General features: G+C 39.4%; 5 protein-coding genes and 3 long non-coding RNA genes across 16 annotated transcripts; 5 read left to right on the forward strand and 3 right to left on the reverse strand.

Moving 5' to 3' along the window:
* Positions 1-11,591: 11,591 nt before the first annotated feature.
* On the reverse strand, positions 11,592-15,085 carry LOC110892139. Of its 5 annotated transcripts, none has more exons than XR_002565860.2 (9): positions 14,706-15,081; positions 14,532-14,611; positions 14,152-14,325; positions 13,573-13,642; positions 13,429-13,507; positions 12,752-12,876; positions 12,210-12,489; positions 12,058-12,104; positions 11,592-11,815 (listed from the first exon to the last, which is right to left on the reverse strand). It is a non-coding gene; the product is annotated as an uncharacterized LOC110892139 (long non-coding RNA). The 5 variants fall into 5 exon arrangements; XR_002565862.2 differs by lacking the exon at positions 13,429-13,507 and having other exon boundaries at positions 12,210-12,265; positions 12,348-12,489; positions 14,706-15,074; XR_002565861.2 differs by lacking the exon at positions 13,429-13,507 and having other exon boundaries at positions 12,595-12,876; positions 14,706-15,085.
* A 2,795-nt stretch (positions 15,086-17,880) lies between these two features.
* Positions 17,881-18,616, forward strand: LOC110892138 (basic blue protein). Its single transcript, XM_022139448.2, has 2 exons — positions 17,881-18,126; positions 18,286-18,616. The coding sequence occupies exons 1-2, from the start codon at positions 17,949-17,951 to the stop codon at positions 18,483-18,485; spliced, it is 378 nt and encodes a 125-aa protein (XP_021995140.2). The 5' UTR covers positions 17,881-17,948; the 3' UTR covers positions 18,486-18,616.
* Positions 18,617-19,349: 733 nt separating this feature from the next.
* Positions 19,350-20,186, forward strand: LOC110888446 (basic blue protein). Its single transcript, XM_022135972.2, has 2 exons — positions 19,350-19,527; positions 19,984-20,186. The coding sequence occupies exons 1-2, from the start codon at positions 19,350-19,352 to the stop codon at positions 20,184-20,186; spliced, it is 381 nt and encodes a 126-aa protein (XP_021991664.1).
* Positions 20,187-25,065: 4,879 nt separating this feature from the next.
* Positions 25,066-28,569, reverse strand: LOC110892141. Of its 5 annotated transcripts, none has more exons than XR_004871318.1 (8): positions 28,181-28,568; positions 28,007-28,086; positions 27,048-27,800; positions 26,904-26,982; positions 26,227-26,351; positions 25,685-25,964; positions 25,533-25,579; positions 25,066-25,289 (listed from the first exon to the last, which is right to left on the reverse strand). It is a non-coding gene; the product is annotated as an uncharacterized LOC110892141 (long non-coding RNA). The 5 variants fall into 5 exon arrangements; XR_004871321.1 differs by lacking the exon at positions 26,904-26,982 and having other exon boundaries at positions 25,685-25,740; positions 25,823-25,964; positions 28,181-28,565; XR_004871320.1 differs by lacking the exon at positions 26,904-26,982 and having other exon boundaries at positions 26,070-26,351; positions 28,181-28,569.
* Positions 28,570-31,363: 2,794 nt separating this feature from the next.
* Positions 31,364-32,099, forward strand: LOC110892140 (basic blue protein). The gene is made up of 2 exons (XM_022139449.2): positions 31,364-31,609; positions 31,769-32,099. Exons 1-2 carry the CDS (start codon positions 31,432-31,434, stop codon positions 31,966-31,968), a joined length of 378 nt encoding a protein of 125 aa, XP_021995141.1. The 5' UTR covers positions 31,364-31,431; the 3' UTR covers positions 31,969-32,099.
* A 733-nt stretch (positions 32,100-32,832) lies between these two features.
* LOC110888448 (basic blue protein) lies at positions 32,833-33,669 on the forward strand. Its single transcript, XM_022135974.1, has 2 exons — positions 32,833-33,010; positions 33,467-33,669. Exons 1-2 carry the CDS (start codon positions 32,833-32,835, stop codon positions 33,667-33,669), a joined length of 381 nt encoding a protein of 126 aa, XP_021991666.1.
* Positions 33,670-54,124: 20,455 nt separating this feature from the next.
* Positions 54,125-58,328, forward strand: LOC110890539. Its single transcript, XR_002564544.1, has 2 exons — positions 54,125-55,251; positions 56,258-58,328. It is a non-coding gene; the product is annotated as an uncharacterized LOC110890539 (long non-coding RNA).
* A 2,437-nt stretch (positions 58,329-60,765) lies between these two features.
* On the reverse strand, positions 60,766-61,374 carry LOC110926710. The gene has a single exon (XM_022170419.1). The coding sequence runs from the start codon at positions 61,372-61,374 to the stop codon at positions 60,766-60,768; it is 609 nt and encodes a 202-aa protein (XP_022026111.1).
* Between the last annotated feature and the right edge of the window lie 10,715 nt (positions 61,375-72,089).

Raw genomic sequence — 72,089 nt, forward strand, 5'->3', positions numbered from 1 at the left:
ATCTCTAAATACTTAATTAGCTTAACTCAGTGGCTCTGATACCACCTCATTTCTGTCACGGCCCCCGACCCGGTTTGACCCGTTTCAGGAGCCGCGGGACAGAAATCCCGTGATATTTATTTATGTGATTTTAGCAGCAGAAGTTTATCATCAGGATCGTTGTAAAACTAAATTTTCCCGATTATTTTATTTCACAACTCGGGATAAAATCCCGGTAATTTACAATAACATGATTTTACTGATAAATCTTTATTTTTACAAAACATATTATTTTATAATGAGCCACTATTTTAAGCTTGAAATGCTCCCCAGCACTTTTCCTGAATTACAATAGATCACCTGAAACATTTTTGAAAAAGGTTTTGTCAGCGGGAAATACTGAGTGAATCATTCAGTTTACTAAAATGACTCGTTTATTATAATTTACAGTATTAAGAGTTTTTACATATGTTTCTGATATCTACCAACTACCCACAGTATTTGTCACTCGACCGGATCTGACACTGTGGTCATATCACCAATGGCTGCCCCAATGAATGACGTATATCACTTAATTTTAGGTTCGCCCACCTAATGTGATTAAAACAGTAGTAATGTGCACAATACCCCACATACCGGCTGTAATTTGCTGATTACATAAACTTAATCACTGTAATTTATAATTCTGAAAATAATTTGGAGTATTGTAAAACAGTTGAAAAAAAAGAGAATGACTCACATTGCAGATTTAACACAGACAGAATATGGTTTAGCCTTGTTAACTTAATTTAAATAATAATGCACACAAAACTGGGTTAGTGATCAATACAGCAGTTACGATAACTCACGAGATCAAATTCTCACAACGAACGACAAAGTGCGATACATAAACATCCATCGATTTAACGACGAACGACAAAGTATAACCCTATGTGGGCGGCACTTAAACATTCATTGGATATATTGATCGGTCGGAAAATGAATCGTAATAGCGATCGAGTTATTACCCTGAATTGTGGTAGCACTTCGTGATAAGTGTGTGTGTTTATAGTATTTCGACTATATCTCAGCGAACATTTAGAATTTTAACGTCGTTTCAGTGTCAGAATTCAAGTCCCAAGGCCCTCTATTTATACCCAAAATTTGCATCTCCCGCGTGTCGCGGAAGAATTCGTGGCACCTCCCGCGTATCGCCTGGGGTGTCAAAGTAGACTAGGCATGCTTCGTTACCTATCTAGCCCTGATGAGTTGACGTTGCATGCAATTTCATTTGTGACAACGAATAATAAGGATAATCGTCCATTAGGGTTTAACCCCCCTCGGGTTTTAGGGGCCCTGATCCTGATTCTGGTTGTTATGAAAATTTTAGGGTTAGTGTAGAATTACTTGGGTGTCTCAATTAGGGTTTCCTTATTGAGTAATTATCATTCTAATTACGGATTTTAATGAGAGTTGTTACATAAAGCTCATGACACATGTTGATATTATATTGGACATGAATTTATGAGGTGTTACAAGCATTTAGTAACTCTGTGACTTGTTCTTGCATAGCATCATGCTTTATGTCTCCCAAATGGCGCTTTATATGTACCACAGGTTTGGCATTCTCTAAGACATTTAGTTTGCGCTCTTCTATGTGCCGTGGAACACCAACCATGCCGGCCGGTGTCCAAGCGAACACATCCATGTTTTCAAATAACAACTTCTTTAGCGCCGCGTGCATGAGGTCAGACATCGCAGGGCCCAAAGTGACCGTTTGCTCTGGGTATTTGCTGTTCAATACCCATTTTTCAGCTTCTATGCGTGGTGCGGATTTGCTTGCTTTTGCTGGCCTGATTTCGTTAGTTGCCAGGATTTCTTTGCTTGCGTAAATTATTGTTATCCCTGTCTCTGTTGGGAACCCCACAGCTGAATGTGGCCCTGAGCATATCATACTAAAATCTCCTTGGGATTCTCTTCCCAGGAGGATATCATGTCTTGAGCTTGCTGGAAGCACCATGAATGTACCTTCTTCTATTCTTGAGTTCCTTCCATCCGAGAGCAGCACCGGGAATGATATCTGGCCAAGAGGAAAATCGATTTCGTTATAGAAACCGGTCAGTGGATAATCTACTGGTTCTAAGCGCGCTTTGTCCTTCTGGTCAAATTGATTAAAGCATTGTTCGTAGATGATATCTACGATGCTCCCTGGATCAATAAAATTATGGATTTCGTTCTGCAGTTTTCTTCACGATGTCCTATCGTTTTGCAAAAATTGCAAAGTTTGTTACATTTTCCAAAATGTTTCTTTTTGCAAATTTTGCAGAATGGCAAAGTTGAAGATTTCCCTGCTCCTCTTTTCTTGAAATTACTACTATTACCCACCCTAAATCCTTGGGTAATTTTCTGAGCTAGTTCCTTCTTCCTGTCTTCATCCCTTATGCGTATCAATTCATCAGTTAGGGTGTTAGCTAATTCTACGGCATCGTCAATAGTGCGAGGTCTCGCAGCCTTAACGATATTGCGAATTTCGCTAATTAATCCCCAAATATAGCGAGAAATGAGTACCGGTTCTGGCGAAGCCAGTGTTGGTACCACTCTAGCATATTCAAAGAATGTCGAAGTATAACCACGACAATCCACACCTAACATCCGATGATTTAGGAACTTATTTGCCATTTGTTCCTTTTCATACTCAGGACAGAATTTTCTTTCTACAAGATTCTTAAATTCTTCCCAAGTCATAGCATAAGCCCTATTTCTTCCTTTAGCTTGTAACACAGTGTTCCACCATTCGAGTGTTCCTTCTTTAAACAGATTTGATGCGTACATGACCTGATCATCTTTGGCACACTTACTTATTGCAATTACTGCTTCAGTTTTCTCTAACCAACGCAGTGATGCAGTTGCCCCTTCATTGCCTGCAAATTCAGTGGGTTTACAAGCAAGGAATTCTTTGAAAGTGCAACCAGGTGTTGCAGCTTTCAGTTTCTTAGGGAGCGACGTGTGCTGGGATTCGTTATCATGATTAACATGATTATTGCCCCCGTTTATACTATTACTGAAGTTATCTTTAGAAGTACGTTTACTAGGATTGATATGTTGCGGTTCGATTGGACTTTTTACAGCAGCAACAAATGCTGGAATAGCATTGGCTATCCCTTGAGCAACAATATTTTCAATATCTTGTCTAGTCATATATTGATCCCTTGGATGTTGCTCCAATTGATTAACCTCATTTACCGGTTCATTACCAATATTTGCCATCTGATAATATATATATATATATATATATAATTTTTATTAGTATCTGATAAATAGCAATTATACACAAACAATCAGACAATTTACAATACACGTATAGTCAAAACTATCGATTTCTCGATTCCATTTTATATCTGTTATAGTATGCATCACTACACACAAATATTTTACAAAGTTTTATTCGTAGTTATGTTACAGACTGATTTCACTATTACTTTTACTATTACACAACTATAGTTTTACCATCCTCCTATCTCTCGTCATTTGTCGTCCTAAAAACGAAGTTCCCTTTCATCATACTTCCAGGCAATTTGTCCCCCTATCTCCCTGATTCTATTTCCTGCATCCATCAATTCTTCACCATAATGACGAAGTTCAGCCATATTTTCGTTACTCATTGGTGGATTAGGTAGGGGTTCTGCATCGAATTGTGGAAAAAAGGAATAAGGGTTGTTGACAATATTTTGAAATTGACAATCATTCGTCCACCATTCGTCCATTTCTACAGGTTGAGAGTGGACTATTGGTTCCGAGATTGCTGGTTCAAAATTCATAGGGAGTGGATTTTCACTAGGATAGGTAAAAACATTCGTATTGACAGGTTGAATAGTCTCACAGTTTGCCAATAGAAAATTTATTTCCTCCTGAAAAGTTATTCCCTGATTTTGGTTTGAACTCTCTCCAATTTCTATCTGAGTTGGTCTAGAACCTTGTCCTACTTCCATTTCTATATCTTTAGAATATTCCTCAAACTGTTTTTCCATTTGCCTAGAGTCTTTCTTGACTTCAGTTTCCATCTCTTGTTGTTTAGTACTTTCTTTGATTACAATTTCTTTTCCTTTTTCTAAAGGGTTGTTTATTTTAGGAAGTTTTGTGGCTGGCTTTTTCCTACGGATACGACTAACCCATACATAATTCTTTCTTTTCTTTCATTTTGGCTTTGTCAAAGGTGCAGCATTGAATTCTACAGGTTGTTCCACATCAGCAAAGTATCCAGTGAAATCTTTGGAAATTTCTACATTCACCGGGTAAAGATCGAGGTTCTGAAAGGCTTCAGATATCTCATTCATGCTGTGTAGCATATATGCAAAATGCACAAAATACTAAGTTAAAACTTTGGAACAAAGTTTAACAAATAAACATTGAAGTTTTATTGCACACTATTTGTACAAAATAACAGGAAAGAACACACTCGGATTTATTTATTTATTTACTGGGAAGTGCTATTACTAGACTTAGGGTTTTTAAAGATCTGCATGTTCTGCTACTGTGGCTAACATATACAAATTTGTCCATTTCTCATCTAGCTTGTCTTCCCAAGGTGATTTATTGATTAATTCCTGGGTTTCCTTTTTAATCCTTCTTTCTCGGATTTGCTCTTTACTTTTCTTAATAATCATACTCCTTTTTCTAGGAGAAAGCGGTTTCTTATATTGTGCTTTTCGCACAAATATTCCTTCTTCAGGAATTGTAGGGAGTTTTGAAGATTTGTTCTGGGATGAACTTCCCTCTTCATAGACTGACCTATCTAATTTAAGATAGATATCTTGCAGCTTTTGCTTACCCATACTGTAACTAACACATAATCAGTTTATAACACATAATCATATAATAGTAATCAGGAAAAATTAAGTATCTCTAAATACTTAATTAGCTTAACTCAGTGGCTCTGATACCACCTCATTTCTGTCACGGCCCCCGACCCGGTTTGACCCGTTTCAGGAGCCGCGGGACAGAAATCCCGTGATATTTATTTATGTGATTTTAGCAGCGGAAGTTTATCAACAGGATCGTTGTAAAGCTAAATTTTCCCGATTATTTTATTTCACAACTCGGGATAAAATCCCGGTAATTTACAGTAACATGATTTTACTGATAAATCTTTATTTTTACAAAACATATTATTTTATAATGAGCCACTATTTTAAGCTTGAAATGCTCCCCAGCACTTTTCCTGAATTACAATAGATCACCTGAAACATGTTTGAAAAAGGTTTTGTCAGCGGGAAATACTGAGTGAATCATTCAGTTTACTAAAATGACTCGTTTATTATAATTTACAGTATTAAGAGTTTTACATATGTTTCTGATATCTACCAACTACCCACAGTATTTGTCACTCGACCGGATCTGACATTGTGGTCATATCACCAATGGCTGCCCCAATGAATGACGTATATCACTTAATTTTAGGTTCGCCCACCTAATGTGATTAAAACAGTAGTAATGTGCACAATACCCCACATACCGGCTGTAATTTGCTGATTACATAAACTTAATCACTGTAATTTATAATTCTGAAAATAATTTGGAGTATTGTAAAACAGTTGAAAAAAAAGAGAATGACTCACATTGCAGATTTAACACAGACAGAATATGGTTTAGCCTTGTTAACTTAATTTAAATAATAATGCACACAAAACTGGGTTAGTGATCAATACAGCAGTTACGATAACTCACGAGATCAAATTCTCACAACGAACGACAAAGTGCGATACTTAAACATCCATCGATTTAACGACGAACGACAAAGTATAACCCTATGTGGGCGGCACTTAAACATTCATTGGATATATTGATCGGTCGGAAAATGAATCGTAATAGCGATCGAGTTATTACCCTGAATTGTGGTAGCACTTCGTGATAAGTGTGTGTGTTTATAGTATTTCGACTATATCTCAGCGAACATTTAGAATTTTAACGTCGTTTCAGTGTCAGAATTCAAGTCCCAAGGCCCTCTATTTATACCCAAAATTTGCATCTCCCGCGTGTCGCGGAAGAATTCGTGGCACCTCCCGCGTATCGCCTGGGGTGTCAAAGTAGACTAGGCATGCTTCGTTACCTATCTAGCCCTGATGAGTTGACGTTGCATGCAATTTCATTTGTGACAACGAATAATAAGGATAATCGTCCATTAGGGTTTAACCCCCCTCGGGTTTTAGGGGCCCTGATCCTGATTCTGGTTGTTATGAAAATTTTAGGGTTAGTGTAGAATTACTTGGGTGTCTCAATTAGGGTTTCCTTATTGAGTAATTATCATTCTAATTACGGATTTTAATGAGAGTTGTTACATAAAGCTCATGACACATGTTGATATTATATTGGACATGAATTTATGAGGTGTTACAAGCATTTAGTAACTCTGTGACTTGTTCTTGCATAGCATCATGCTTTATGTCTCCCAAATGGCGCTTTATATGTACCACAGGTTTGGCATTCTCTAAGACATTTAGTTTGTGCTCTGCTATGTGCCGTGGAACACCAACCATGCCGGCCGGTGTCCAGGCGAACACATCCATGTTTTCAAATAACAACTTCTTTAGCGCCGCGTGCGTGAGGTCAGACATCGCAGGGCCCAAAGTGACCGTTTGCTCTGGGTATTTGCTGTTCAATACCCATTTTTCAGCTTCTATGCGTGGTGCGGATTTGCTTGCTTTTGCTGGCCTGATTTCGTTAGTTGCCAGGACTTCTTTGCTTGCGTAAATTATTGTTATCCCTGTCTCTGTTGGGAACCCCACAGCTGAATGTGGCCCTGAGCATATCATACTAAAATCTCCTTGGGATTCTCTTCCCAGGAGGATATCATGTCTTGAGCTTGCTGGAAACACCATGAATGTACCTTCTTCTATTCTTGAGTTCCTTCCATCCGAGAGCAGCACCGGGAATGATATCTGGCCAAGAGGAAAATCGGTTTCGTTATAGAAACCGGTCAGTGGATAATCTACTGGTTCTAAGCGCGCTTTGTCCTCCTGGTCAGATTGATTAAAGCATTGTTCGTAGATGATATCTATGATGCTCCCTGGATCAATAAAAATGTAATCAGTCTGGTAATGACCTATCTTGCTAGAAATGACTATAGGTCTTCTCTCTCTTGGGCCCCCTCGCACCATGGGAAAAACAACTTGCTTTTCGCGCCAAGAGTCGTCTTGTGTGCGCTTGTTATAATTCTTTCGCGGTCTCCGTGGACCCCCTTGAATCATGTGAGTTTCCAATTTCCGAAGCTTTTTGTTGTCTGGCCCTCTTCCCTTCTTTGAATTTGGCGATTATCGCGCTTTCCGCCTTTTACCAGATGGGTGAGCCTTCTATCTCTCAGGGCTCTTTCTATCTCTTGTTTTAGGCTAAAGCAGTCGTCGGTCAGGTGACCTGTGTCTTTGTGAAATTCACAAAAAAGATTTGGGTCTTGACCCCTTTTGTTTCGCATCTGTAGAGGGGGTTTGAACTGGTGGTTCTCGGTTGACAAGACCTCGGAAGGGGTCTTTGTCAGGGGTGTCCACTCCTTTTCCCTGTTCTCTCTTTTAACCTCTTTGCGATGGCTGATCTGGTTGATTGTATTGCGCTTATCTTCTCTTATCGGGCTTCTTTCTTTGTAACTAGATGTTCTCCATGATTGGCCCTTGCCTTTCTTGTTGCGCCGATCATTATGACTGTAGTTGTATTGACGGTTGTCATCACCGGTCAATTGTTTATCAGTGCGCGCAATCGTCTTTGCTGCTTCGATGAAGGTATCCCAATCTTTGGGGCCCCCATCTCTTCCCTTTAATCGTTTGATCAGGTCATCACACTTTACTGCCCTCATGAAGTGTGCGCGCATCATCTTTTCGCCGACATCTCCGATTTCCAGACATTCCTTGTTATATCTGGTGATGAAATCTTCTATGCTTTCATGATCCTTCCTACATATATTTAAGCAATCAGCTGGATCTCTAGTATGCCTGCGTTGTTGGGAGAAATGCGCGAGGAACTTGTCTCGAAAATCGATCCATGATTTAATTCTTCCAGCAGGTAAGCTGTCAAACCAGACGCGCGCCGCGCCGACAAAGGTTTGTGCAAAAAGATGACGCCAAGTTGGTAATGTCCAACCACATGTGGTCCTTGAGCCGTTAAAAACTTGGAGGTGGTCGTCAGGGTCTGTTAAGCCATTATACTTGCCCACATTATGTGGCAGTTTTGTCTTGTCGATATCAGCTGTTGCGATCTCTTTGATGAACTTGGAGTTTTTTCAGCTATGCCGTCTGGGCGATAGCCCAACGAGTAATCATGTTCTGCATTTGGGTTGTACCCCGCGCGCTTGTGGGGTTTGTACGCTTCGTGTTCTGGTGGTAACCTGCTGAATACCGTGTTTTCTTTCTTGTATGTTGGGTCATCTTCTTCATTATAGCTATCCCATTCGTCGTTTATGTTGCGTAGGCCTAAACGACTGTGTACTGGCTTTCTCTGTTGATGGGAGTATTGCACATAGTTGCTTTCAGTTTCACCATAGGTGTCGCGCATGTCATGCGCACTTTGCCTTCTGACGTTGGGTGCTTTCTCAGAATTTAAGTTCCATGCATTGGTCTGCTGAGGCATGTGGGTGCTCGGAGGCCTTTGCGGTGGAGTAACAAAAGCGGATTGGTTAGCTTGTGCTTGGAGCAAGGCTTGTTGTGCGCTGAGTTGCACATAGACAAGGTTTAAAGAAGCTGTTTGTTCGGCATACCAGGAAGCCAGAGTTTTTCCTTCGGGTAGCCCTAAAAGTGCCTAAAAGTTCAACTGTGTTTGGACCGATGGGGCTGAGGGGCCAGCCCCATGGTTTGGTGTTGGGACTTCCGGAGGTGTTTAGTTAACTACCCTGGGTGGAGGTTGGAAAGTGGCTCCATTTGTGGTTTGGTTAATAACTCTGGATGGAGGTTGGGACGTGGCTCCATTTGTGGTTTGGCTGATAACTCTGGATGTGCTTCCAAAGATATCAGGGAAATCATTGTTTATTCGCCCTTCTTGGATGGTCTCGTTCCCTTGGACCCTTTGGACGTGTGTGGTGTCCAAAATGAGTTCGAAGGAAGAGACTTCTCCGTCCACTTGAGGGGAAGGGTTTGGTTCAGTCATTTTTAGAGAGTTTTTTAAGGAAACAGGAGATAAAAGTGGTTTACAAAAGTTGCGGTGGGCGCCAATGATGAAACGCTGGTTAACACTGATGGTTAACTAGTTGGATTGTCTCTTCTGTGGGTTCAATCTCCTTCTCTACTTGCCAAATGACTAAGGTCCTGCAAAACAGCAACACCGTTAGCTCGTTAAGAGGGGAATATGGGGGTTTCCCTCTTAACCGGGCTCCGGCGTGAGAATAAGTACTGCTCTGAGGAAGAAAACAGTGTGTGTTGTGAGTGAAAGTGTGGAGAAGAGAATAGAATAACCTGAATGATGAAGGGTCCTATTTATAGCCGGAGGGTGAAGGAGGGAGGAGCAACCTTGCCAGCTGTTATCGGGCGCCAGTTGTCCGACCAAGGGGAATATCCTCTTGGTCTCCTCTGGTGTGTTTAGGATAGTGGTCCACGTGGCGCGCCGATATTCGTCCATGCTGGAGAAATCGTACTACTATTGTCGGTCTGGTCCCAGATTTGTTGCAGGTCTACATGGTGCTCGCTAACTGGTGACACGTGTTGCTACTTTCTGTCGGAAAGAGCATCTTTGGTGCCACCTTGACGTCTTCCAGAAGCTTCTAGAAGCTTCCTTCTCGAAGCTTCTGGATTTACTTGCTGATGTAGGCGCCATGTTGGACTGAAAAAGTGGTGTGGTCCCTGCCATGTGGATGTGGAGTTGGGACCATACCTCTTCAGTCAACGTAGCTAAATTTTAGCTTTAATCCTTTTATTTAATATAATAAACATGATTACTATACTACCCTAAAAACTTAATTGACATATATAATTAGCACTAAAGACATATGAGTAATCTGTATCATCCACTCATTAATAATTTATATGACCCAGATCTGTTCTCACAGTTCTCGATTAACATGATCATAACTCTTGCAAGTTATATTGTTTATATACATACCAAATTTGATATTGATATCCTTGTCGGCCATGTACTTTATTCAATATACTAGTCTAAGAACCCGCGAGTTTCGCGGGTGGCTTAACATCAGCTAAACATATAAAACATTCTAAACGTAGCATAAAAACACATTAGATGTTTTATCTGTAGGTTTCCCGTCGTTGTCAAGTATTAGTAGTTTGACCTAATCTCTTGTTTTCACAATTGATAAAACAACATACAATTGACCATGAGAGAAGAGGTGTTGTTTCAACTACAAACCAACTCTAGAAAGTGATTGTCCTTGACTTTTGTTGATTGTCATTGCAAAGCATACGACCAGTGGAAATTGCCTAATTTGAAAAGCAAAAGGAATCTTTTTATCAGAAGGGATCAAATTAATTCTAGGTATATATGCGCGACTACCAATATTTGCACCAGATATTATCTCCGCTTCTATTACACGGTTATACAGCTTTCTTACTTGTAGCCTTGTACCGTTGCACAAACCATTCCGCTGGTCAATGTTTCGTAATAGCATTACTGGAACACCAACTTCAAGCGTTAACCTATGATTTGGTAAGCCTAATATTTTAAGACCGTTGAGCACATCCGGACAGTACATCTCGCTCATCTCTTTTACATATTAATTTTTGTCAACTAAACACTTCATGATCTTTTCATGCCTTTTGGTCATATATAACACGCTAATACTTTTTCAAATGAAAAGATAAAAATATTTGCAGACTAACTCGACCCAACTTGTTTTGACTCATGCTAATAGTTACATGTTTATGTTTTGACCTATTATCCGGCCTATTGATATTACCACTATATATAAGTTGTTCAGAACAACACATATTCAATAATTTGAATTTTTTGATTTGATGATACTGGTACAAAGGTTCTATATATAGAGAGTTTGATATTATAGTTAAGTACCATATATATATACTAAATTGTTGAAATCTATATGAAGTAGATTGTGTAAAACAAATGACAATTAGCAATAAAAATACCATAAAAACATGATACATAAACCCAATGGATCTTGAGAGACTATGGAACCGGAAACATTGGTTAACTCGGTTGAACCACTCGGTACAACCGGTTCAACTGATTGAACCATTTTTTAGCCCAATCCAGTATGCTTAAAAAACCGGCTTTTAAAACATTGGTTTCAAAAATCACTGTCATCAAATAGATAATTGGTTCACATAAAATTTTTGTAAGCGAAGAATCAAAATATTGAATTTATGGCAACCTTCCACAAATTTACTCATTAAAAACATTGCCTTGAAATAATTCAAGGTACTTTCAAGTTAGGATATTGCTTTTACTTGGCAAAAACGTAGCATGAAGTAATTTTTTGAAAACCTTTTTTTCATAATGAGAAATTAAGTGACAAAGATGAAACCAAAGCTCAAGAAATATTTAATTACCATAGAAACATGTAAATCAAAATATTCAAAAGGTTGAGTTAACCACACATGAATGGACCCTTCTAAATATGCATTGTTCATAGCTAATCTCACACCAAGGTATTCATGTAGCTTATTCAACTTAACTGAAGGTGAAAAATGTATTCTAAAAATATATTTGGACTAAACATATCTACTTCTGATTACAGTTTAAGAGTTAAGTAATCATTATTACAACTTCAAACAACAGAGGTACATCCATAAATTATCTCCTATAACTAATTTATTACACGTCATGCTTACCATCCCATTGATGGAGACAAATATGTGGAGAGAAATTCATCACAAATGCCACCTTGAACCAAAACATGGCCTTTTGGCACAACCTGAATGACAAATTAAAATGTTTCGACATTAAAGATTGAATCTTAAAAATGAGCCTTTATGTTCAAATCGAGCTATAATCTCTGAAATTTGGCAAAATTAGTTTTAGTTGATAAGATTTGTTTGAAATGTAGAAAAGACACAAAATTGAGCTTTATTCTTATTTGTTGTTATAATAAAGTGACCAGCTACGAAAAGAAAGAGTATCTAAGATGCATATAAATAATGGTTTCAAGCTATCCACCTCTTCACACACCATCTGGCTTGATATCCATGAAAATATGACTCCATCTGCACAAGAAATATAAGAGATCCATCATGCTTCAAAGATATATCAAAAGAAGACTGTCCTGCTTAGCGATTTTCAATCATAAAAACTATAAAAGAATGTGATACCTGTGTTGCATGTGCCTCTTGGTCTTGAAGCACGTATGCTTTTAAGAAATTAAGAGCTTTCAAAAATAGTTTCAGTAGTTAAATCCTGATGCACCGGTTAACTTGGTCAGATGATAAAAGATTTAAAAAGGTGAAAACCTGCAGCTTGGAGAGCAAATGCACCAGCAATCCATATGCTTGATGAGTTTCCAGAATGATCACACCCAAAATAAGATAGCTGGCAAGACTCCTTTGACCGAAACAGCTGTAGTAGCAGCAGCAACAAATCGTCCTATTACAACTGAAAGAACAACAATATGTAAATTATTCATGCTATCAAGATTTTGACAACTATTGGCATGGACTCAAGGGTTCAGATTATGGAATCGAGACCATCGAAACGCACCTTCCAACAAATGAAGTAAAAAATACAGATTTTCAAGAGTGTTTGGGTCCAAAAACAAAACTCAGAAAAACTGTTGTATGTATGAAGCTCAAATCATTGTTGGAAGGTTCCGTGAAAACCATTGGAACCGAAACTTGAAACCGTTTAAAAACCTGACCCGTGTATGTATTATAAGGTTCGGTTCAGGTTCTTGAAATACACCGCATTCGGTTCTCAGTTCCGGGTTAGTTTGATCCAGTTCTAGCGGATTCGCCCCGTTTGCTCACCCCTAAAAGCAGCCACCTACAATAAATTCACAAGCAAAGTGAAGATAACGAAGCATATATCACAAGTTGTAAAGCAAGACCAACAACAGTCAACATACTACCCAACCCACGTGGCCTATTTAGACATTTACTAAAAAACGATGTGTTTACATCAATACTAATAACTTACTCGTGTCAAGCCAAACCTATTTCACAAGTTAATTGTCGAAATGACCTTTATCTTTTGCAATATCTATCCCCAAGACACCAACAACCCTATGTAAATCGCATTATAGATTTTACCTACCCATTAACTGTAAGCAAATTATGAGACTTTTATCCCCATTTCACAAAAAATACAACTTTTTTTATTACAAAAACATCGTGTTTTCACTTTTCAGTTCATCTATCGATTCTTTAGATAACACACTCAAATTACGATAATAGAATTTTAAAGTTTTAAGAATTAGAGACCATCATAACCCGTATCTTACATGGTTATTTACAGTTTATTAAACAATTCTGATTATTTAGCAACACAGTCAGTTAGAGAACCATCAACAAAACACCACATTAAACATATGCATACTTTCACTCGCAAAATTTGCAATAACTTCCACAACATGAATTCGCACATCAGAGTAATGATAAAATCTTTTGCAGTCCAACTGTCACAGAACAAAACTATCACAAAATTAGTTTCAGTGTATCATTTTCCACACCAAACTCGTACCTTTGTATGCCGGATATGGTATCTTTGGTGGTTTCCATATTCCATCCTGATGTTCATCCCAGATATCAGGCTTCCCAAATCCATGTAAACGGGAGAATGTAGAAATCCGTTAGGAACTCCAGACAAATTTTTAGACGCATGGTAAGAATCGTGTGAATAATTAACGGCAAAGGATAACACGGATTAACAACAAAGTCAATCCACAGATACTACTATAAGATTCACAAAAGCCCCAAAAGTTATGAAATTCAGACACAAAGCATATATAAAACATTTACAAAAACTAACTTTGTTAGACCCGTTTGAAATAACATACAACATTTATCGATCTATTCATAAGTAAACATTTCAAATCGCCACTCGAGATTAACAAACAGTTTCAGGAGAATTGTCATTCCAAGGAAATCAGACTCGACATAATCCCTAAATTATAACATATATTTACTCACTAAAAAAGAAAAATAATGATTTCTTTTAGAAAGTGAGGTAGACCACATATAATGATAAAGAAATTTGATGGGTTTCAAAATCGCTATTGAAGGTTATTTCTTCTCACAATTCAGAAAATAATGATTATACCTGTTTCCCTCATTCATTGTATTTGATAGCAAACAGTTCTTTCATCTTCTTATCGATAACCAGGCTTGCTACTACAAAATCCCCGACACCAAATTCTTTCAATGGCTTGTATTGCTCTTCCATTGCATATAGAAAAGCTTGATCTCAACATCAATAGCCAAAAATAACATAAACCTAACCCAACAAAAACAATCAGTATAAACATTGATCAGGTTGATTTAATTTCAAAAAGAATAAAGAAAACCCCCATGAAATAACTACTCTGTTTTCATTTGAAATCTAAACAATCTATACATGAAATCCTGAAACCAAAAAATTAAAAGATCAGACCAAAACACTGCAGAAAATCGGGATGAAAGCACAACTTTGAAGAAGATTACCGGAGGTAGATATTGAAGGATCCTTTTTCAATCGTCAATTTCATAGCCGAAGAGAGTGGTATGCCGCCATCGTTCTTCTTCTAACAATCATCAAGACTTGTCGCCGATTAACAGATAAAATACACAAAGAACTCAAACTTAGGGTTTTCTAACAACAACAAAAAAATCACATACAGAGGTAGAATGAAACTTCGATGCTTGAATTTCAAAGTCTGATGATGAAGATAAAACAGAGCAGGCTTCTTCAGTCGTCGTTTCATCCGATTAAAAGCAAGAATTTGTATATAGGCCGTAGAATTGGAAACGGTTTCATAATTTCCTAAAAAAATTCCAATAATTGATTAAGTTTTCAACCTTCCATATATAATCTAAAGAGACATTGATGAAAGAAGAAGGAGAATGGCGCCTAAAAAAACAATTCTCTGGCAAAGAGCATTGCCACATCAAAGTCAAAAAGTCAAACATTATTTTGCTTTAGTATAAGAGATTGATGTTTATTCATGTCTTTTCAACATGATAGTGTCTTAATATTTGTCAGAATTTAGTTTGTTAAGTGTGGTCATTCCGACACAACTTTTCTTTATGAACAATGAACTTAAAAGGAAATGTCAATCGCGTATGATCTATATCAAGTAAAGACAAAAAGCTTTTGGTTGGGTGGAGGCCTACATATACATATGCATATAATGTTTTTTGTCATATACACAATCCCACTCCTTTTTATCTTTAGATATGTAAATAATCGAATGTTGGTTGGACACCTATGTAATCATTTTTGGTATATATTCACATGTAAATTTGAAACTAATCGAACATGTCACATATACTTCACTAATTAAGATATTACAAATGAGTGATTTCCTATGTTAAACATGACTCATAATGTTAAGAAAGCTATACAAAGATTATTTAATCAAAAGGTAAATTAATATAAAGCTATACCTTTTTCGGTCCCTTTAACCATGGTCATAAGAATTATGTTGGCAAAACCTAAATCATCATACATTCTGAATGCTTTATGCACGTGCTATGGTGCAACAGTGAAGAAAGGATTACGTTTGACTAGCATTAAACAATTATAAAGATGACTTTAAAACATATTGTGATTTCTGTTAAACATCTTGCACCAAAAAAAATAAAAAAAAAAACCGAACATTTTTTTTTCTATTTAAAAGCGGGCATGAAATTAATTACAACTTTTTATACGAGTTTGGATACTTGTAAGATATACGTTATACCACATAATTACATGAAGCCTATATCATGCTCGTTTACTCGTCTCTAAATTATTAAGGTCATTAGAAACTTGAAATTATTGGAAAAGGTTAAATTGTTAAAAGTATATAGAAGTATTTGATACTTGAATTTGATTTTTATTATTATGTGTTTAAATCGGGTGTTCAATGAAGGAAATCACAGTGGGATCATAAAAGGAAATCACAGTGGGAAATCACTTGATGTTAATCAAGTGGGAAATCACTTGATGTTAATCAAGTGGGATCATAAAAGGGATCATCAATACCCCGCAAACCTGACTTGTAATGAGCATGGCCGGCCTGTTAGGATTTCCACTTTAGGCACGGGCCTAGTGCCATCAAAAAATAAGGGTCTCCGTTTTTTAGTAAGGTATTATATATAGTATGTGTGTTAAGGTCTAAATTAACAAATTAATTCCAAAATAAAACCAGTTTTCTATTAGAAAAAAACGCTCAATTTCAAATACCCACTTTTTAATTAAAAACTTCAGTTGATATGCATAACTGCATACTTCGACGTATTGGTTATTCATTATAAAATCTCTCATATAGAGCTGCCATTATTGTTCTCAATTCTCATCTGTCTGCTGCTAGCAAATCGCTACACCGTTACGACTTACGATGATTTTAGTTTATATTCTTAAATGTATGTTCTTTCTTTTTGTGAAATTATATAAATTTAAAGGCCCCTACTTTGTATATCGTCTAGGGCCTTCATAAACATTGAAACGGACTTGGTAATAGATAATCAGGTATCCATTTATTTTTTTATATGAGGTGCATTTTCTAAATTGAGTATGGTTATATTATTCTATTACAAAATTATTCTTTTCGTATATTCTTGTAAACAATTTTAAAAGCAGTTTCTCAAATAAGAAACCTTGTACCTGCTTGAAATAATCTAAATAATATTTTCTCAAAACCAATAACAGCATGTGTAATGGGGCAGTAGATCACGTCAAAATGGGCTACGGCGCCCCATAGGGCCGCCCAACACCGATACAGGGGACGCTACGAGGGAGAAAGATGGAAGTCCCGTGATGAGCATCGCGGCGCTAGGAAGAAGGAATTTCAATTTTTTGACCGGATAATTACGTATGCAACAAATAACAGGATAGTTTCGATGGTATCAAGTATGCATTAGATGGAGATAAGCATGAACGCAGAGAAACGGATCAATAAGATCGAATTTTAAGGTGTTCGGTAATCGCCGGAAACCCGCCGAAAAAGATGGGAGGTATTGAAAGAGATAACCCAAAAGTGGGCACTGATTGTTTTATAAAGATTAAAAGTATGAATTTGCAATATTTGGTCCCAACATTTTTTTTAGTAGGCAAATTGGATTTAAATAATCGCAACTCACTGTTATTGGCCAATAATAATCTCAACTCATTTAATCACCAATAATAATCCGAACTATTCACTTTTGTTTGTAAAATAATTCCAGTTAAAAAAAACACTAACTAGGTTAAAAAATTGCTGACGCGGCAGGTGACGTGGCATGCCACATCAGCAAATTTGCTGACGTGGCAATTGATGTGGCATTTTTTGATGACGTGGCAGCTGATGTGGCTGTCTGCGTGGCATTTTTGATGACGTGGCATGCCACATCAGCAATTTTTTTTAACCTAGTTAGTGTTTTTTTAACTGGGAGTATTTTACAAACAAAAGTGAATAGTTCGGATTATTATTGGTGATTAAATGAGTTGGGATTATTATTGGCCAATAACAGTGAGTTGGGATTATTTAAATCCAATTTGCCTATTTAGTATTACAAAGCAGATTTTTGAATCTTCAAAATCCTTTTTATTTTCACATTTTTAATAAAAGTGTTTTTATATAATTTAGAGATTAAATGAAAAAAATAGAAAAGTGTTTTTTTTAAATAATTAATAAAAATGAAAATTAAGTATTAGGTAACGAGGGTATGGGCTTTATGACTACATGCTCTAGTAATATAACGCTATATAAAAACCCGTCTATAACGGGGCATGGCACTTGTCGCATAACGCCCTCAAAGGGGCTCTATGACTACACATTGCCTAAAAGGGTGATTTCATTTTGCTATAAATAGGTTCCATATATCCACCCAAACATCCCACAAACAAAAAGACAAAAGTCATCAAATCACCAAAGCCTCCATCTATTGTTTAAGTGAACCATGGCTAAGGGAAGAGGCAGTGAAATGGTGTCAATGGCTGTGCTATGTCTACACGTGGCGGCACTTCAATGCGAGATAGCTCAGGCAGCTACTTATGCCGCCGGCGGTAATGGTGGCTGGACGTTTAACGTCTCCGGCTGGGAAAATGGCAAGAAGTTTAAGGCCGGCGACATCCTTGGTATCATCTCAACATCCTATCACTAGTTTACGTGCTTAGTTCTTTTTATAGGTAGCAATTTCAACCGATTTAGTTAACTTATTCTAAGTTCATTTAAAGTTTTAACAATAACAATAACAATAATAAATGGTTACTTAAAATGATTTTTGATGGGGACAGTGTTCAACTACCAAAAAGGAGCACATAATGTGGTGGTTGTGAACAAGGCAGGGTATGTTGGGTGTAGCACTACCCCAAGAAATGCAAAGATTTACACAAGTGGTAAAGATAAAATAAGGCTTGTAAAAGGTCTTAACAGCTTCATTTGTAGTCTACCTGGTCACTGTGGTGCTGGCATGAAGATTCAAATCTCTGCTTGATAAGCAACAAAATAATGAGGAAAAGAATTTGAAATCTCTAAACTTATATGTATCAAGTGCTTCTTATGGTGGTTGTTATATGGTATAAATAAAAGAGTATTTGACTTAAATTTAAGGCAGTCTAATGTGTTTGTTTTTTGTTGTATGTTTGGTTATGTATGTATTATTAGTTTTTGGAAATGGTTTGAAAACCGAAACGGTTGTTAAATCGGCAGCTCGATTGTTTATTGGTTCTGAAGATGCAAAAATTCTCCGCCAGGGTAATTAGGTCGTTGCATCAGCTAGAGGAGATAGACGACGCACACTTCATCTTCTCCAATTTGCTCCAAGTGGGTGCTGCAGACAACATGAACTCGTTAACAGGGGTCAGGGACCGGGGTCTCTAAACCACCTTCCAACGCTCAAGTCAGTATCGTATTCCTCATAATCGGAGCACATATGTAAAATGAGTGTAAATTAGAGTGAGAGTAAATGAGCTAACACCAATTTATATATATTTCAAGTTTATGGTTGAAAAAAAACTTCCAATGCCAACACCAATTTACAGTGCTTAATTCCCAACATTAAAAGATGCAAATACATATATTCTACATTGAATACAACATTTATACTCGCTTTAAAAAAATTAGATCCATGAGTTTATGAGTTTAAAACTGATATGCAAGTTAAGTTTGTGTATCTCATTTCAATACAGACATAAATTATTATCTTATATATAGTATAAATTTTTCGAAACCGATATATGAGTTATTATTTTTTTTGCTATAAATTGGTTACACATCCACATAAACTTGCCACAAACGAAAAGACAAAAGTCATCATATTAGAAATCATCAACCCCCCCCCCTCTCGTGTGAGTGAACCATGGCTGAGGGAAGAGGCAGTGTAGTGGTGTCAATGGTGGTGCTTTGTCTACTAGTGGTGGCATTTCAATGCGAGGTAGCTCAAGCAGCTACTTATGTTGTCGGCGATGACAATGGCTGGACGTTTAGTGTTGCTGGCTGGGAAAACGGCAAGAATTTCAACGCAGGCGATGTCCTTGGTATCCTCTCAACATGAGGTCACCACTTTTGTCACTTCAGTCCAAGAATGAAACGTTTTGCATCTGGGTCCTGATGTTTCATTTTTGTTGTCATTTTCATCCAATTGGCAAAGTGGGTTAGAATTTTCCGTTAACTACTCCCCTTTTTTTGGTTTCCTCATTTAAATGAAGGGTATAATCGTCATTTTATGTCATAATATATTTAATTAAATGAGAAAAACGACAAAAAATGTTGAAGTTAACAGAAAATTCTAACTCAGATTGCCAATTGGATTAATATGGCAACAAAAATGAAACGTCAGGTGCCCAGATGCAAAACGTTTCATTTTTGAACTGAAGTGGTAAAAGTGGCCTAAACTAAAAGACCATTTTGGCATTTTACACTAAAATATAATAGTTAAGTAATTACAAAGAAATGCTTATTTTAGTTCAATTGTTATTATATGATTGGAACAGTGTTTAACTACCCACAAGGAGCACATAATGTGGTGGTCGTGAACAAGGAAAGCTATGATGGGTGCAACACAACCCCAAGCGAAGCAAAGGTGTACACAAGTGGAAATGACCAAATTACCCTTGTGAAGGGTTATAACAACTTCATTTGTAGTTACTTTGGTCACTGTGATAGTGGCATGAAGATTCAAATCTTTGTATCTTAAACAACAAAATGGCATTAAGAAGTAAAGAAGAAATTCTGATCTTTGCACTTATCATTGTATAAATTAAGATTCACTCATAATAGTATATGATATGGAATAATGTGTTTCTTTCCTGTTGTGTGTCTTGTTATAAACGTATTCTTAGTTTATGGTAATTTTTTGAAGATTGGGCTGGTTGTTCTGGTTTCGTTGTTTATGGGTTCAAAATTTCAATTCTCACTAGTTTTCAAATTCGCTCATCAATAGCACAAGTTGACCTAGTGGTTAGTCACTTGGTTTCTCTCGTTGAGGTCCCAAGTTCAACTTCCACTAGCATCATGATGCAGCGTGTGAAACGAAAAAAAATGAAGATTACACGTTGATTCTACGAATACCCGTGTAGCTCTTCCCCAACCCCCAAATTGTAACCCCAAAGGCCACGGAATTTGAAGTGAAAAAACAGTTTTCTCAAAATTCAATTCTGATCTTCTCATTAGCTTTAGCAACATATAAATAAAGACTGAAATTCGAAACGGGCCTAAAAAAGATAACGGGCCAAACACACGGCCTAAAACAAAAAGCCCAAAATAGTTCAAAAAACATAAAAATGCAAATAAGTAATAGAAATAAGCGTTTTTTTGGCCCGGACGATGACCCAAACCGCCGTAGGCCGTTTGCAGCAAGATGGAGCTCGTTCTCGCCTTCGAATCGCCTGGTCGCACGTCCCAAACGGACCCCCGTAGCCCAAGTTAGGGCCATTTTAGTGAAGGCCCTTTTCTTACGCGGTCTTGGGCCTCCAAGTACAAAATAGTCCGTTCCTCCACACTTGGGCCCACATCATTCCCCCCTAGATAGACAAAATTCGCCCTCGAATTACCAACAGTTTCATCATCAGAAGACTCTCCATAATAAGGCAACAGATGCTTCACGTTAAACACATCAGCACAACGAATGTGACTAGGCAGTTTTAGACGATATGCATTTGGATTGATCTTCTCCACGATTTCAACTGGGCCAATCTTCTTCGCTGATAACTTGTTGTATTCCCCAACTGTAAAACGATCTTTAGTCAAAACAGCCCAAACAAAGTCACCTTCCTCGAACTCAACATGCCTACGCTTCTGATCAGCAGCTTGCTTATACTTCAGATTAGCTCTGGTCAAATGATCATACACAGCATTATGAACTTCATGTAGACCCTCTACAAAATCCTGAACTTTCTTTGGAACAGATCCAGAAACAGGAAGGGACAACAAATCAAGTGGTCCCCGAGGCTGAGATGAATACACTATCTGAAATGGGCTATATCCAGTGCTACGATTGACAGCATGATTATGAGCAAACTCAGCTTGGCACAACTTTTGATCCCATGCCTTCACATGATCACCAACCAAACACCTCAACAAATTCCCAAGTGACCGATTAACAACTTCAGTTTGCCCATCAGTTTGAGGGTGATAAGCACTACTGAACTTAAGCTGAGTATTCACCATCTTCCACAAGCTACGCTAAAAATGACTCAGAAATCGGGTATCCCGATCAGGCACGATAGAAGAAGGTAGCCCATGCAAACGGTACACATCACGAAAGAATAGTTGGGCTACATTGACAACATCAGTCGTCTTCTTGCAGGGAATAAAATGTACCATCTTAGAAAACCGATCCACCACAACAAATATGGAATCATTACCTCTCTGAGTACGAGGTAACCCCAACACGAAATCCATACTAATATCAACCCATGGCTGTGAAGGAATTGGCAAAGGCATATAGAGACCCGCATTGGTAGCCGTGCCCTTGGAAACCTGACAAACACGGCACCTCTTCACATAACGATCCACCTCTTTTCTCATAGTTGGCCAATAATAAGAAGCTTGAACCAATTTTAAAGTACGATCACGACCAACATGCCCTTCACCATGTAACTCCTTAATAATCTTTAAGCGAAGACTAGAATCGGGAATACATAGCTGATTCCCCTTGAACAGAAAACCATCATGCAAAAGAAAGTCTGACTTTTGCCCAGTTTCCACATCCTGCAAAATAACTGAGAAATAAGGGTCAATGGCTAACTGCTCACGAATGACCTCCAAACCCGGCACATCAACCCTCATAGATACAAGCAGATTACTTCTCCTGCTTAAGGCATCAGCAACCCTATTTGAAACACCAGTCTTGTGTTTGACCACAAACGTAAACTTCTCAAGAAAGGCCAACCATCGCCCATGCTTGTGAGATACCTTATCTTGAGTACGAATATGCCTTAGGGAATCATGATCAGTGAATAAAACAAACTCCTTTTGAAATAAGTAATGACGCCAATGCTTTACAGCTTGGACCACTGCATAAAACTCTAGGTCATAAGTACTGTACCTCAACTTAGGCCCAGTTAACTTCTCACTAAAATAAGCAACAAGTCGACCACGCAGTTTGCAGCAAGATGGAGCTCGTTCTCGCCTTCGAATCGCCTGGTCGCACGTCCCAAACGGACCCCCGTAGCCCAAGTTAGGGCCATTTTAGTGAAGGCCCTTTTCTTACGCGGTCTTGGGCCTCCAAGTACAAAATAGTCCGTTCCTCCACACTTGGGCCCACATCATTCCCTCTTAACCGGGCTCCGGCGTGAGAATAAGTACTGCTCTGAGGAAGAAAACAGTGTGTGTTGTGAGTGAAAGTGTGGAGAAGAGAATAGAATAACCTGAATGATGAAGGGTCCTATTTATAGCCGGAGGGTGAAGGAGGGAGGAGCAACCTTGCCAGCTGTTATCGGGCGCCAGTTGTCCGACCAAGGGGAATATCCTCTTGGTCTCCTCTGGTGTGTTTAGGATAGTGGTCCACGTGGCGCGCCGATATTCGTCCATGCTGGAGAAATCGTACTACTATTGTCGGTCTGGTCCCAGATTTGTTGCAGGTCTACATGGTGCTCGCTAACTGGTGACACGTGTTGCTACTTTCTGTCGGAAAGAGCATCTTTGGTGCCACCTTGACGTCTTCCAGAAGCTTCTAGAAGCTTCCTTCTCGAAGCTTCTGGATTTACTTGCTGATGTAGGCGCCATGTTGGACTGAAAAAGTGGTGTGGTCCCTGCCATGTGGATGTGGAGTTGGGACCATACCTCTTCAGTCAACGTAGCTAAATTTTAGCTTTAATCCTTTTATTTAATATAATAAACATGATTACTATACTACCCTAAAAACTTAATTGACATATATAATTAGCACTAAAGACATATGAGTAATCTGTATCATCCACTCATTAATAATTTATATGACCCAGATCTGTTCTCACAGTTCTCGATTAACATGATCATAACTCTTGCAAGTTATATTGTTTATATACATACCAAATTTGATATTGATATCCTTGTCGGCCATGTACTTTATTCAATATACTAGTCTAAGAACCCGCGAGTTTCGCGGGTGGCTTAACATCAGCTAAACATATAAAACATTCTAAACGTAGCATAAAAACACATTAGATGTTTTATCTGTAGGTTTCCCGTCGTTGTCAAGTATTAGTAGTTTGACCTAATCTCTTGTTTTCACAATTGATAAAACAACATACAATTGACCATGAGAGAAGAGGTGTTGTTTCAACTACAAACCAACTCTAGAAAGTGATTGTCCTTGACTTTTGTTGATTGTCATTGCAAAGCATACGACCAGTGGAAATTGCCTAATTTGAAAAGCAAAAGGAATCTTTTTATCAGAAGGGATCAAATTAATTCTAGGTATATATGCGCGACTACCAATATTTGCACCAGATATTATCTCCGCTTCTATTACACGGTTATACAGCTTTCTTACTTGTAGCCTTGTACCGTTGCACAAACCATTCCGCTGGTCAATGTTTCGTAATAGCATTACTGGAACACCAACTTCAAGCGTTAACCTATGATTTGGTAAGCCTAATATTTTAAGACCGTTGAGCACATCCGGACAGTACATCTCGCTCATCTCTTTTACATATTAATTTTTGTCAACTAAACACTTCATGATCTTTTCATGCCTTTTGGTCATATATAACACGCTAATACTTTTTCAAATGAAAAGATAAAAATATTTGCAGACTAACTCGACCCAACTTGTTTTGACTCATGCTAATAGTTACATGTTTATGTTTTGACCTATTATCCGGCCTATTGATATTACCACTATATATAAGTTGTTCAGAACAACACATATTCAATAATTTGAATTTTTTGATTTGATGATACTGGTACAAAGGTTCTATATATAGAGAGTTTGATATTATAGTTAAGTACCATATATATATACTAAATTGTTGAAATCTATATGAAGTAGATTGTGTAAAACAAATGACAATTAGCAATAAAAATACCATAAAAACATGATACATAAACCCAATGGATCTTGAGAGACTATGGAACCGGAAACATTGGTTAACTCGGTTGAACCACTCGGTACAACCGGTTCAACTGATTGAACCATTTTTTAGCCCAATCCAGTATGCTTAAAAAACCGGCTTTTAAAACATTGGTTTCAAAAATCACTGTCATCAAATAGATAATTGGTTCACATAAAATTTTTGTAAGCGAAGAATCAAAATATTGAATTTATGGCAACCTTCCACAAATTTACTCATTAAAAACATTGCCTTGAAATAATTCAAGGTACTTTCAAGTTAGGATATTGCTTTTACTTGGCAAAAACGTAGCATGAAGTAATTTTTTGAAAACCTTTTTTTCATAATGAGAAATTAAGTGACAAAGATGAAACCAAAGCTCAAGAAATATTTAATTACCATAGAAACATGTAAATCAAAATATTCAAAAGGTTGAGTTAACCACACATGAATGGACCCTTCTAAATATGCATTGTTCATAGCTAATCTCACACCAAGGTATTCATGTAGCTTATTCAACTTAACTGAAGGTGAAAAATGTATTCTAAAAATATATTTGGACTAAACATATCTACTTCTGATTACAGTTTAAGAGTTAAGTAATCATTATTACAACTTCAAACAACAGAGGTACATCCATAAATTATCTCCTATAACTAATTTATTACACGTCATGCTTACCATCCCATTGATGGAGACAAATATGTGGAGAGAAATTCATCACAAATGCCACCTTGAACCAAAACATGGCCTTTTGGCACAACCTGAATGACAAATTAAAATGTTTCGACATTAAAGATTGAATCTTAAAAATGAGCCTTTATGTTCAAATCGAGCTATAATCTCTGAAATTTGGCAAAATTAGTTTTAGTTGATAAGAAACTGTTTGAAATGTAGAAAAGACACAAAATTGAGCTTTATTCTTATTTGTTGTTATAATAAAGTGACCAGCTACGAAAAGAAAGAGTATCTAAGATGCATATAAATAATGGTTTCAAGCTATCCACCTCTTCACACACCATCTGGCTTGATATCCATGAAAATATGACTCCATCTGCACAAGAAATATAAGAGATCCATCATGCTTCAAAGATATATCAAAAGAAGACTGTCCTGCTTAGCGATTTTCAATCATAAAAACTATAAAAGAATGTGATACCTGTGTTGCATGTGCCTCTTGGTCTTGAAGCACGTATGCTTTTAAGAAATTAAGAGCTTTCAAAAATAGTTTCAGTAGTTAAATCCTGATGCACCGGTTAACTTGGTCAGATGATAAAAGATTTAAAAAGGTGAAAACCTGCAGCTTGGAGAGCAAATGCACCAGCAATCCATATGCTTGATGAGTTTCCAGAATGATCACACCCAAAATAAGATAGCTGGCAAGACTCCTTTGACCGAAACAGCTGTAGTAGCAGCAGCAACAAATCGTCCTATTACAACTGAAAGAACAACAATATGTAAATTATTCATGCTATCAAGATTTTGACAACTATTGGCATGGACTCAAGGGTTCAGATTATGGAATCGAGACCATCGAAACGCACCTTCCAACAAATGAAGTAAAAAATACAGATTTTCAAGAGTGTTTGGGTCCAAAAACAAAACTCAGAAAAACTGTTGTATGTATGAAGCTCAAATCATTGTTGGAAGGTTCCGTGAAAACCATTGGAACCGAAACTTGAAACCGTTTAAAAACCTGACCCGTGTATGTATTATAAGGTTCGGTTCAGGTTCTTGAAATACACCGCATTCGGTTCTCAGTTCCGGGTTAGTTTGATCCAGTTCTAGCGGATTCGCCCCGTTTGCTCACCCCTAAAAGCAGCCACCTACAATAAATTCACAAGCAAAGTGAAGATAACGAAGCATATATCACAAGTTGTAAAGCAAGACCAACAACAGTCAACATACTACCCAACCCACGTGGCCTATTTAGACATTTACTAAAAAACGATGTGTTTACATCAATACTAATAACTTACTCGTGTCAAGCCAAACCTATTTCACAAGTTAATTGTCGAAATGACCTTTATCTTTTGCAATATCTATCCCCAAGACACCAACAACCCTATGTAAATCGCATTATAGATTTTACCTACCCATTAACTGTAAGCAAATTATGAGACTTTTATCCCCATTTCACAAAAAATACAACTTTTTTTATTACAAAAACATCGTGTTTTCACTTTTCAGTTCATCTATCGATTCTTTAGATAACACACTCAAATTACGATAATAGAATTTTAAAGTTTTAAGAATTAGAGACCATCATAACCCGTATCTTACATGGTTATTTACAGTTTATTAAACAATTCTGATTATTTAGCAACACAGTCAGTTAGAGAACCATCAACAAAACACCACATTAAACATATGCATACTTTCACTCGCAAAATTTGCAATAACTTCCACAACATGAATTCGCACATCAGAGTAATGATAAAATCTTTTGCAGTCCAACTGTCACAGAACAAAACTATCACAAAATTAGTTTCAGTGTATCATTTTCCACACCAAACTCGTACCTTTGTATGCCGGATATGGTATCTTTGGTGGTTTCCATATTCCATCCTGATGTTCATCCCAGATATCAGGCTTCCCAAATCCATGTAAACGGGAGAATGTAGAAATCCGTTAGGAACTCCAGACAAATTTTTAGACGCATGGTAAGAATCGTGTGAATAATTAACGGCAAAGGATAACACGGATTAACAACAAAGTCAATCCACAGATACTACTATAAGATTCACAAAAGCCCCAAAAGTTATGAAATTCAGACACAAAGCATATATAAAACATTTACAAAAACTAACTTTGTTAGACCCGTTTGAAATAACATACAACATTTATCGATCTATTCATAAGTAAACATTTCAAATCGCCACTCGAGATTAACAAACAGTTTCAGGAGAATTGTCATTCCAAGGAAATCAGACTCGACATAATCCCTAAATTATAACATATATTTACTCACTAAAAAAGAAAAATAATGATTTCTTTTAGAAAGTGAGGTAGACCACATATAATGATAAAGAAATTTGATGGGTTTCAAAATCGCTATTGAAGGTTATTTCTTCTCACAATTCAGAAAATAATGATTATACATGTTTCCCTCATTCATTGTATTTGATAGCAAACAGTTCTTTCATCTTCTTATCGATAACCAGGCTTGCTACTACAAAATCCCCGACACCAAATTCTTTCAATGGCTTGTATTGCTCTTCCATTGCATATAGAAAAGCTTGATCTCAACATCAATAGCCAAAAATAACATAAACCTAACCCAACAAAAACAATCAGTATAAACATTGATCAGGTTGATTTAATTTCAAAAAGAATAAAGAAAACCCCCATGAAATAACTACTCTGTTTTCATTTGAAATCTAAACAATCTATACATGAAATCCTGAAACCAAAAAATTAAAAGATCAGACCAAAACACTGCAGAAAATCGGGATGAAAGCACAACTTTGAAGAAGATTACCGGAGGTAGATATTGAAGGATCCTTTTTCAATCGTCAATTTCATAGCCGAAGAGAGTGGTATGCCGCCATCGTTCTTCTTCTAACAATCATCAAGACTTGTCGCCGATTAACAGATAAAATACACAAAGAACTCAAACTTAGGGTTTTCTAACAACAACAAAAAAATCACATACAGAGGTAGAATGAAACTTCGATGCTTGAATTTCAAAGTCTGATGATGAAGATAAAACAGAGCAGGCTTCTTCAGTCGTCGTTTCATCCGATTAAAAGCAAGAATTTGTATATAGGCCGTAGAATTGGAAACGGTTTCATAATTTCCTAAAAAAATTCCAATAATTGATTAAGTTTTCAACCTTCCATATATAATCTAAAGAGACATTGATGAAAGAAGAAGGAGAATGGCGCCTAAAAAAACAATTCTCTGGCAAAGAGCATTGCCACATCAAAGTCAAAAAGTCAAACATTATTTTGCTTTAGTATAAGAGATTGATGTTTATTCATGTCTTTTCAACATGATAGTGTCTTAATATTTGTCAGAATTTAGTTTGTTAAGTGTGGTCATTCCGACACAACTTTTCTTTATGAACAATGAACTTAAAAGGAAATGTCAATCGCGTATGATCTATATCAAGTAAAGACAAAAAGCTTTTGGTTGGGTGGAGGCCTACATATACATATGCATATAATGTTTTTTGTCATATACACAATCCCACTCCTTTTTATCTTTAGATATGTAAATAATCGAATGTTGGTTGGACACCTATGTAATCATTTTTGGTATATATTCACATGTAAATTTGAAACTAATCGAACATGTCACATATACTTCACTAATTAAGATATTACAAATGAGTGATTTCCTATGTTAAACATGACTCATAATGTTAAGAAAGCTATACAAAGATTATTTAATCAAAAGGTAAATTAATATAAAGCTATACCTTTTTCGGTCCCTTTAACCATGGTCATAAGAATTATGTTGGCAAAACCTAAATCATCATACATTCTGAATGCTTTATGCACGTGCTATGGTGCAACAGTGAAGAAAGGATTACGTTTGACTAGCATTAAACAATTATAAAGATGACTTTAAAACATATTGTGATTTCTGTTAAACATCTTGCACCAAAAAAAATAAAAAAAGAAAAAAAAAACCGAACATTTTTTTTTCTATTTAAAAGCGGGCATGAAATTAATTACAACTTTTTATACGAGTTTGGATACTTGTAAGATATACGTTATACCACATAATTACATGAAGCCTATATCATGCTCGTTTACTCGTCTCTAAATTATTAAGGTCATTAGAAACTTGAAATTATTGGAAAAGGTTAAATTGTTAAAAGTATATAGAAGTATTTGATACTTGAATTTGATTTTTATTATTATGTGTTTAAATCGGGTGTTCAATGAAGGAAATCACAGTGGGATCATAAAAGGAAATCACAGTGGGAAATCACTTGATGTTAATCAAGTGGGAAATCACTTGATGTTAATCAAGTGGGATCATAAAAGGGATCATCAATACCCCGCAAACCTGACTTGTAATGAGCATGGCCGGCCTGTTAGGATTTCCACTTTAGGCACGGGCCTAGTGCCATCAAAAAATAAGGGTCTCCGTTTTTTAGTAAGGTATTATATATAGTATGTGTGTTAAGGTCTAAATTAACAAATTAATTCCAAAATAAAACCAGTTTTCTATTAGAAAAAAACGCTCAATTTCAAATACCCACTTTTTAATTAAAAACTTCAGTTGATATGCATAACTGCATACTTCGACGTATTGGTTATTCATTATAAAATCTCTCATATAGAGCTGCCATTATTGTTCTCAATTCTCATCTGTCTGCTGCTAGCAAATCGCTACACCGTTACGACTTACGATGATTTTAGTTTATATTCTTAAATGTATGTTCTTTCTTTTTGTGAAATTATATAAATTTAAAGGCCCCTACTTTGTATATCGTCTAGGGCCTTCATAAACATTGAAACGGACTTGGTAATAGATAATCAGGTATCCATTTATTTTTTTATATGAGGTGCATTTTCTAAATTGAGTATGGTTATATTATTCTATTACAAAATTATTCTTTTCGTATATTCTTGTAAACAATTTTAAAAGCAGTTTCTCAAATAAGAAACCTTGTACCTGCTTGAAATAATCTAAATAATATTTTCTCAAAACCAATAACAGCATGTGTAATGGGGCAGTAGATCACGTCAAAATGGGCTACGGCGCCCCATAGGGCCGCCCAACACCGATACAGGGGACGCTACGAGGGAGAAAGATGGAAGTCCCGTGATGAGCATCGCGGCGCTAGGAAGAAGGAATTTCAATTTTTTGACCGGATAATTACGTATGCAACAAATAACAGGATAGTTTCGATGGTATCAAGTATGCATTAGATGGAGATAAGCATGAACGCAGAGAAACGGATCAATAAGATCGAATTTTAAGGTGTTCGGTAATCGCCGGAAACCCGCCGAAAAAGATGGGAGGTATTGAAAGAGATAACCCAAAAGTGGGCACTGATTGTTTTATAAAGATTAAAAGTATGAATTTGCAATATTTGGTCCCAACATTTTTTTTAGTAGGCAAATTGGATTTAAATAATCGCAACTCACTGTTATTGGCCAATAATAATCTCAACTCATTTAATCACCAATAATAATCCGAACTATTCACTTTTGTTTGTAAAATAATTCCAGTTAAAAAAAACACTAACTAGGTTAAAAAATTGCTGACGCGGCAGGTGACGTGGCATGCCACATCAGCAAATTTGCTGACGTGGCAATTGATGTGGCATTTTTTGATGACGTGGCAGCTGATGTGGCTGTCTGCGTGGCATTTTTGATGACGTGGCATGCCACATCAGCAATTTTTTTTAACCTAGTTAGTGTTTTTTTAACTGGGAGTATTTTACAAACAAAAGTGAATAGTTCGGATTATTATTGGTGATTAAATGAGTTGGGATTATTATTGGCCAATAACAGTGAGTTGGGATTATTTAAATCCAATTTGCCTATTTAGTATTACAAAGCAGATTTTTGAATCTTCAAAATCCTTTTTATTTTCACATTTTTAATAAAAGTGTTTTTATATAATTTAGAGATTAAATGAAAAAAATAGAAAAGTGTTTTTTTTTAAATAATTAATAAAAATGAAAATTAAGTATTAGGTAACGAGGGTATGGGCTTTATGACTACATGCTCTAGTAATATAACGCTATATAAAAACCCGTCTATAACGGGGCATGGCACTTGTCGCATAACGCCCTCAAAGGGGCTCTATGACTACACATTGCCTAAAAGGGTGATTTCATTTTGCTATAAATAGGTTCCATATATCCACCCAAACATCCCACAAACAAAAAGACAAAAGTCATCAAATCACCAAAGCCTCCATCTATTGTTTAAGTGAACCATGGCTAAGGGAAGAGGCAGTGAAATGGTGTCAATGGCTGTGCTATGTCTACACGTGGCGGCACTTCAATGCGAGATAGCTCAGGCAGCTACTTATGCCGCCGGCGGTAATGGTGGCTGGACGTTTAACGTCTCCGGCTGGGAAAATGGCAAGAAGTTTAAGGCCGGCGACATCCTTGGTATCATCTCAACATCCTATCACTAGTTTACGTGCTTAGTTCTTTTTATAGGTAGCAATTTCAACCGATTTAGTTAACTTATTCTAAGTTCATTTAAAGTTTTAACAATAACAATAACAATAATAAATGGTTACTTAAAATGATTTTTGATGGGGACAGTGTTCAACTACCAAAAAGGAGCACATAATGTGGTGGTTGTGAACAAGGCAGGGTATGTTGGGTGTAGCACTACCCCAAGAAATGCAAAGATTTACACAAGTGGTAAAGATAAAATAAGGCTTGTAAAAGGTCTTAACAGCTTCATTTGTAGTCTACCTGGTCACTGTGGTGCTGGCATGAAGATTCAAATCTCTGCTTGATAAGCAACAAAATAATGAGGAAAAGAATTTGAAATCTCTAAACTTATATGTATCAAGTGCTTCTTATGGTGGTTGTTATATGGTATAAATAAAAGAGTATTTGACTTAAATTTAAGGCAGTCTAATGTGTTTGTTTTTTGTTGTATGTTTGGTTATGTATGTATTATTAGTTTTTGGAAATGGTTTGAAAACCGAAACGGTTGTTAAATCGGCAGCTCGATTGTTTATTGGTTCTGAAGATGCAAAAATTCTCCGCCAGGGTAATTAGGTCGTTGCATCAGCTAGAGGAGATAGACGACGCACACTTCATCTTCTCCAATTTGCTCCAAGTGGGTGCTGCAGACAACATGAACTCGTTAACAGGGGTCAGGGACCGGGGTCTCTAAACCACCTTCCAACGCTCAAGTCAGTATCGTATTCCTCATAATCGGAGCACATATGTAAAATGAGTGTAAATTAGAGTGAGAGTAAATGAGCTAACACCAATTTATATATATTTCAAGTTTATGGTTGAAAAAAAACTTCCAATGCCAACACCAATTTACAGTGCTTAATTCCCAACATTAAAAGATGCAAATACATATATTCTACATTGAATACAACATTTATACTCGCTTTAAAAAAATTAGATCCATGAGTTTATGAGTTTAAAACTGATATGCAAGTTAAGTTTGTGTATCTCATTTCAATACAGACATAAATTATTATCTTATATATAGTATAAATTTTTCGAAACCGATATATGAGTTATTATTTTTTTTGCTATAAATTGGTTACACATCCACATAAACTTGCCACAAACGAAAAGACAAAAGTCATCATATTAGAAATCATCAACCCCCCCCCCTCTCGTGTGAGTGAACCATGGCTGAGGGAAGAGGCAGTGTAGTGGTGTCAATGGTGGTGCTTTGTCTACTAGTGGTGGCATTTCAATGCGAGGTAGCTCAAGCAGCTACTTATGTTGTCGGCGATGACAATGGCTGGACGTTTAGTGTTGCTGGCTGGGAAAACGGCAAGAATTTCAACGCAGGCGATGTCCTTGGTATCCTCTCAACATGAGGTCACCACTTTTGTCACTTCAGTCCAAGAATGAAACGTTTTGCATCTGGGTCCTGATGTTTCATTTTTGTTGTCATTTTCATCCAATTGGCAAAGTGGGTTAGAATTTTCCGTTAACTACTCCCCTTTTTTTGGTTTCCTCATTTAAATGAAGGGTATAATCGTCATTTTATGTCATAATATATTTAATTAAATGAGAAAAACGACAAAAAATGTTGAAGTTAACAGAAAATTCTAACTCAGATTGCCAATTGGATTAATATGGCAACAAAAATGAAACGTCAGGTGCCCAGATGCAAAACGTTTCATTTTTGAACTGAAGTGGTAAAAGTGGCCTAAACTAAAAGACCATTTTGGCATTTTACACTAAAATATAATAGTTAAGTAATTACAAAGAAATGCTTATTTTAGTTCAATTGTTATTATATGATTGGAACAGTGTTTAACTACCCACAAGGAGCACATAATGTGGTGGTCGTGAACAAGGAAAGCTATGATGGGTGCAACACAACCCCAAGCGAAGCAAAGGTGTACACAAGTGGAAATGACCAAATTACCCTTGTGAAGGGTTATAACAACTTCATTTGTAGTTACTTTGGTCACTGTGATAGTGGCATGAAGATTCAAATCTTTGTATCTTAAACAACAAAATGGCATTAAGAAGTAAAGAAGAAATTCTGATCTTTGCACTTATCATTGTATAAATTAAGATTCACTCATAATAGTATATGATATGGAATAATGTGTTTCTTTCCTGTTGTGTGTCTTGTTATAAACGTATTCTTAGTTTATGGTAATTTTTTGAAGATTGGGCTGGTTGTTCTGGTTTCGTTGTTTATGGGTTCAAAATTTCAATTCTCACTAGTTTTCAAATTCGCTCATCAATAGCACAAGTTGACCTAGTGGTTAGTCACTTGGTTTCTCTCGTTGAGGTCCCAAGTTCAACTTCCACTAGCATCATGATGCAGCGTGTGAAACGAAAAAAAATGAAGATTACACGTTGATTCTACGAATACCCGTGTAGCTCTTCCCCAACCCCCAAATTGTAACCCCAAAGGCCACGGAATTTGAAGTGAAAAAACAGTTTTCTCAAAATTCAATTCTGATCTTCTCATTAGCTTTAGCAACATATAAATAAAGACTGAAATTCGAAACGGGCCTAAAAAAGATAACGGGCCAAACACACGGCCTAAAACAAAAAGCCCAAAATAGTTCAAAAAACATAAAAATGCAAATAAGTAATAGAAATAAGCGTTTTTTTGGCCCGGACGATGACCCAAACCGCCGTAGGCCGTTTGCAGCAAGATGGAGCTCGTTCTCGCCTTCGAATCGCCTGGTCGCACGTCCCAAACGGACCCCCGTAGCCCAAGTTAGGGCCATTTTAGTGAAGGCCCTTTTCTTACGCGGTCTTGGGCCTCCAAGTACAAAATAGTCCGTTCCTCCACACTTGGGCCCACATCATTCCCCCCTAGATAGACAAAATTCGCCCTCGAATTACCAACAGTTTCATCATCAGAAGACTCTCCATAATAAGGCAACAGATGCTTCACGTTAAACACATCAGCACAACGAATGTGACTAGGCAGTTTTAGACGATATGCATTTGGATTGATCTTCTCCACGATTTCAACTGGGCCAATCTTCTTCGCTGATAACTTGTTGTATTCCCCAACTGTAAAACGATCTTTAGTCAAAACAGCCCAAACAAAGTCACCTTCCTCGAACTCAACATGCCTACGCTTCTGATCAGCAGCTTGCTTATACTTCAGATTAGCTCTGGTCAAATGATCATACACAGCATTATGAACTTCATGTAGACCCTCTACAAAATCCTGAACTTTCTTTGGAACAGATCCAGAAACAGGAAGGGACAACAAATCAAGTGGTCCCCGAGGCTGAGATGAATACACTATCTGAAATGGGCTATATCCAGTGCTACGATTGACAGCATGATTATGAGCAAACTCAGCTTGGCACAACTTTTGATCCCATGCCTTCACATGATCACCAACCAAACACCTCAACAAATTCCCAAGTGACCGATTAACAACTTCAGTTTGCCCATCAGTTTGAGGGTGATAAGCACTACTGAACTTAAGCTGAGTATTCACCATCTTCCACAAGCTACGCTAAAAATGACTCAGAAATCGGGTATCCCGATCAGGCACGATAGAAGAAGGTAGCCCATGCAAACGGTACACATCACGAAAGAATAGTTGGGCTACATTGACAACATCAGTCGTCTTCTTGCAGGGAATAAAATGTACCATCTTAGAAAACCGATCCACCACAACAAATATGGAATCATTACCTCTCTGAGTACGAGGTAACCCCAACACGAAATCCATACTAATATCAACCCATGGCTGTGAAGGAATTGGCAAAGGCATATAGAGACCCGCATTGGTAGCCGTGCCCTTGGAAACCTGACAAACACGGCACCTCTTCACATAACGATCCACCTCTTTTCTCATAGTTGGCCAATAATAAGAAGCTTGAACCAATTTTAAAGTACGATCACGACCAACATGCCCTTCACCATGTAACTCCTTAATAATCTTTAAGCGAAGACTAGAATCGGGAATACATAGCTGATTCCCCTTGAACAGAAAACCATCATGCAAAAGAAAGTCTGACTTTTGCCCAGTTTCCACATCCTGCAAAATAACTGAGAAATAAGGGTCAATGGCTAACTGCTCACGAATGACCTCCAAACCCGGCACATCAACCCTCATAGATACAAGCAGATTACTTCTCCTGCTTAAGGCATCAGCAACCCTATTTGAAACACCAGTCTTGTGTTTGAACACAAACGTAAACTTCTCAAGAAAGGCCAACCATCGCCCATGCTTGTGAGATACCTTATCTTGAGTACGAATATGCCTTAGGGAATCATGATCAGTGAATAAAACAAACTCCTTTTGAAATAAGTAATGACGCCAATGCTTTACAGCTTGGACCACTGCATAAAACTCTAGGTCATAAGTACTGTACCTCAACTTAGGCCCAGTTAACTTCTCACTAAAATAAGCAACAAGTCGACCACGCAGTTTGCAGCAAGATGGAGCTCGTTCTCGCCTTCGAATCGCCTGGTCGCACGTCCCAAACGGACCCCCGTAGCCCAAGTTAGGGCCATTTTAGTGAAGGCCCTTTTCTTACGCGGTCTTGGGCCTCCAAGTACAAAATAGTCCGTTCCTCCACACTTGGGCCCACATCATTCCCCCCTGGATAGACAAAATTCGCCCTCGAATTACCAACAGTTTCATCATCAGAAGACTCTCCATAATAAGGCAACAGATGCTTCACGTTAAACACATCAGCACAACGAATGTGACTAGGCAGTTTTAGACGATATGCATTTGGATTGATCTTCTCCACGATTTCAACTGGGCCAATCTTCTTCGCTGATAACTTGTTGTATTCCCCAACTGTAAAACGATCTTTAGTCAAAACAGCCCAAACAAAGTCACCTTCCTCGAACTCAACATGCCTACGCTTCTGATCAGCAGCTTGCTTATACTTCAGATTAGCTCGGGTCAAATGATCATACACAGCATTATGAACTTCATGTAGACCCTCTACAAAATCCTGAACTTTCTTTGGAACAGATCCAGAAACAGGAAGGGACAACAAATCAAGTGGTCCCCGAGGCTGAGATGAATACACTATCTGAAATGGGCTATATCCAGTGCTACGATTGACAGCATGATTATGAGCAAACTCAGCTTGGCACAACTTTTGATCCCATGCCTTCACATGATCACCAACCAAACACCTCAACAAATTCCCAAGTGACCGATTAACAACTTCAGTTTGCCCATCAGTTTGAGGGTGATAAGCACTACTGAACTTAAGCTGAGTATTCACCATCTTCCACAAGCTACGCCAAAAATGACTCAGAAATCGGGTATCCCGATCAGACACGATAGAAGAAGGTAGCCCATGCAAACGGTACACATCACGAAAGAATAGTTGGGCTACATTGACAGCATCAGTCGTCTTCTTGCAGGGAATAAAATGTACCATCTTAGAAAACCGATCCACCACAACAAATATGGAATCATTACCTCTCTGAGTACGAGGTAACCCCAACACGAAATCCATACTAATATCAACCCATGGCTGTGAAGGAATTGGCAAAGGCATATAGAGACCCGCATTGGTAGCCGTGCCCTTGGAAACCTGACAAACACGGCACCTCTTCACATAACGATCCACCTCTTTTCTCATAGTTGGCCAATAATAAGAAGCTTGAACCAATTGTAAAGTACGATCACGACCAACATGCCCTTCACCATGTAACTCCTTAATAATCTTTAAGCGAAGACTAGAATCGGGAATACATAGCTGATTCCCCTTGAACAGAAAACCATCATGCAAAAGAAAGTCTGACTTTTGCCCAGTTTCCACATCCTGCAAAATAACTGAGAAATAAGGGTCAATGGCTAACTGCTCACGAATGACCTCCAAACCCGGCACATCAACCCTCATAGATACAAGCAGATTACTTCTCCTGCTTAAGGCATCAGCAACCCTATTTGAAACACCAGTCTTGTGTTTGACCACAAACGTAAACTTCTCAAGAAAGGCCAACCATCGCCCATGCTTGTGAGATACCTTATCTTAAGTACGAATATGCCTTAGGGAATCATGATCAGTGAATAAAACAAACTCCTTTTGAAATAAGTAATGACGCCAATGCTTTACAGCTTGGACCACTGCATAAAACTCTAGGTCATAAGTACTGTACCTCAACTTAGGCCCAGTTAACTTCTCACTAAAATAAGCAACAGGTCGACCACGCAGTTTGCAGCAAGATGGAGCTCGTTCTCGCCTTCGAATCGCCTGGTCGCACGTCCCAAACGGACCCCCGTAGCCCAAGTTAGGGCCATTTTAGTGAAGGCCCTTTTCTTACGCGGTCTTGGGCCTCCAAGTACAAAATAGTCCGTTCCTCCACACTTGGGCCCACATCATTCCCCCCTGGATAGACAAAATTCGCCCTCGAATTACCAACAGTTTCATCATCAGAAGACTCTCCATAATAAGGCAACAGATGCTTCACGTTAAACACATCAGCACAACGAATGTGACTAGGCAGTTTTAGACGATATGCATTTGGATTGATCTTCTCCACGATTTCAACTGGGCCAATCTTCTTCGCTGATAACTTGTTGTATTCCCCAACTGTAAAACGATCTTTAGTCAAAACAGCCCAAACAAAGTCACCTTCCTCGAACTCAACATGCCTACGCTTCTGATCAGCAGCTTGCTTATACTTCAGATTAGCTCGGGTCAAATGATCATACACAGCATTATGAACTTCATGTAGACCCTCTACAAAATCCTGAACTTTCTTTGGAACAGATCCAGAAACAGGAAGGGACAACAAATCAAGTGGTCCCCGAGGCTGAGATGAATACACTATCTGAAATGGGCTATATCCAGTGCTACGATTGACAGCATGATTATGAGCAAACTCAGCTTGGCACAACTTTTGATCCCATGCCTTCACATGATCACCAACCAAACACCTCAACAAATTCCCAAGTGACCGATTAACAACTTCAGTTTGCCCATCAGTTTGAGGGTGATAAGCACTACTGAACTTAAGCTGAGTATTCACCATCTTCCACAAGCTACGCCAAAAATGACTCAGAAATCGGGTATCCCGATCAGACACGATAGAAGAAGGTAGCCCATGCAAACGGTACACATCACGAAAGAATAGTTGGGCTACATTGACAGCATCAGTCGTCTTCTTGCAGGGAATAAAATGTACCATCTTAGAAAACCGATCCACCACAACAAATATGGAATCATTACCTCTCTGAGTACGAGGTAACCCCAACACGAAATCCATACTAATATCAACCCATGGCTGTGAAGGAATTGGCAAAGGCATATAGAGACCCGCATTGGTAGCCGTGCCCTTGGAAACCTGACAAACACGGCACCTCTTCACATAACGATCCACCTCTTTTCTCATAGTTGGCCAATAATAAGAAGCTTGAACCAATTGTAAAGTACGATCACGACCAACATGCCCTTCACCATGTAACTCCTTAATAATCTTTAAGCGAAGACTAGAATCGGGAATACATAGCTGATTCCCCTTGAACAGAAAACCATCATGCAAAAGAAAGTCTGACTTTTGCCCAGTTTCCACATCCTGCAAAATAACTGAGAAATAAGGGTCAATGGCTAACTGCTCACGAATGACCTCCAAACCCGGCACATCAACCCTCATAGATACAAGCAGATTACTTCTCCTGCTTAAGGCATCAGCAACCCTATTTGAAACACCAGTCTTGTGTTTGACCACAAACGTAAACTTCTCAAGAAAGGCCAACCATCGCCCATGCTTGTGAGATACCTTATCTTGAGTACGAATATGCCTTAGGGAATCATGATCAGTGAATAAAACAAACTCCTTTTGAAATAAGTAATGACGCCAATGCTTTACAGCTTGGACCACTGCATAAAACTCTAGGTCATAAGTACTGTACCTCAACTTAGGCCCAGTTAACTTCTCACTAAAATAAGCAACAGGTCGACCACGCAGTTTGCAGCAAGATGGAGCTCGTTCTCGCCTTCGAATCGCCTGGTCGCACGTCCCAAACGGACCCCCGTAGCCCAAGTTAGGGCCATTTTAGTGAAGGCCCTTTTCTTACGCGGTCTTGGGCCTCCAAGTACAAAATAGTCCGTTCCTCCACACTTGGGCCCACATCATTCCCCCCTGGATAGACAAAATTCGCCCTCGAATTACCAACAGTTTCATCATCAGAAGACTCTCCATAATAAGGCAACAGATGCTTCACGTTAAACACATCAGCACAACGAATGTGACTAGGCAGTTTTAGACGATATGCATTTGGATTGATCTTCTCCACGATTTCAACTGGGCCAATCTTCTTCGCTGATAACTTGTTGTATTCCCCAACTGTAAAACGATCTTTAGTCAAAACAGCCCAAACAAAGTCACCTTCCTCGAACTCAACATGCCTACGCTTCTGATCAGCAGCTTGCTTATACTTCAGATTAGCTCGGGTCAAATGATCATACACAGCATTATGAACTTCATGTAGACCCTCTACAAAATCCTGAACTTTCTTTGGAACAGATCCAGAAACAGGAAGGGACAACAAATCAAGTGGTCCCCGAGGCTGAGATGAATACACTATCTGAAATGGGCTATATCCAGTGCTACGATTGACAGCATGATTATGAGCAAACTCAGCTTGGCACAACTTTTGATCCCATGCCTTCACATGATCACCAACCAAACACCTCAACAAATTCCCAAGTGACCGATTAACAACTTCAGTTTGCCCATCAGTTTGAGGGTGATAAGCACTACTGAACTTAAGCTGAGTATTCACCATCTTCCACAAGCTACGCCAAAAATGACTCAGAAATCGGGTATCCCGATCAGACACGATAGAAGAAGGTAGCCCATGCAAACGGTACACATCACGAAAGAATAGTTGGGCTACATTGACAGCATCAGTCGTCTTCTTGCAGGGAATAAAATGTACCATCTTAGAAAACCGATCCACCACAACAAATATGGAATCATTACCTCTCTGAGTACGAGGTAACCCCAACACGAAATCCATACTAATATCAACCCATGGCTGTGAAGGAATTGGCAAAGGCATATAGAGACCCGCATTGGTAGCCGTGCCCTTGGAAACCTGACAAACACGGCACCTCTTCACATAACGATCCACCTCTTTTCTCATAGTTGGCCAATAATAAGAAGCTTGAACCAATTGTAAAGTACGATCACGACCAACATGCCCTTCACCATGTAACTCCTTAATAATCTTTAAGCGAAGACTAGAATCGGGAATACATAGCTGATTCCCCTTGAACAGAAAACCATCATGCAAAAGAAAGTCTGACTTTTGCCCAGTTTCCACATCCTGCAAAATAACTGAGAAATAAGGGTCAATGGCTAACTGCTCACGAATGACCTCCAAACCCGGCACATCAACCCTCATAGATACAAGCAGATTACTTCTCCTGCTTAAGGCATCAGCAACCCTATTTGAAACACCAGTCTTGTGTTTGACCACAAACGTAAACTTCTCAAGAAAGGCCAACCATCGCCCATGCTTGTGAGATACCTTATCTTGAGTACGAATATGCCTTAGGGAATCATGATCAGTGAATAAAACAAACTCCTTTTGAAATAAGTAATGACGCCAATGCTTTACAGCTTGGACCACTGCATAAAACTCTAGGTCATAAGTACTGTACCTCAACTTAGGCCCAGTTAACTTCTCACTAAAATAAGCAACAGGTCGACCACGCAGTTTGCAGCAAGATGGAGCTCGTTCTCGCCTTCGAATCGCCTGGTCGCACGTCCCAAACGGACCCCCGTAGCCCAAGTTAGGGCCATTTTAGTGAAGGCCCTTTTCTTACGCGGTCTTGGGCCTCCAAGTACAAAATAGTCCGTTCCTCCACACTTGGGCCCACATCATTCCCCCCTGGATAGACAAAATTCGCCCTCGAATTACCAACAGTTTCATCATCAGAAGACTCTCCATAATAAGGCAACAGATGCTTCACGTTAAACACATCAGCACAACGAATGTGACTAGGCAGTTTTAGACGATATGCATTTGGATTGATCTTCTCCACGATTTCAACTGGGCCAATCTTCTTCGCTGATAACTTGTTGTATTCCCCAACTGTAAAACGATCTTTAGTCAAAACAGCCCAAACAAAGTCACCTTCCTCGAACTCAACATGCCTACGCTTCTGATCAGCAGCTTGCTTATACTTCAGATTAGCTCGGGTCAAATGATCATACACAGCATTATGAACTTCATGTAGACCCTCTACAAAATCCTGAACTTTCTTTGGAACAGATCCAGAAACAGGAAGGGACAACAAATCAAGTGGTCCCTGAGGCTGAGATGAATACACTATCTGAAATGGGCTATATCCAGTGCTACGATTGACAGCATGATTATGAGCAAACTCAGCTTGGCACAACTTTTGATCCCATGCCTTCACATGATCACCAACCAAACACCTCAACAAATTCCCAAGTGACCGATTAACAACTTCAGTTTGCCCATCAGTTTGAGGGTGATAAGCACTACTGAACTTAAGCTGAGTATTCACCATCTTCCACAAGCTACGCCAAAAATGACTCAGAAATCGGGTATCCCGATCAGACACGATAGAAGAAGGTAGGGCTACATTGACAGCATCAGTCGTCTTCTTGCAGGGAATAAAATGTACCATCTTAGAAAACCGATCCACCACAACAAATATGGAATCATTACCTCTCTGAGTACGAGGTAACCCCAACACGAAATCCATACTAATATCAACCCATGGCTGTGAAGGAATTGGCAAAGGCATATAGAGACCCGCATTGGTAGCCGTGCCCTTGGAAACCTGACAAACACGGCACCTCTTCACATAACGATCCACCTCTTTTCTCATAGTTGGCCAATAATAAGAAGCTTGAACCAATTGTAAAGTACGATCACGACCAACATGCCCTTCACCATGTAACTCCTTAATAATCTTTAAGCGAAGACTAGAATCGGGAATACATAGCTGATTCCCCTTGAACAGAAAACCATCATGCAAAAGAAAGTCTGACTTTTGCCCAGTTTCCACATCCTGCAAAATAACTGAGAAATAAGGGTCAATGGCTAACTGCTCACGAATGACCTCCAAACCCGGCACATCAACCCTCATAGATACAAGCAGATTACTTCTCCTGCTTAAGGCATCAGCAACCCTATTTGAAACACCAGTCTTGTGTTTGACCACAAACGTAAACTTCTCAAGAAAGGCCAACCATCGCCCATGCTTGTGAGATACCTTATCTTGAGTACGAATATGCCTTAGGGAATCATGATCAGTGAATAAAACAAACTCCTTTTGAAATAAGTAATGACGCCAATGCTTTACAGCTTGGACCACTGCATAAAACTCTAGGTCATAAGTACTGTACCTCAACTTAGGCCCAGTTAACTTCTCACTAAAATAAGCAAAAGGTCGACCACGCAGTTTGCAGCAAGATGGAGCTCGTTCTCGCCTTCGAATCGCCTGGTCGCACGTCCCAAACGGACCCCCGTAGCCCAAGTTAGGGCCATTTTAGTGAAGGCCCTTTTCTTACGCGGTCTTGGGCCTCCAAGTACAAAATAGTCCGTTCCTCCACACTTGGGCCCACATCATTCCCCCCTGGATAGACAAAATTCGCCCTCGAATTACCAACAGTTTCATCATCAGAAGACTCTCCATAATAAGGCAACAGATGCTTCACGTTAAACACATCAGCACAACGAATGTGACTAGGCAGTTTTAGACGATATGCATTTGGATTGATCTTCTCCACGATTTCAACTGGGCCAATCTTCTTCGCTGATAACTTGTTGTATTCCCCAACTGTAAAACGATCTTTAGTCAAAACAGCCCAAACAAAGTCACCTTCCTCGAACTCAACATGCCTACGCTTCTGATCAGCAGCTTGCTTATACTTCAGATTAGCTCGGGTCAAATGATCATACACAGCATTATGAACTTCATGTAGACCCTCTACAAAATCCTGAACTTTCTTTGGAACAGATCCAGAAACAGGAAGGGACAACAAATCAAGTGGTCCCCGAGGCTGAGATGAATACACTATCTGAAATGGGCTATATCCAGTGCTACGATTGACAGCATGATTATGAGCAAACTCAGCTTGGCACAACTTTTGATCCCATGCCTTCACATGATCACCAACCAAACACCTCAACAAATTCCCAAGTGACCGATTAACAACTTCAGTTTGCCCATCAGTTTGAGGGTGATAAGCACTACTGAACTTAAGCTGAGTATTCACCATCTTCCACAAGCTACGCCAAAAATGACTCAGAAATCGGGTATCCCGATCAGACACGATAGAAGAAGGTAGGGCTACATTGACAGCATCAGTCGTCTTCTTGCAGGGAATAAAATGTACCATCTTAGAAAACCGATCCACCACAACAAATATGGAATCATTACCTCTCTGAGTACGAGGTAACCCCAACACGAAATCCATACTAATATCAACCCATGGCTGTGAAGGAATTGGCAAAGGCATATAGAGACCCGCATTGGTAGCCGTGCCCTTGGAAACCTGACAAACACGGCACCTCTTCACATAACGATCCACCTCTTTTCTCATAGTTGGCCAATAATAAGAAGCTTGAACCAATTGTAAAGTACGATCACGACCAACATGCCCTTCACCATGTAACTCCTTAATAATCTTTAAGCGAAGACTAGAATCGGGAATACATAGCTGATTCCCCTTGAACAGAAAACCATCATGCAAAAGAAAGTCTGACTTTTGCCCAGTTTCCACATCCTGCAAAATAACTGAGAAATAAGGGTCAATGGCTAACTGCTCACGAATGACCTCCAAACCCGGCACATCAACCCTCATAGATACAAGCAGATTACTTCTCCTGCTTAAGGCATCAGCAACCCTATTTGAAACACCAGTCTTGTGTTTGACCACAAACGTAAACTTCTCAAGAAAGGCCAACCATCGCCCATGCTTGTGAGATACCTTATCTTAAGTACGAATATGCCTTAGGGAATCATGATCAGTGAATAAAACAAACTCCTTTTGAAATAAGTAATGACGCCAATGCTTTACAGCTTGGACCACTGCATAAAACTCTAGGTCATAAGTACTGTACCTCAACTTAGGCCCAGTTAACTTCTCACTAAAATAAGCAACAGGTCGACCACGCAGTTTGCAGCAAGATGGAGCTCGTTCTCGCCTTCGAATCGCCTGGTCGCACGTCCCAAACGGACCCCCGTAGCCCAAGTTAGGGCCATTTTAGTGAAGGCCCTTTTCTTACGCGGTCTTGGGCCTCCAAGTACAAAATAGTCCGTTCCTCCACACTTGGGCCCACATCATTCCCCCCTGGATAGACAAAATTCGCCCTCGAATTACCAACAGTTTCATCATCAGAAGACTCTCCATAATAAGGCAACAGATGCTTCACGTTAAACACATCAGCACAACGAATGTGACTAGGCAGTTTTAGACGATATGCATTTGGATTGATCTTCTCCACGATTTCAACTGGGCCAATCTTCTTCGCTGATAACTTGTTGTATTCCCCAACTGTAAAACGATCTTTAGTCAAAACAGCCCAAACAAAGTCACCTTCCTCGAACTCAACATGCCTACGCTTCTGATCAGCAGCTTGCTTATACTTCAGATTAGCTCGGGTCAAATGATCATACACAGCATTATGAACTTCATGTAGACCCTCTACAAAATCCTGAACTTTCTTTGGAACAGATCCAGAAACAGGAAGGGACAACAAATCAAGTGGTCCCCGAGGCTGAGATGAATACACTATCTGAAATGGGCTATATCCAGTGCTACGATTGACAGCATGATTATGAGCAAACTCAGCTTGGCACAACTTTTGATCCCATGCCTTCACATGATCACCAACCAAACACCTCAACAAATTCCCAAGTGACCGATTAACAACTTCAGTTTGCCCATCAGTTTGAGGGTGATAAGCACTACTGAACTTAAGCTGAGTATTCACCATCTTCCACAAGCTACGCCAAAAATGACTCAGAAATCGGGTATCCCGATCAGACACGATAGAAGAAGGTGGCCCATGCAAACGGTACACATCACGAAAGAATAGTTGGGCTACATTGACAGCATCAGTCGTCTTCTTGCAGGGAATAAAATGTACCATCTTAGAAAACCGATCCACCACAACAAATATGGAATCATTACCTCTCTGAGTACGAGGTAACCCCAACACGAAATCCATACTAATATCAACCCATGGCTGTGAAGGAATTGGCAAAGGCATATAGAGACCCGCATTGGTAGCCGTGCCCTTGGAAACCTGACAAACACGGCACCTCTTCACATAACGATCCACCTCTTTTCTCATAGTTGGCCAATAATAAGAAGCTTGAACCAATTGTAAAGTACGATCACGACCAACATGCCCTTCACCATGTAACTCCTTAATAATCTTTAAGCGAAGACTAGAATCGGGAATACATAGCTGATTCCCCTTGAACAGAAAACCATCATGCAAAAGAAAGTCTGACTTTTGCCCAGTTTCCACATCCTGCAAAATAACTGAGAAATAAGGGTCAATGGCTAACTGCTCACGAATGACCTCCAAACCCGGCACATCAACCCTCATAGATACAAGCAGATTACTTCTCCTGCTTAAGGCATCAGCAACCCTATTTGAAACACCAGTCTTGTGTTTGACCACAAACGTAAACTTCTCAAGAAAGGCCAACCATCGCCCATGCTTGTGAGATACCTTATCTTAAGTACGAATATGCCTTAGGGAATCATGATCAGTGAATAAAACAAACTCCTTTTGAAATAAGTAATGACGCCAATGCTTTACAGCTTGGACCACTGCATAAAACTCTAGGTCATAAGTACTGTACCTCAACTTAGGCCCAGTTAACTTCTCACTAAAATAAGCAACAAGTCGACCACGCAGTTTGCAGCAAGATGGAGCTCGTTCTCGCCTTCGAATCGCCTGGTCGCACGTCCCAAACGGACCCCCGTAGCCCAAGTTAGGGCCATTTTAGTGAAGGCCCTTTTCTTACGCGGTCTTGGGCCTCCAAGTACAAAATAGTCCGTTCCTCCACACTTGGGCCCACATCATTCCCCCCTGGATAGACAAAATTCGCCCTCGAATTACCAACAGTTTCATCATCAGAAGACTCTCCATAATAAGGCAACAGATGCTTCACGTTAAACACATCAGCACAACGAATGTGACTAGGCAGTTTTAGACGATATGCATTTGGATTGATCTTCTCCACGATTTCAACTGGGCCAATCTTCTTCGCTGATAACTTGTTGTATTCCCCAACTGTAAAACGATCTTTAGTCAAAACAGCCCAAACAAAGTCACCTTCCTCGAACTCAACATGCCTACGCTTCTGATCAGCAGCTTGCTTATACTTCAGATTAGCTCGGGTCAAATGATCATACACAGCATTATGAACTTCATGTAGACCCTCTACAAAATCCTGAACTTTCTTTGGAACAGATCCAGAAACAGGAAGGGACAACAAATCAAGTGGTCCCCGAGGCTGAGATGAATACACTATCTGAAATGGGCTATATCAAGTGCTACGATTGACAGCATGATTATGAGCAAACTCAGCTTGGCACAACTTTTGATCCCATGCCTTCACATGATCACCAACCAAACACCTCAACAAATTCCCAAGTGACCGATTAACAACTTCAGTTTGCCCATCAGTTTGAGGGTGATAAGCACTACTGAACTTAAGCTGAGTATTCACCATCTTCCACAAGCTACGCCAAAAATGACTCAGAAATCGGGTATCCCGATCAGACACGATAGAAGAAGGTAGCCCATGCAAACGGTACACATCACGAAAGAATAGTTGGGCTACATTGACAGCATCAGTCGTCTTCTTGCAGGGAATAAAATGTACCATCTTAGAAAACCGATCCACCACAACAAATATGGAATCATTACCTCTCTGAGTACGAGGTAACCCCAACACGAAATCCATACTAATATCAACCCATGGCTGTGAAGGAATTGGCAAAGGCATATAGAGACCCGCATTGGTAGCCGTGCCCTTGGAAACCTGACAAACACGGCACCTCTTCACATAACGATCCACCTCTTTTCTCATAGTTGGCCAATAATAAGAAGCTTGAACCAATTGTAAAGTACGATCACGACCAACATGCCCTTCACCATGTATCTCCTTAATAATCTTTAAGCGAAGACTAGAATCGGGAATACATAGCTGATTCCCCTTGAACAGAAAACCATCATGCAAAAGAAAGTCTGACTTTTGCCCAGTTTCCACATCCTGCAAAATAACTGAGAAATAAGGGTCAATGGCTAACTGCTCACGAATGACCTCCAAACCCGGCACATCAACCCTCATAGATACAAGCAGATTACTTCTCCTGCTTAAGGCATCAGCAACCCTATTTGAAACACCAGTCTTGTGTTTGACCACAAACGTAAACTTCTCAAGAAAGGCCAACCATCGCCCATGCTTGTGAGATACCTTATCTTGAGTACGAATATGCCTTAGGGAATCATGATCAGTGAATAAAACAAACTCCTTTTGAAATAAGTAATGACGCCAATGCTTTACAGCTTGGACCACTGCATAAAACTCTAGGTCATAAGTAATGTACCTCAACTTAGGCCCAGTTAACTTCTCACTAAAATAAGCAACAGGTCGACCACGCAGTTTGCAGCAAGATGGAGCTCATTCTCGCCTTCGAATCGCCTGGTCGCACGTCCCAAACGGACCCCCGTAGCCCAAGTTAGGGCCATTTTAGTGAAGGCCCTTTTCTTACGCGGTCTTGGGCCTCCAAGTACAAAATAGTCCGTTCCTCCACACTTGGGCCCACATCATTCCCCCCTGGATAGACAAAATTCGCCCTCGAATTACCAACAGTTTCATCATCAGAAGACTCTCCATAATAAGGCAACAGTGCTTCACGTTAAACACATCAGCACAACGAATGTGACTAGGCAGTTTTAGACGATATGCATTTGGATTGATCTTCTCCACGATTTCAACTGGGCCAATCTTCTTCGCTGATAACTTGTTGTATTCCCCAACTGTAAAACGATCTTTAGTCAAAACAGCCCAAACAAAGTCACCTTCCTCGAACTCAACATGCCTACGCTTCTGATCAGCAGCTTGCTTATACTTCAGATTAGCTCGGGTCAAATGATCATACACAGCATTATGAACTTCATGTAGACCCTCTAAAAAATCCTGAACTTTCTTTGGAACAGATCCAGAAACAGGAAGGGACAACAAATCAAGTGGTCCCCGAGGCTGAGATGAATACACTATCTGAAATGGGCTATATCCAGTGCTACGATTGACAGCATGATTATGAGCAAACTCAGCTTGGCACAACTTTTGATCCCATGCCTTCACATGATCACCAACCAAACACCTCAACAAATTCCCAAGTGACCGATTAACAACTTCAGTTTGCCCATCAGTTTGAGGGTGATAAGCACTACTGAACTTAAGCTGAGTATTCACCATCTTCCACAAGCTACGCCATAAATGACTCAGAAATCGGGTATCCCGATCAGACACGATAGAAGAAGGTAGCCCATGCAAACGGTACACATCACGAAAGAATAGTTGGGCTACATTGACAGCATCAGTCGTCTTCTTGCAGGGAATAAAATGTACCATCTTAGAAAACCGATCCACCACAACAAATATGGAATCATTACCTCTCTGAGTACGAGGTAACCCCAACACGAAATCCATACTAATATCAACCCATGGCTGTGAAGGAATTGGCAAAGGCATATAGAGACCCGCATTGGTAGCCGTGCCCTTGGAAACCTGACAAACACGGCACCTCTTCACATAACGATCCACCTCTTTTCTCATAGTTGGCCAATAATAAGAAGCTTGAACCAATTGTAAAGTACGATCACGACCAACATGCCCTTCACCATGTAACTCCTTAATAATCTTTAAGCGAAGACTAGAATCGGGAATACATAGCTGATTCCCCTTGAACAGAAAACCATCATGCAAAAGAAAGTCTGACTTTTGCCCAGTTTCCACATCCTGCAAAATAACTGAGAAATAAGGGTCAATGGCTAACTGCTCAAGAATGACCTCCAAACCCGGCACATCAACCCTCATAGATACAAGCAGATTACTTCTCCTGCTTAAGGCATCAGCAACCCTATTTGAAACACCAGTCTTGTGTTTGACCACAAACGTAAACTTCTCAAGAAAGGCCAACCATCGCCCATGCTTGTGAGATACCTTATCTTGAGTACGAATATGCCTTAGGGAATCATGATCAGTGAATAAAACAAACTCCTTTTGAAATAAGTAATGACGCCAATGCTTTACAGCTTGGACCATTGCATAAAACTCTAGGTCATAAGTACTGTACCTCAACTTAGGCCCAGTTAACTTCTCACTAAAATAAGCAACAGGTCGACCACGCAGTTTGCAGCAAGATGGAGCTCGTTCTCGCCTTCGAATCGCCTGGTCGCACGTCCCAAACGGACCCCCGTAGCCCAAGTTAGGGCCATTTTAGTGAAGGCCCTTTTCTTACGCGGTCTTGGGCCTCCAAGTACAAAATAGTCCGTTCCTCCACACTTGGGCCCATATCATTCCCCCCTGGATAGACAAAATTCGCCCTCGAATTACCAACAGTTTCATCATCAGAAGACTCTCCATAATAAGGCAACAGATGCTTCACGTTAAACACATCAGCACAACGAATGTGACTAGGCAGTTTTAGACGATATGCATTTGGATTGATCTTCTCCACGATTTCAACTGGGCCAATCTTCTTCGCTGATAACTTGTTGTATTCCCCAACTGTAAAACGATCTTTAGTCAAAACAGCCCAAACAAAGTCACCTTCCTCGAACTCAACATGCCTACGCTTCTGATCAGCAGCTTGCTTATACTTCAGATTAGCTCGGGTCAAATGATCATACACAGCATTATGAACTTCATGTAGACCCTCTACAAAATCCTGAACTTTCTTTGGAACAGATCCAGAAACAGGAAGGGACAACAAATCAAGTGGTCCCCGAGGCTGAGATGAATACACTATCTGAAATGGGCTATATCCAGTGCTACGATTGACAGCATGATTATGAGCAAACTCAGCTTGGCACAACTTTTGATCCCATGCCTTCACATGATCACCAACCAAAAACCTCAACAAATTCCCAAGTGACCGATTAACAACTTCAGTTTACCCATCAGTTTGAGGGTGATAAGCACTACTGAACTTAAGCTGAGTATTCACCATCTTCCACAAGCTACGCCAAAAATGACTCAGAAATCGGGTATCCCGATCAGACACGATAGAAGAAGGTAGCCCATGCAAACGGTACACATCACGAAAGAATAGTTGGGCTACATTGACAGCATCAGTCGTCTTCTTGCAGGGAATAAAATGTACCATCTTAGAAAACCGATCCACCACAACAAATATGGAATCATTACCTCTCTGAGTACGAGGTAACCCCAACACGAAATCCATACTAATATCAACCCATGGCTGTGAAGGAATTGGCAAAGGCATATAGAGACCCGCATTGGTAGCCGTGCCCTTGGAAACCTGACAAACACGGCACCTCTTCACATAACGATCCACCTCTTTTCTCATAGTTGGCCAATAATAAGAAGCTTGAACCAATTGTAAAGTACGATCACGACCAACATGCCCTTCACCATGTAACTCCTTAATAATCTTTAAGCGAAGACTAGAATCGGGAATACATAGCTGATTCCCCTTGAACAGAAAACCATCATGCAAAAGAAAGTCTGACTTTTGCCCAGTTTCCACATCCTGCAAAATAACTGAGAAATAAGGGTCAATGGCTAACTGCTCACGAATGACCTCCAAACCCGGCACATCAACCCTCATAGATACAAGCAGATTACTTCTCCTGCTTAAGGCATCAGCAACCCTATTTGAAACACCAGTCTTGTGTTTGACCACAAACGTAAACTTCTCAAGAAAGGCCAACCATCGCCCATGCTTGTGAGATACCTTATCTTGAGTACGAATATGCCTTAGGGAATCATGATCAGTGAATAAAACAAACTCCTTTTGAAATAAGTAATGACGCCAATGCTTTACAGCTTGGACCACTGCATAAAACTCTAGGTCATAAGTACTGTACCTCAACTTAGGCCCAGTTAACTTCTCACTAAAATAAGCAACAGGTCGACCACGCAGTTTGCAGCAAGATGGAGCTCGTTCTCGCCTTCGAATCGCCTGGTCGCACGTCCCAAACGGACCCCCGTAGCCCAAGTTAGGGCCATTTTAGTGAAGGCCCTTTTCTTACGCGGTCTTGGGCCTCCAAGTACAAAATAGTCCGTTCCTCCACACTTGGGCCCACATCACATCACTTTGAAGGCCAATGATGGTGGCAATGAAGTTTAGAACTAGGCCTCTCTGGAGGTCACCCGTTCGAAACCGAGACTCACCCTATTGTCCTAACCTTTGTCTGGATTTCAGGACTTCACTTCTAAACAACACCAACAAACTTGATGTGAAGGTCGTTTGTAGGTGCCATTTGGAAATGAAGTCTAGAAATAGGTTCTCATGGTTTTCACATCTTATCCCGGTTCTCAAGAGATCATGATCTGTTCCAAGTATCCCTTCACGATGTTGTTATTTTTATCTATGTTTCGATATAAACTAAAGTCAACACCGAGTTGTCATAACTTGCGTTCACTAACTTTCGGTTTAGGTATTATTTTAATTATTTTATTTTAATAGTTACTTTTGAGCGTATTTTGTCTTTCTCTTATAACTTTTAAAATATGATATGTTATAAAGTTGTCGTTGCAAGGTGCCTATATTTTTCTATGCCTCGATATAAATTTGACTCAAAACCGATTTAAGAATAGTAATGTATAAGTTGTCGAAACATAAAAGTACATATTATTAAAGCTACCACAAGACTTTGTTTTTTTATTGTTTCACTAACGTATCCTTTGTTATATCTTCAAATATACAATTGCAACGTGCTTAGTTTTATCTATGTTTCGATAAAGTTATTTTTTGTGTTGTAAGCTATAGCTAATACCGGTAACGCACATGTGGTGTGACAAATCAAACTGATACCGTCAAACAACATCAACACTGGTATTTGTGTTGTCAAAACCAGCAACGCTATTCGTTTTTTATAGTTTTCAAGAAAAAAATGCATTATATCCTCTTCGACATATCCAATTTGTACTTTCATTTCCACATTCGGTTGCCCTGTTCATTTCTACTTAATTATTTATTCACTACTAGAAAAAAAAACACCTTTCTTGACGCGCATTGTGTGTCATGAAAACGTAATTATGACACACAAAAGTGTGTCATTGATGGACATGTCATAAAATTAACTATTTAAAGTGAATGGGCTATAACTATTTAAAGCTAATGAGTTATAGCTCAACTTGCATTGGAGGGGAAGTGAAAATTTGGGTTTCAGGCCATAGATCTCAAATTCGAATCCAATCCCAAACGAGTTTTATCGCAGTGGGCCTTCGGGTGGCAGGTTTTCCCTGGAACTGGGGATGGAGATCTAGGGCTACCCAACGCTGTCTGCGGCCGCAGGCGTACAGGGTCACCTTTTGCCATTGGGTTACCCCGGGTAGTTTCATTGGCAGTTCAAGAGGGGGGGGGGTTAGTGCTATGCATGCGCTTGGCATTAAGTTATTATATTACTGGAGTATAAACCACTTGCCCTTCCTCGTTCATTTACCTCACCCACATAGTTAATGTCTGTCTTTACTCTTTTTTTTTTCTTGAATAGCAAGATGGAACCTTATATTATTCAATCAAAACCAAACTGGAACCATAGCAAGGTGCTATAATTACCAATGTACACTTCAGTCAAAATCAAAAAACATACAGAGTAGCCAAACTTTAAACAAATGATAAGTTTATTCACCAAGAAAAATAAAGCCATTTCTCCCAGCGCACCTTTGATTTTTGTTTCATCCAGTGATACACGATTCTTCTTTGATTTCTTCGATCATTCTGTATATTTCTCCTTCTCTTGCTCTAAATATTTTTTCATTCCGATTTTTCCAAATAACCCAAGCAGTTAACAAAAAAATTGCGTGTACCACTTTTTTCTTTACCTTTGGCCAGTTAAATTCGTTTAGCGAACTGAAGACCTCACTTAGTGTATCGGTTTTGCTGCCACTGACATCTTGACCCATCTGCCGACTTGTTCCCAGACATTTTCCGCCACCCTGCATTTGACTAGAACGTGATCCGGTGTTTCTTCCTCGCTATCGCACATTTTACACATACCGTTCGGGACTGGAACACCTCTTTCTCTTAATTTTGAGGCTGTCGGAATCTTACCTTTTATTGTTCTCCATACAAACATGCTGCACTTTTGTGCTGCCCAATTGTTCCAAAAGAAATCGTCCGCTGCTTCGTTTAGATTTATGTTTCTTGCTAGCGTACTTCTTACTTCTTTTACCGAGAAATCTTGATTGTCTCCCCCTTTCCATATCCAATTATCGCTATTCTCCTGTTAAAAATAATATTGTTATAGAACCAGTTTTATATTTTATAAATATTTTTCTATGTGGTTTCTAATATTTGTGTTTGTTTTTGTCATGGGCTCGAGATTGTCTAAAGCGCTGGGCTGAATCTTTGGAGCAGTTATTGGGCTTATCAGTTGCGAAAGGGAGCAGATGGGCTTATGGTATCGGTCTGCTATATTAAAGTGTTAGATACGGAAGATTGTGAAGGATGGTCCATTAGGTTCTCTCAATTTTTCTTTCCAACAGTCTCTTTCACAGTTCGGTTTAGGGTTTGAGCGAATATTGTTTTGTTAACCTGTTAGATCGAGAGCTGTGTGAGAATAGGTCATCGTGTTGGTGATCGATTCGTGAGCTGTGAGTTTGTTGAGAGTTTTACTTTGGTTTGATTAGATATATCTTTGTAAAAATGTTCAGATTCATTTGATTTTGTAAAGATACCATTGTTTTTGACATGGTATCAGAGCCATCAGTGCTCTGTGGGTTAATTAGTTCTTCTCTTCCGTTTTTTTCTTTCACCGGGTGTGATTCTTCGTTCTAGGGTTTCATATTTTGGAGATTTGGTGTCTTCTTGGAAGGTTGCACAGGTCTTACAAGATCCGTGTTGTTCTTGTCGGTTGAAGAAGATTGATCGGAGTCAGTCTTGGTCGTTCGAGTGAAGATTTAGGGGTTCTTGAAGTATTGGTGAATCGGAGCTCTTCTAAGAGTTCTTGGGTGAATCGGAGTATTAGGGTTCCGATTGTTCATCCGCTGACTTAGCTTGGGTGTTCTTCTACAGATCTGTACCGGAGTTCTTGACTTGTGCTATCGTTCGAGTATCCACTGTTATGGAGTCTTGTTTGGTCAGGCGCATCTGCCGATTTCAGATTGTGTTCTCGAGAAGTGTGCCAGTGCAGAATAGTAAAACCCAACTCTAGGGTTGTGCAGACGTTTGAGAAGAAGTTAATACTCGTTGGTCTCTGTATTCAATAAGAATACAGGGCATACCAACAGTCTTGCTGCTGGACTATTCTTCTTGCAGTATCTTGTAGCCATAAGTGAAGGCTACAAGACTGTATAGCTCGGAGTTAACCGCTTCAAGTTGTTTACGATTCTTGGTTGGATTGCCCTGACTATAATTGTGTAAGTTTTCTCGGCTAATCTTGAAGTTGTTTTCAAGCTTTAATTTAATTTTGAGATTTTTTACTTGCTTATTGCTCCCTACGTGCTATTTGTGAAGGTTCTTGGTTTGTTGTTTTTTTTCGGTTTAATGTCAATGTTAATAAAAGATAAAACTATTAGGAATTGTGATTTTCTCCTGTTTTTTGTTGAAACACGTATTTGGTTGATCTGTACACATGTTGATAAGTACCATGTTTTTTTTTCTCATTTGTTGTTGTATAGTAGTTGGTTTTTTGATTGCTTAACAACTACGGCTGTAATCGAGTCGAGCCAGAGTGGGCTCAAGCTCAAGCTTGAAATTTATTGAGGCGGCTCTACTTGGCTAAAGCTCTAACTTGGAGTTGAACGGGCTGAGCCATGAACAGAGTCGAGCTTGGCTTGGTTACAAAATGAGCCAGCTCTGCTCACATCATCTAAAATTGAGGTTTTTTAGCTAGTTTTTCTCTAGCTTTTTTGGTGCAAGTTACAAGCCGAGAGCTTTATAAACAACCATATTAACAACATTAGCATATTTCTAAATCTTTCTAGACAATTTTTTTTTAAGTCATTTATGATGAACGGAATTAAGGTATGATCGTGCTTCTGCTGCAACTTGTTAAAAGGTGGTCAAATGGTTTCTTGTTTTTGAAAAAGGTCAATATTGTGTTGGATAAATAAATAAATATATACTTACATACTGTCTTTCTAAGCAAAGCAACTTTATTGGTGTTTAGTTTTTTTTTTCATAGTCAAATGATCCATATCTCGTTTTTTGTTTTGGTCTCTGTTGGTTTTTGGTTCAATTATTGTGAAGGTGTTAAAGTTCTTTCATAATATCAAACGAGTCTTTATGTTCTTTGCATGTTTTGACCTGGTTTTTATTTCAGGTGTGGTTCTGAAATTTTTAAAGTCGTGTGACTTTGTTTTATTAGATATATATCTAATATTGGTTTAAAGTTTCAGTTTTTGTCATTCTGTGATGTTACAGGAAGTCGATGTGTTTTGGAAGTGAAACTTGTTTAGTATCTTGGTAGTGGATTGAAAGTTCATTTGCTAGTTTAAAGTCATGTGACTTTGTGTGTTGTCAGATGTGTGTATCTGATAATTGTTATACAGTTATATATTTCTATGTTAATTGGAATATATTGTATGATTGTTCTCTTCAGTGGTGATTACTGAAATTTATGATAGCCTTGTGTTTTAGTCTCTTGTGTAAGAGATATTTTCTGGTCATAAAATCTTGTGATTTTGTGGATTATCAGAATTTGTTTAGGCTATAATTGTTGTCTGGTATAGAAGTGTGTACTTCTTGTTATTTTTCAGACTTGTTTCTTGAATCTTGTTTCTCTCTACAACTTGTTAGCCTCTCGAGTACGCATCATAGATTTAGGGTTCTTAGTTAGAAATCTGTTAAATCTGAGTGTTGATGAATGTAGGTCCATCATGTTGATGGTCCATGTTGAGAGTGCTATGTATTATGTGAGAGATTCGTAAGATTTTTTGTAGCTCTCGTACAGTTTGTTCCCAAAAGTATCTAGGGTTTCACAGATTGAGTTGATCTGCTTGATTCTTGTAGATTTAGTATAGATTATCGTGGTGTGGTAATCTGTAGGGTTGACTTGTGAGAGTTTCTTGTTATATTTGGCTAGAGATTTGGTGTATTTGTGTATCGTTTCTAGTTTTTTACAAGTTTAACGTTGGTTGTTGTTCGATACTCATGTTTACAAGTCTTGTCTTAGTTCTTAAAAGTCATGTGATTTTTATATGACATCAGATATATAGTTCTGTTATGCAATCATATGATTCTTTGTTATTTGGATATGTTGTATTATTATATTTTCAAGGTGTTGACATGAATCCAATTCTTTTCAGATTTTTTAATCACATGATTCAAAATTTTCAGACAAGTCTTTAAAGTTGTGTGATTCTTGTTTTATTATCGTATATGATTCGCATATTGTAATTGAATCGTGTGATTCATTATTTTTATTAGAAAATTGTTGTTTCTAATTCTTTGTTGTTTAATGAGGCGTGTGTCTGATATGCTTGTTGAACCGTGTGATTCACTTTTCTGATTTGGTTTCATTAAATGTTTTAGAAAGTTGTTAAACTTGTCCATAGATGAATGATTTAGTCATTTGTTTTTGAAGTGGATTATAAGTTCACTATTCAAAAAAAAAATGGTAGTCTTGTGATTTGTGATAATTGTTATGGACACTTTGATTTTCGTTTTTTTTTTCATATTTCGCTGATCTTTTATAACTATACATAATTGGAGTTTCCTTGTTTCTTCTAAAGTGAAAATTTGTTATTCAGTTATTTTATTAATTTTGAGTGAACCAATGTTTAGTCATTTGTTTTCAAAGTTAAAAAAGTTTGAGAAAAAAAAAACAAACAGTTTTTTGATCTACTATAGAAGTAGAGATCGTGATGTGTATCATGTTGTTTGTGAGGTTAAGTGGCTGGTAAATGTGCTTGATTAACTGAACGTTGTATATGCTTAGAAAGTGTTTATTGCCACAATTTCATGATAATATGTGTTATCTCCTAGGACTTATTAACATGGTCGAAATATAAAACTGAGGGCGGGTGTTAAAAATAATATTGTTATAGAACCAGTTTTATATTTTATAAATATTTTTCTATGTGGTTTCTAATATTTGTGTTTGTTTTTGTCATGGGCTCGAGATTGTCTAAAGCGCTGGGCTGAATCTTTGGAGCAGTTATTGGGCTTATCAGTTGCGAAAGGGAGCAGATGGGCTTATGGTATCGATCTGCTATATTAAAGTGTTAGATACGGAAGATTGTGAAGGATGGTCCATTAGGTTCTCTCAATTTTTCTTTCCAACAGTCTCTTTCACAGTTCGGTTTAGGGTTTGAGCGAATATTGTTTTGTTAACATGTTAGATCGAGAGCTGTGTGAGAATAGGTCATCGTGTTGTTGATCGATTCGTGAGCTGTGAGTTTGTTGAGAGTTTTACTTTAGTTTGATTAGATATATCTTTGTAAAAATGTTCAGATTCATTTGATTTTGTAAAGATACCATTGTTTTTGACATCTCCGAAAGCCTTACTTGGTTCAGAATTCCTAGCAATTCCTCCGTTTGTTGTCTTTCAATATCGGTACATGGTATTCTTATCCATGCCCAATCCCATAAGACTCCACCGTTAAAACGTGTGTAGCACTCCTGGACTTTAGCTCTTTTGTCCTTTACAAGTTGATATACAAGATGGAATTTTTCCTTTAATGGCATGTCTTCACACCATACATCAATCCAGAATAAGGTTCTGTCGCCCACACCTATTTTGCTTATGAGACTTCTTTCGATATCCACCCCTCTTTTAGACAAATCTTTCCTTGTTTCTACGATTGTTTTCCATATCCCAGAGTCTGATCTTTTCTAAGTGGACCATAGAGATTCTTCTCTTGTTTTTTTGTGAATGGCCTTTATTACTTTTACCCATAAATGGTGTGGCTCCATTTTTAGTCCCCACCACCATTTGACGAGTAGAGCTAGGTTAAGGTCTCTAATGCTACCTACACAAAGTCCACCGAACTTTTTGGCTGCTACGATTTTCTCCCACTTGACCCACCTCATCTTGTTATTCGAACTACACCCACCCCATAGGAATTTCCTTCTTATACCTTCTAACACTTTTATGACGGCGATCGGGCATTTATACATAGATAAATAATATTTGGTAAACTTCCAAGGACAATTTTTAGCAAAACAACACGACCGGCAAAGGATAGTAACTTAGCTTTCCAATTCGATAATCTTCTATTAAAGGTGTCTATAACTTCCTTCCAATTATGGATATGATTCATATTTGCACCGACTCTTAGACCCAAGTACGTGAATGGGAAACTTCCCGACTTGAAACCAAGAGCTTCGGCCTTCGTTTTAACCTCTTCCTCTCCCACACCGACTCTGAAAAGCTGACTTTTTTCCGGATTTATTTTTAATCCAGAGACGAGATAGAAGCATCTTAAAATTCTTTTAAGATTTTTGATATTGTTTTCCCCCATTCGCCGACGAAAATTGAATCATCCGCGAACAATAAATGTGTTATAACTAGATTCTCCCCGCTTAGTTTTACCCCCGAAAAGATACCTTCTGTTTTGGCCCTTATCATCATTACATGTAATGCTTCCATTGCTATAATAAAAAGAAATGGGGAAAGCGGGTCTCCTTGTCTAATTCCTCTTTTGTATTGAAATTCACCCGTCAGTGCCCCGTTTACAAGTATCGATCCCCTCCCAGTAAACAAAATTCCCATTACCCAATTTTTCCACTTTGGTGGGAAGCCCATATGCGTTAAAATGGAAATCGGGAATTTCCATTCAGCGTGTCATAGGCTTTTTCAATATCCGCCTTAAATACAAAAATCTATTTTTTGACTTTCTTCGCCCAACCCACAATTTCATTTATTATCAATGGACCGTCTATTATGTTTCTACCAGAAATAAAGGCTGACCGGGAATTTGAGACTACACTACTTAACACTTTCTTCATACGATTTGCCAATACTTTAGATATAATCTTGTTAACTACCCCAACTAACGAAATAGGTCGGAAATCGGAAAAGGTCATTGGGTCAATTACATTTGGGATGAGTGCTATGAAGGATGAGCTGCATGTGTGATGTACGGATCCATGGGTGAAGAATTGCAGCATCATATCCATGATACCTGGTTTCAGCTCCTCCCAATATTTTTTATAAGTGGGAACGTAATCCCGTCGGGCCTTGGAGCTTTATCTCCCCCACATTCCCTTATTGCATTCCTGACTTCGTCTTCTTTGAAGTGTTCTATGAGACCATTCTTTTCACCCTCAGTCAATTTACTAAAGTCGTCCATCCCCATCCTCGGTCTCGACGATATTGGTTCTTCAAATTTCACTTTAAAAGCTAATCTAAACTTCTCCTTAATAACATTTGCCTCTGATATCCAACTGCCATCTATCCACAATCTGTTAACCCGGTTTGGTACCTTATGACTATTCACAAGTGTATGAAAGAACCTCGTATTTGCATCTCCCAACTCAATCCACTTTAGCCGAGATCTCTACATTAAATCCTTTGCTTTCGCCTTTTGCCATTCCTTTATACTTCTTTTGTATCCTTTCCAAAACTCTATCTCTTGTTCCGTGAGGCTCCTTTTTTCCGCTTCTATCTCCAGTTTTTCTATATTTTCGGTGGCTGTTGCTATTTGTTCCTCATCTTTTGCTTTTTCTTTGTTTCGCCATGTTTTTAGTTCTTCTCTAATTGCTTTAAACTTCACTGCCAAACACGCATCCTTGAAAACTGATTCACAACTTTTTTCCAACCCTTTTCTAACTGCAACATCATACCCCGGAGCGTCCGACCAACTATTGAAAATTCGGAACGGAATTGGTCCAAAGTTATTTGTGGCTGTTAATAATACTAATGGACTGTGATCCGACACTTCTCTGTTTAACGCGATTAACTTAGCTTCTGGCCATCTCATCATGAATTAGTCACACACTAGTACTCTATCAATCTTACTTAGATTCTTCCCGGCCCCTGACATAAATGTATATCTCTTTCCACCCATGTTATATTCTTGTAAACCCGCGTTTCTTATAAAATTGTTAAAACATAGTGCACCCCCAACATCAAATTGTGAGTTGAACCTATCTTGAGGAAAACGTACCTCATTAAAGTCTCCTAGTATCATCCATTGACCTTGGATTGACTGTTTTAGTGTCAGTATCTCGTTCCACAACTGTCTTCTACTGCTCTGTACCGTCGGAGCACACACATTCACTATAGTTGTGTCCACCTGATCCCCTGTTATCCGTCCACTAACTAAAATGAAATTCTGGCTTACTACTTCAGAGTTCTTTTTAAATACCCCAGGATTCCATATTGGTAGCAACCCACCTGACCTACCTTCTGCATCTACTTTAATGTAATCAAAAGTAGAGTTATCCCAGAACCTTTTAATCACTCTTTCAGGTAATTCTCTAAATTGAGTTTCTTGAATCACCATAAAACTTAAGCCATATTTTGACAAAAGCCCCTTCACTGTCTTTGCTTTACCCACCCCTGCACCTTTTATATTAAATGTTCCTACATTCATTGTTTACCGGCTTCCTCTGGTTCTTCTTTGATCGTCTTTTTGATTAGGTCTTCTTTTCCATTTAGATCGACTCCTACAATTGTTCCGACCTTTGTTGTTTGCCGTGCTTCCTCAACAGTTTCTTTCCTCAACAGTTTCTTCCACTGATAGTGATACCGTCGCCCTACCGTTTTCCCTGACCTATGTGTCCCATACTAGTGTATCACCAGATTGCAATTCTTCCTCACAGTTAGAGTTAAACCCGTCTTCTAGTACCGTACCTTCATTATTTTCATTGAACAGATCGTCTATTATCTCCTGGATTCTTACATCTTTTTTACTTTTCCTCTTTATCTTCAATGGGATTTTGTGATGTGGTTGGATTCTAGACTGCTCTGGCACCTCTAAATTTATATCTGGAAGCTTCCCTTTATTAATTTTTGAATTGGGTCTCAATTTTTGGGCCTTAGCAGAAGCTAAATTATTTCGTTTCCTTTTCTTTTGTTGGGTATTGGTTGGCCCAAACTGTTCTCCAGAATTCGGCCCAATATGATGAAGTCCACTATCTTTTGTCAGGCCGGCCCCACTCTTTGGTATATGTTCCTCCACCGTGTTTTTTTTTGTTCCCTCCTTCTTTCTCGTGTACCCCAAATTCCCCATTTAATGCTTCCTCCAAACCTAACGACTTATTATTGCGAGTTGGATTTTCATTAACATCGTTCCTTACTGACTGTTCCTCTTCCCGTTGACTCCTTGTCTTTTCGTTTTCTCCCACCGGTGGCTGTACCTCTTCCGCCGTGTTCCTCTCCGGTGATGTCTGACCCGGTATTTTATCCACCGCCATTTTTTCCGGCGACTTTTGTGGTATTTCATCGTGTTCATTCATCCGCTGGTTGTTAGTGCTTTGATTCTCTGGAACCTCCTTAAACATAACTCTTTTTTTAATTATGCAGTCTGGTATCCATGATTCCTCCGTCTCCGTGACCCATACTTTGAACACTTGATTCTTCCAATCTACTGGTATTGCTTCTTTGATACTAAACCCATGGTCAACTAGTACTCCAACTATGTCGAATTGTAGGTTTAAATCATATTTGTCTGCTTCCGAGTATTGTACTATTTTTCCGTACCTTTCCGCGATCATGTTTAGCACCTCTCTCATCCATAATTGAATGGGAACTCCCCTAATCATCAGCCATGCAACACGTTGATAGGGTATTATCTGCCCTTCCCATATTTTGACCTTACAGAACCATTTCTCCCATTGCTGTTTTTTATCATTAACGAACGTATCCATATCCTTCTTTTCTTCGAACATGATGATTACACTGAATCCTCCGACATACCGTATTATCCCCTTCTCCAATTTTAGCTCATCTGCACACTTATCCGCTTCCTTTAATTTCTTTATACTATGGTATTCACACACCACCGCTTTGTTCTTCCATTCTTTGCAAGCTTTCGATTCGTTTGCAAACCTCATCGTATTATCTTCTTCAATCGTTATTTTTTTTCCTTTTACCATGCCCGCATAAAAAACTCCTATTTTGGTTCCTGTGTTGCTACCTTTAGTCCGGGTATTTAAGTTTATAGGTTTTATCTCCTCCTTTCTGGCCCAAGTCTGTTGCCTCTTTTCTACTCTTTTCTGTACAATTTTGACAAACCTTGCCACTTTTGCTTTAATCCTCCAGCCGTAGAAATCGGTTTGGCTTAGAACCTTTGCCATTTTTTCTCCATCTTTTACTTTAACAAACCTTAGGAAACAAGAACGATTTCCCCATTTATCCCTTTTCCTTGCAATATAAGCATCCACTAGGTGTCCATAGTTTCTACATTCCAGCCATAGTTCTCCGTCGGTAACTTGTGGATGGATATTGGAGATGTAGAACGTTGTGGCGTCCTCACTTCTGTACTGATGCTCATTTGCCTGGTAATTAAGTGTTGCTTGATACCTTTCTCTATTACCGAACCGATTATATCCCCCACCTGATGTTTCACCTGATTCCTTATCCATCATGAACCTTTAAGAGGTTAATAGGATTCGTAACAGTCTAGCTAAGCTATCACGATAGCCGCTACCGATAACAGACCTACTAAGCAATCAAATAGGATTAGGAACTTACTATTTTATCATTCAGAGAACAAACAGAAAACCCAAAGGGCGAATGGATGATTCAAAAAACTGATTAGAATGGAAGGTAGATACAAGATCCACAGTCGAATGTAGATCGAAGTACCTCGCACGCTAATCCGATGTGGGATAGTTTTACAAGACACGAGATGCAAGCTTTGCGGGTATATGGAGTGGAAACTATGGAGCATATTGCAACCACTTGTATGCTAGTGAGATCAGTTTGGTGGCTGTTTTGTAGTTGGGACAAGGTGTTGGAATACATCAAAGAGGAAACATTTTTATGGTTAAGGAATAGGGCCAGTTTTGTGATCCTATCTGGGAGAGACGGTATGACTTTAATGTCCGTGACCTTGTGTTATAATGTTGTAATTGTCGTTTGTTGGGACTCCTAGTTTACAGCTAGCCCCACCCTTCTATCTTGTTTCTATTAAAATAGCCACCTTAGAAAAACGTATTTAATGTCGCCAATTCAAAAGAAAAGAATAGATAGAACACACACATCTCCGCTGCTTCTCATTCCATTCTTAATTATAATAATTTTTGTTTCATTATTATACATATAACACTTTTAATTTATATATTTGTAATATAAATAATACAAATTCTATTTTAATATAAGTTTTAGTTTAATTTATATATTTATAATATAAATAATACAAATTCTATTTCAATTTTTAGATTAATTTCACAATTAGTTATTCATTTCCCCACCACAAAATTTTATAATATTCAGGACTCATTATTTTTTCCCTTCCAAATCCATCCCAAAGTTCACTCATTCCCAAAATTTTTTGCTCAAATTGATGGTGGAGTGAAGAAATTAAGATCTCTATGTCTCACGCCAAATAAAGCTTTCGTATATATGAGGACTAAACTACCAACGATGCCCAGGGTCAAATAATGACATTTTTTTCTTGACACACTCTTTGGAATGTCAAAAAATGGTCTTTTTTTTCTTTGTCTTATAACCTTTAAAAATGACATACAAAAAAAGTGTCATAAATTCGTTGAATTTTGTAAACTATGACATTTTTTTCTTAACACTCGATTCTGAATGTCATAGAGCGTGTATTATTATTAACGTGTCAAGATAGGTATGTTTTCTAGTGGTGATATGAGGTGTAATTTGATGAAATTAACAAAAAATTTACATGTGATCACAATCTTCCCGATGCACTAAAAGTATATGGCTCCTGATATTGGAGGATTAAGCACAACATGATGAAAAGACACAGTGAATTAGACTCGATACTATCTCTTTAGAATTGGCGATTCGTCTTGAGCGCTCGACGAAGACGATGAACTTGGTTTAGCGGGCGGGGTGGTTGTCTTCTCCTTCCGGATCTGATCTGATCTCTACCCCTCTCTCTAATCTGCTTTCGGGTTCTTCCATTCGCTCTCGAGAATCGCTTTAGATTTTTTTCCCACCCTCACCCACAGCCTCCTCTTAGGCAGTTGATTCATCTTGGGTGCTCGACGTCGTTGACGAGTTCGTCTTAGGGTTCGAGGTTGCTGTGGATTCCTGTTGGTTTCTTCATAGCTTACCTTTCATCCTAATTTGTCCTCTGATACCTCCATTCGCCTCTTGAGCTTCTCCTGCCCATCTCCAAAGGAAAATGTATGGTCAACATGAAGAAGACAATAGGCCTTGGAACCTAGCCACTGGTAAAAGGAGAAAGAATAACAACCAAAAGAAGCAGTACAAAAAGCAACTCTTCGAATTCGAGAATGCAACAACCTTTTACGTATCTAACCTTCCTGAGTTATGTACCAGGGGAAATATGGAACGAGTTTCGGGTGTTTGGTGAAATAGCTGATGTGTTTCTACCAAAAAAACTGGACAAAGGAGGCAACAGATTTGCATTTGTAAGATACGAAAACGTTCATGACATGGGAAAATTGCTGGAAGTCCTCAACAAGGTGAAGATGAAGGGGCAAATGTCACACCCCCAAAATCCACCTGCGGATAACACCCGCTTCGAGGGCGTGACTGACCAGGATCCAGCCACCAATTATACTGAGCATTTAATTATTAGTAGAAATATTTAAAATCCGAAGTAATTAACAACATTAGAGTTTAGATTCGGTAATTAGTTTAACAAAACAGCGGAAGCATAAACCAGAATAGTTTTAAAGACAGTTCATTGATCAAAACAGTTATCCCAACACACGGGTTTGACGAACACTACACTTCCCCAAGTAGCAGCTCCTGAATCAATGGTTACCTGCAAAGCATGCAGTAAGGAGTCAACAATAATGCTGAGTGAGTTCACTAGTTGTCCAGTTTTAATTACCAAAAACTTGTTTCACCGGTTAATTTATCCGTTTATACATGCCCTGGGGAGCCACCCCAAAAGTTAGCGACTAAACTGTTTTTCCAATACCGAACACTAGGTAACCGTTGCGTATCCGCAGGATGCCCCGATGTCAATGTTCTATCATCATTGACGGATTTCTGAGTCTATTAGTTCACGCCCGTCCCAAACCAGGGCACGGTGTGAGGCTGGTAAACACCTAAATAGCGCTATCAACTAATAACCCGCTCGCCTAACCCGGCGACTAATCGGTATTTGTAGTAGGGACTTGAGTGATAGAGTTTCGTTTAGTGCCGTTAGTTGCAATCCGTATAAACAGTAATTAACCAAAAGGTTTCCCAATACCCGGGAAGGAAAAGTAAGTTGTGTTCCCAATAACCAGGGAAAGTATGTAAATGGTATCCCCTTTTACCAGGGGATAGGATTGTCCAAAAGGTTTCCCAATACCAGGGAAGGAAAAGTAAGTTTTGTTCCCAATAACCAGGGAAAGTATGTAAATGGTATCCCCTTTTACCAGGGGATAGGGTTGTTAGTCTCGTGTCCCAAACCACCGGGACGCATGCTTTTAAGTTGTGAACTCACCTTGGGTTGCTCGGTAGGTTTAGGTTACTTGTCAATCACGTTGGTCACCACGTCCTAACATGGTTACCGGTATAGGTCAGGTTCGGTATACAAGTATTCACGTAAAACTTACACATAACTAACATGTATCAAGCATATAAGTAAACAGTGGGTTAATGGGCCGGCCTAAATAATTAAGCAGTCAACAGCAACACATAGTTCATTTAACAGATAGCCCAAGTTAACACAGAATGGCCCAATAACCAGAATGGACAGCCCACTCGCAACCAGCTGGTCTCGAGTCGCAACCAGGTGGTCTCGGCTTGTCACGCTGTGGTTACGAGTCGTAACCGTGGTCTCGAGTCATCATGTTTTGGTTGCGAGTCGCAACGGCGTGATTTCGAGTCGCAATCTCGTGGTTTCGAGTAGTCATGCTGTGGTTGCGAGTCGCAACTACGTGGTCTCGAGTTGTCTTGCCTTGGTTGCGAGTCGCAACGACGCGGTTGCGAGTCGTAAGCTGTCCCTTTCACGTACACGTGATGATGCAGATGCAACAGTCCGAAATTGTACCATGTATTCAGACCCAGATTAGGAAACAACCAATAAGGTTTCACTAACACTTTTCCTAAACTGACCAGCAATGAAAATAGATCAAACTTTGCCATTTTTACATCTTCAAGTCATATTCAAACAAGTTCATCTTATGTTCATCATTTTCTAGGGTTTTCATGCCAACATAAACACACATTTATGAACCGAAAATCACATATTTCTAGCAAGATCATCATGCAAGAACAAGAAACACACATGTTTGTAGCCGAAATCTCATATTTAACAACATCATTTTGCAAGGACAATGAAGCATAGATTGGTTAGCCATGAATACTCTTAGACTACCATTTTCTAACCATTTTTAAACATGTTACCACATATTGTCAAGCTTTACAAACCAACCTAAGAATCATGCATCTTGTTTCTAACCAAACATTTCTAGTTCATTTATCACACATAATTTCTACACACAAAATAGAACACTAACCGGTTTGAGAAGAAGAAGCCGTAAACAAGGAAAAGAACCGAGAAGATGGAGTGTCCGAGTTAGTGGTCTTGACCGAGTCCTTGTCCGGGATCCTTGCTTGAACCGAAAATTGAAAGGGATTGGGGTGTGTTGTTGAGGGTTTCTAGTTGAGAGAAAAAATAGTAGAAGTGTGTTTGTGTGTTGTGTATGAAATGAGGGAAAGTGGGGAAAGATGGGGTATATATACCAAGGGATGTTTCGGGTTGGGCTTGGGGTTTCGGCCCAAACCGGTTACGGCCCAAAGGCCCACTCGCAACCGCCCGGTTGCGAGTCATGGTCTCGACTCACGTACATTTATATATAATACGTACATTCAACACACATTAAGCAAATAAAGATCACGTTTCCATTTAATAATATTTATATACACAAAATATTACAAGGTGTTCGTTCGGAAAAACCTCGAGTGTCACATTATCCCCAAGTTTTAAGAACTTTCGTCCCGAAAGTTGAAGCAGCCACTGCCAAGCTAGCGTGTTTTAACGGGGTGTCACATCATCCCCCCGTTAGTTTGGAATTTCGTCCCGAAATTCGGTTGTAGCTTCAGTGCTGGGGTTTTCGTTTGGGAATAACTGGGGATACTTGGACTTCATCTGGTCCTCCCGCTCCCAGGTAAGCTCTGGGCCGCGACGTGAGTTCCAACGAACTCGAACAAGAGGTATTCTAGTGCTCTTGAGGACCTTAACATCCCGGTCCGTGATTTCGACAGGTTCTTCGACGAATTTCAACTGTTCGTCGATCGTGAGTTCCTTCAGAGGAACTACGTGCGTCTCATCTGACAGACACTTCTTCAGATTCGACACATGGAAAACGTTTGTGAACTGCACCGAGTTCTGCTGGTAAGTTCAGTCTGTAGGCCACCCTGCCTATTTTCTCAAGGATTTCGAAAGGTCCAACGTACCGTGGGTTGAGTTTGCCTCGTTTACCAAAACGAACCACACCCTTCCAGGGTGAAACTTTGAGTGATACCCGCTCCCCAACCTGGAGCTCAAGTGGTTTCCTGCCCTTATCGGCGTAGGCCTTCTGCGTTGTCGTATTTGAGCAATCCGCTCAGTAGTGTCTATCACATGTTCTGGACCAGTGATTTGACTATCCCCCACCTCTGCCCAATAAAGAGGTGACCGGCATTTACGTCCGTACAATGCCTCAAACGGAGCAGCTCTAATGCTGGTGTGGTAGCTGTTATTATACGAGAATTCCACGAGTGGCCGATGCCTTTCCCAGCTGTTGCCAAAGTCGTTTACACAAGCGCGAAGCATGTCTTCTAATGTTTGAATAGTGCGTTCGGACTGCCCGTCCGTCTGTGGGTGATATAGATATGCTGTGCTCATAACTAAACGTGAGCCAAAAGACTTGTGCATTGCTTGCCACAGTTCCGAAGTAAAACGTGCATCTCGATCAGAGATGATAGAGGTGGGCACCCCGTGCCTCGAAACCACTTCCTTGAGGTATATCTTCGCCAGAGTGGAGAATTCATCTGTTGTCTTCGATTGCCAAGAAGTGTGCGGATTTCGTGAGTCGATCCACGATCACCCAGATAGTGTCGTTTCCGCGCTGTGATCTAGGTAGGCCAGTAACGAAATCCATGGAAATTTGCTCCCATTTCCATTGTGGTATCTCTGGTTGTTAGAGTAGGCCTGAGGGTTTCTGATATTCCGTCTTGACTCGCGCACAAGTCAAACACTTGCTGACGTAAGTTGCTATGTGGGCCTTCATGCTAGGCCACCAATACGTAGTCTTAATATCGTGGTACATCTTATCCGAACCAGGGTGTACTGAGTAGCGAGATTTGTGCGCTTCTTTCATCGCAAGTTCCCGTAAGTCGCCATAGAGTGGGACCCAAATGCGTCCTGTTACATAATAAGCACCGTCTTCCTTCTGTTCTAAGCGTTGCCTTGACCCGCGTAGGGCTTCAGCTCTAACGTTCTCTGGTTTCAGTGCTTCTATCTGAGCAGCTCGTATTTGCGAAGGTAGACTAGAATGGATCGTGAGTTGTAAAGCTCTTACGCGTTTAGGCGTAGTGTCCTTCCGACTGAGGGCGTCTGCCACTACATTGGCCTTGCCCGGGTGATACCTGATAGAGCACTCGTAATCATTCAGCAGTCCGACCCATCGTCGCTGTCGCATATTCAGTTCCTTCTGCTTGAATATGTGTTCTAAACTTCCGCGGTCGGTGTAGACGGCGCACTTGGTTCCGTATAGGTAATGCCGTCATAACTTAAGTGCGAAGATCACTGCTCCCAGTTCCAAATCAAGCGTTGTGTAGTTCCTTTCGTGCGTCCTAAGTTGTCGAGGGGCGTAAGCAATAACCTTCTCGCGTTGCATCCGTGTGTAACTGGGATCCTGATTCGAAGCATCATGGTATACCGCTAGATCACCCGTACCCTAGGGTGAAGATGATGCTCAGTGCATTACAAAGTTGGGATTCGAAAGCTGAAAAGACGTCCTCCTGTTTTGGTCTTTCACGAACACAACACCCTGCTGTGCCAACGAGACTTAAGCTGTGCGACCTTCGAAAATCTTGTGATTAAGCTGCGATAGTATCTAGTGGGACCAAGAAACTCCTGTATCCTCGAAGGGATCTTTGATGTTGATCAGTTCCTAACAAAATGGATCTTAGCGAGATCCATGTGTATTCCCACTTCGTTGTTTGATAAAAAGAAAATGTGTACTTCCCGAATCCTGAAGTCATACTTAGGTAGACTTCGCACGTAGACGCTCCTCCCCTAGAAGCTCTATAATGGAATACAAGTGTTGTTCAAGGTGCCCCTTTCTCCTAGAAGTGATTCAAAACGTACTAGATAAACACAGTTGCAGTGTGATCCATAAAGCAGCTGGTGGGTTGTTCACCCCAAAAGGTCATGGAATAATTCATCCGGTGTCTCCTGGAAATGGCCTTATTGCGTTCACTATGCCGTTTTAGGAACATCCTCCCTCTGGACTTCCATCTGATGTTAGTTCGTTCGCTACTCAATCTTCACATTGGAGCATGACCCATGTAACTGGTCAACAGGTTGTCAATACAGGATCGAGACAAACGGTTATGGGCTGTCACCTTGATGAGTTCTTAATAGTCAGTATACACAAGAAAAGGCCCATCTTCCCTAGGATAAGTGAGGCTCCCCCAAAGCGAAGAACTAGACCCTACAAAACTCCTGTCCAACGGTTCCTGTAGTTGCTTTGATAGGCCTTGCGACCTTCCTGGCGCAAAATGGTAAAAAGTACAAGTAATCAGGGCTGCCTCAGACGTGAGATCAAACTGAGATTCCGCCTAACAAATTTTCGGAAGAAAAACTGAATGTTCCTCGGATAGCACGCCGAGAGAAACAACGAACAACTGGTGGATCCTCGATCCACTTTTCCTTAGCCTTAACATCCGTAGCGGTTGCTAACACAGCGGAGTAATCCCTCTGTAGACGCTTCTGGCCTTCACAGCTGAAATGGCGCTAACTATTGAACTACTCTGACGCTTTAGAACAAATGCCGATTCTCCACACAAAGTTTTCTCCTCACTGGGTATATTCGCGTGATTCCTGGGTAACCAATTCACACTATCTACTGCGTTGTAACCATCGAGTGTGGTAGAAGGAAGGTCGACATCGGACACTCGTCCCACAAGGTCGTGTTTACATCCTGACGAACTCTTGAGATTCTATTTGACTTGCCATCAGTCGATTCCACATCTGGTTCAGTTTCAAGAAGTATCAGGGTCAAGCAGAACAGAGATGAAGCAAACAACTACCCATACCAGCTACCATGTTGCTACTATGCCTGGCGTCGCCGGCGCCAATCCTAAATGCCCTTCCACGAGCATCATTTCCAATGTTGTTGTTACGGTTGCGAGGATTTCCATTACTATCATCATTCCCTGGTTGTTGCCCTTGATGTTGTCGCGACTGTTGTTTCTGATGTCGTTGCTTGGAATGGTGCGCTACGATCCTTCACTGACAAGTCCACCTTGTCACGTTTCCGTGCCGCGTCCCAAGGTGTACTTATTGAGCTGGCCGTTACGCATTTCCGCACCATTGTCAATTGTCATCGCTTATGGCCCGACTGATTCGTAAGAGCTGGCTCCTATGAGCCGCTGACTAGGGTTAAGGGTTCGATTGGAGTCAATTCGCTGATGCTCGTTGTTGGTGACTAGGGTCGTTCAAATGCTGAAGCCAGTAAGGTACTACGTCTACCCTCTTGACTGAGTAATACACGGTATGTTGAGATAGTGTTGCAGAAGTGATCGCACTTCGGGATTTAAGACGTCAACACGTTAAGTTCCAGTAAGCGAAGAAAGGTGAGAAGGATATAGACCAATCGTTGTCGTTTCAACACCCATCCCGGGGATGTTCGTACAGGCACCTAATGTTCTACACAGTTTGCTAGGCGTTCATATGGGTGTTCAGGTACTACTCGATAGCATCGAGGTTCGAAAGGGGTGCAGGGAGAAGTGAAAAGATCGTGTTCGAGTAGGAGGCAATCATTGCTACGGCTCCTATGAACTGTTGTGTCTCTCATCATACAGATAACGAAACGGAACCCCTTTTTCACTTGTTAAGCCTCACTGGGACTCACATCCACCCCACTATATTATTATGTGTGCACCCACAATAATATTGTGATTTGCATGTTCATCTCAGCTCCTCTTAACTCATGT

This window comes from Helianthus annuus, chromosome 11 (assembly GCF_002127325.2).
Source record: "Helianthus annuus cultivar XRQ/B chromosome 11, HanXRQr2.0-SUNRISE, whole genome shotgun sequence".
NCBI classification, from domain to species: domain Eukaryota; kingdom Viridiplantae; phylum Streptophyta; class Magnoliopsida; order Asterales; family Asteraceae; genus Helianthus; species Helianthus annuus.

Bases quoted from the DNA above. Each gene is read 5' to 3' on its own strand.
- LOC110926710 (XM_022170419.1), bottom strand. From the start codon at position 61,374: ATGAATGTAGGAACATTTAATATAAAAGGTGCAGGGGTGGGTAAAGCA.
- LOC110892138 (XM_022139448.2), top strand. From the start codon at position 17,949: ATGGCTAAGGGAAGAGGCAGTGAAATGGTGTCAATGGCTGTGCTATGT. The intron at 18,127-18,285 runs GTATCATCTCAA...TGATGGGGACAG, and splicing joins TAAGGCCGGCGACATCCTTG to TGTTCAACTACCAAAAAGGA.
- LOC110888446 (XM_022135972.2), top strand. From the start codon at position 19,350: ATGGCTGAGGGAAGAGGCAGTGTAGTGGTGTCAATGGTGGTGCTTTGT. The intron at 19,528-19,983 runs GTATCCTCTCAA...TGATTGGAACAG, and splicing joins CAACGCAGGCGATGTCCTTG to TGTTTAACTACCCACAAGGA.
- LOC110892140 (XM_022139449.2), top strand. From the start codon at position 31,432: ATGGCTAAGGGAAGAGGCAGTGAAATGGTGTCAATGGCTGTGCTATGT. The intron at 31,610-31,768 runs GTATCATCTCAA...TGATGGGGACAG, and splicing joins TAAGGCCGGCGACATCCTTG to TGTTCAACTACCAAAAAGGA.
- LOC110888448 (XM_022135974.1), top strand. From the start codon at position 32,833: ATGGCTGAGGGAAGAGGCAGTGTAGTGGTGTCAATGGTGGTGCTTTGT. The intron at 33,011-33,466 runs GTATCCTCTCAA...TGATTGGAACAG, and splicing joins CAACGCAGGCGATGTCCTTG to TGTTTAACTACCCACAAGGA.